At 44.7% G+C, this 72,089-nt stretch overlaps 2 protein-coding genes and 1 long non-coding RNA gene across 11 annotated transcripts in view; all 3 read right to left on the reverse strand.

Annotated features, from left to right (window-relative positions):
* Positions 1-12,383: 12,383 nt before the first annotated feature.
* On the reverse strand, positions 12,384-15,209 carry LOC309525424. The gene is made up of 2 exons (XR_014216263.1): positions 13,193-15,209; positions 12,384-13,160 (listed from the first exon to the last, which is right to left on the reverse strand). It is a non-coding gene; the product is annotated as an uncharacterized lncRNA (long non-coding RNA).
* Positions 15,210-15,460: 251 nt separating this feature from the next.
* On the reverse strand, positions 15,461-33,914 carry WNT5A (Wnt family member 5A). 2 transcript variants are annotated; one of them, XM_082210410.1, is made up of 5 exons: positions 33,888-33,914; positions 26,941-27,068; positions 25,551-25,816; positions 20,883-21,175; positions 15,461-16,051 (listed from the first exon to the last, which is right to left on the reverse strand). In XM_082210410.1, the coding sequence occupies exons 2-5, from the start codon at positions 27,060-27,062 to the stop codon at positions 15,593-15,595; spliced, it is 1,140 nt and encodes a 379-aa protein (XP_082066536.1). In that variant the 5' UTR covers positions 27,063-27,068; positions 33,888-33,914; the 3' UTR covers positions 15,461-15,592. The 2 variants fall into 2 exon arrangements, with proteins under 2 accessions (XP_082066536.1, XP_082066535.1); XM_082210409.1 differs by lacking the exon at positions 33,888-33,914 and adding an exon at positions 32,513-32,737.
* Positions 33,915-61,301: 27,387 nt separating this feature from the next.
* Positions 61,302-72,089, reverse strand: part of ERC2 (ELKS/RAB6-interacting/CAST family member 2) — a 529,811-nt gene continuing 519,023 nt past the window's right edge. For all 8 annotated transcript variants that reach the window (XR_014216005.1, XR_014216006.1, XR_014216007.1 and 5 more), the window contains one exon: positions 61,302-61,708. The gene's annotated coding sequence lies outside the window, so the exon portion shown is untranslated. The remainder of the gene's footprint in view (positions 61,709-72,089) is intronic.

Consider the following 72,089-nt stretch of genomic DNA (forward strand, 5'->3'; position numbering starts at 1 on the left):
TATTTTCAGCTCCTCTCTATCCATAGCAGGGATAGGACCTATGCTCCTCCAATTGTTGAAGAACTTCCATCAGCCTCAACCAGCATGACCAATAGTCAGGGATGGTGGGAGCTGGAATCCAGCAACATCTGGAAGGCCACAAGTTCCCCATCCCTGCTCTGTAGGGACATTCAAACAAGAAAAAAAGTGTGAAATCATGTCATCTTCCCTCTCCCCTTCAGCTGCAAGCAATAGAAACACCTGCTCTTGGGTGACAGTCATGCAAAATCACTGAAAAATCGTATTTTGCCTACAATGAGACGTCTTTCCCAATGACTCCCCTTACATTACTGTCTGTGATATACTATGTATTTATTAATTACATATTTAGAGATTCTATTCAGACCTCAATTTGGTACTTTGGTAAACAGTCTGATTAGGTGCAAAGCACTTTGAGTGTGCCTGATCTGGTTTGAGTCTGATTCTGCATTCCAGTTGGGAAAAGCAAAGCATTATGCCTTCCTCATTCAGTATCACAAAAAAACACACACCAAAAAAAGGTGATGAGTCCACACACACACTTTGGGCAGAATAAGATTGTATCTGCAGGCATGGAAGGTGCTGCTGAGTGGACAAAGCCTACCAGATTATAGCCAAGTGGATCTAGTTTGTTTGTTTGTTTGTTTGTTTGTTTGTTTGTTTGTCTGTTTGTTTACCAGGTGCCTTTAAAATATATTCAGCTTTATTGGTTTGGCAGAACTGGATGAAATTTGCAGGCTTGCTAGCCCATTCTGAGAGAATGACTCTCAAGGATGGCAGCAGTGACAAGGGCAGCCTGGGGGGGTTACTTGACTTTATTTCTTACTTTATTACTTACTTTACTTCTTTATTTTACTTACTTTACTTTACTTTATTTCTCTTACTATTTTGTGGGCAATTTGTTTAAAAATAGCATACATGAGAGAAGCGCCCCCTAGGTAAGAAACCTGCCCATTTACAGACAAATCAGTCACGGGGACTAGGGTTATACTAGGTGCCTTTAAAATTGATTTCTCGGGGAGTGAACTAAAGGAGAATGGTTTCCTTCCCTGTGGTTTTCTGGACACTGATTTTATTATAAAAATAGCATTCGCCCTTTGGAAACGTACCTGGATCATTTCAGAAGGCATGGGGCAGGGACTCAGGACATATTGTGAAGGGGGAGGGAGGCAGGGAGTGGGAACTCAGTGCAGTGCAAATGCAGCAGTAGAGCCAATCCAACAGTCCTGACATTGCACCCACAGTGAGCTCCCGCTGCCAATGACTTGCATGCTTACTCAGAAGCAAGTTCAACTGTATTCAGTAGGGCTTACTCCCAAGCTAAGTATAGGTATCATATTACAATCCTAAATGACTACATGTGATTAATACTAATAGACCTACTCAGGAAATACATTTGTCAAAACAAAATATACCAGTTCTTGAAGACTATCATTACTGGTGTATGTTAATTTAGTATTTGCCTGTAGAACAAAAGTTCAAAGCTTAAACTGTTCTTTAAAAGCTGTCCAAAAATGTGTTTCTCCGGGCCCAAGGCAATTTTAAACCATCTAAAGCTAAGCAGAAAGCAGCTCACAAACGTTCCAACTTCTTTAAAGAAGCTCCTTCCAGGTAGATTCACCAAGGAGGAAAAGCTACTGGAATAGATGGGTGTGGTCTGAAAGCAGATGAGATTTCCTGTGGGAAAGTTGTGATCGGGGGAGGAAAAAAACTTTATTCAGTATTTTCTCACATCAAGAATATGAGAACTTTCTTTCTTTAGTATATTAAACTCCGGATGAAGCAACTAGATCATTCTTATAACACTGCCTGCAAAAAACAGCAACATTTCTCCCCAATCCTTCCATACAACTGTCAAGACGGAGCCTAGATTAAATGGAACCTCAGGCAAAGAGTGTGTGTAGTGTGCCTTCAATTTGTTTAACATCTGACTACCTCACTTTTTATTGCATTTGTGGCCCGTTTCATAAATTCAGTGCAGAAACTGTAGGCAGGTGATACATTTGCATGCACAACTCTGTAAATCGGTTCATGGTATAGATCAGGCATGGCCAAACTTGGCCCTCCAGCTGTTGTGGGCCTACAACTCCCATCATCCCTGACCACTGGTCCTAAGAGCTAGGGATGATGGGAGTTGTAGTCCCGAAACTGCTGGAGGGCCAAGTTTGGCCATGCCTGCTATAGATGAACTGTTTGAATAGGTTGTTCCAGCTGTCGATGAATACGGTAGATAGACATTCCAAAAGCGACGGCAGCCTCTCCAAGTCCAGCAACCTAGGTGGCTTTGCAAAAATGTGTATTATTAGGAGAAATTTGCACAAAAGTGCTGATGAACTTTCTTTAGGACTTAAAAAATAACAATAATAAACCCAAACATGTGGAAATGTGGAGAACTGGGCACTTGAAAAATGAGAAATGAATAGAAACTGAAACAGACATCTGGTTTAAGAAAGTTCGAGCTTTATAGAGCGTTACTGTTAATATCCATGACTATCCAATCATTGCTACCCTTCATAATATTACATTCAGACATTATTGATATATTTATCGTCACTACAGATTTGTTCTTTATACCTGGCTACTTATTAACCTGTCAAATCACGATCAAACATCAACTCGGCCATATAAGGGCCACCACTGCTAGTATCACGTCCATAACTTGAGGTTGCACCACACGTTCCCATTTCCAAGGCCTCTGGTGAATGGGTTAATTACGTCTTACCCATGCTTGTAGCATAACTGGTTTTCCTGGCGGCTTTTTTCCCCCATTGTTAAATTTCAAATAAGAATAAAAACTGTGAATAAAACTAAACATAGATTTCCATTCAACCCAGTAAGCTTTGTTTAGGGATGAAGGCACTTTTCAGAAGGCAAGACAAGCTCCAATGTGTTACCTTTACACACACAAAAGCAAAGCCAAAATTAACCTCACCCTGCTTCCAGGTGCCGGTGCAGACAGATTTTCATGAATTCCTAACTAACAAATAATTGTGCTCTTCTCAGTGGATAACTATTAAGCAACCACTCCCAGCCATTTATCATTTGCTTTTGATTTATACCCATGAAAATAGACAAACAGTCCTGCTCCTTCTGATTGTACTGCCTTTGGAAACAGTAACCAGGATGCAGCTGTTGATGAAAAAGGTATTTGTCCACCCCAGTCCATATTTATCTCGTTCATAGAAGCCTCTCCCCGCCCCCAACCCCACTCTCTTTGGTTTCATTTTGGTTGCACTGCCAGCTTGTTAAGTTCTCATTGTAAGGTTCCTTACCTACCAGAGTAAGGTTAAAGAGAATAGTTAAAGCTATGGTTTTCCCAGTAGTGATGTATGGAAGTGAGAGCTGGACCATAAAGAAGGCTGATCGCCGAAGAATTGATGCTTTTGAATTATGGTGCTGGAGGAGACTCTTGAGAGTCCCATGGACTGCAAGAAGATCAAACCTATCCATTCTTAAGGAAATCAGCCCTGAGTGCTCACTGGAAGGACAGATCGTGAAGCTGAGGCTCCAATACTTTGGCCACCTCATGAGAAGAGAAGACTCCCTGGAAAAGACCCTGATGTTGGGAAAGATGGAGGCAAAAGGAGAAGGGGACGACAGAGGACGAGATGGTTGGACAGTGTTCTCGAAGCTACCAGCATGACCAAACTGCGGGAGGCAGTGGAAGACAGGAGTGCCTGGCGTGCTCTGGTCCATGGGGTCACGAAGAGTCGGACATGACTAAACGACTAAACAACAACAACCTACCAGAGTAGTGTGTGAGAATCTGGAAGCATAGGAGCCAACTCCTAGGGAGCGAGGGGCCCCAAAGATGATGGCCATTGCCATTCAAAAGGTGTGTGTGCCACGTCATGTGGGGCAGAGCTTACCTGCCCCCCTCATTTTTTATTCAAGTTGGCACCCCTGTTTGGAAGAGAGCAAGTCCACAGCAGAGGGATTATTTTTGCCTTTTCAGTCAAAGAAATTTGATTAGAAAGGTTTTCTGACAGGCTTACAAATATACATGGCTGTATTCAATGGAGGCTCTGCACCAGTGGAAAATACTTTGACTACGTCAAGGCAAGCCACCCAATTTTCTTCGTGTCCTCCTACCTGCAGCTGATCTCCATGCCATTCCTGAACCAGAGTTCAACTGCGACTCAAGGAGAAATATCACAAGATAGCTTTAATATAGCCAGGCATTTTTACTACACATTTCATTACACTTCTGTAACTGATGGGTGGTGAAAAAATTCTCATGGCAGGTTGGTACAGCTGGCCAGTGTAACCTAGACTGACAGAACTACAGGCCAGGTTATTTTGTCCAGGGGCAGTCCAAAATATTTTGCTGCCTGAGGCAGAACAGCAAATTCCTCCCCGCCTTAAAACTTGCAGTCATGGGGCTTATCACTCAAGTCTCCTATAGCAATTGTGATACCTGAGGCAGAAAACTCCACAAGCGACTGTCTCCCCACCTGCTTGACATTAAAAATACAATAATAATAAAATAAGTAACAAAAGGTGATCTCCAATGTTAGTCATTCTCAGAGTAGACCCGTCAAAATCCATAGCCTTCTTAAAACAATTCATTTCAATGGGCTTACTCTAGAGTCTTAGTGGACTAGCACCCTAATAATTTAAATAAAAAAATGAATTAACTAACTAACGAGGTTCTTGGATAAGAAAGGGATTTTGCACCAGCTGGTGGTGGTGGTTGTTGTTGTTTTCCTTTCCTTTCTATTTTCTATAAATCATCTACACACTCCCATTTCATTGTGGGTCTTGGCCACTTCCAGTCATTATGAAATAATAAACCTCTCTTGAACTTTCATATGCTTTTATAACTTGTGGAACGAATGTATGACACAAAAAATGTTCTTGGGCAGTTAACTGGTGGGCCTTTGAACTCCTGCCTTGCTAGTGGTCAGTTCACATTTGCTCAAGGATTTATTTCCATCCTGCCAGTTCACCTTAAGCAAAGGGGGAATTCCAAGTACTGTTTGTTTAGAAAGCCATATCTTTGCAGAGATCAGTATGCACCGAAAGCAAAACCTGCAGATAGGAAAGAGAGACTTAAGCAATTTTCAATGGAAAGGAGAAAGCTAGGCAGAGCACTCCCCAGTCATCAGTGTGAGCTGCAAAAGCTGCACCCATTGTAAAATGGCCAGATCTTCAGCACTGCCAGACACAAAGAGCTGCCTCAAAATATCAGGTGGAGGAAGGGGCTAAGACCTGGTCCAACTTTAGTTGTTTGCAAGAATTAGTAGCTTTGGATTGGGGTGTGATTCCCCTCCCCTATCAAAAGTTGCAGGAGCAACACAATGTCAGCATGGAAGCATACCTGCCTTCACATTGTTTGTGTGCAGCAAAGTCTGTTTTTGCTCAGGGAAAGGTGTCCCTTAATGAATTGGGACAACTTGATTGAAATGAGCCTCTGGAGAGAGGATGCAACGCAATTCATGCATTTGCCAGTGGTGCAAATTTTATCCCATCCAGTCCAGGGCCCAAACTTGGCCCTCCAGCTGTTTTGGGACTACAAAACCCATCACCCCTGGCCACTGGTCCTCTTAGCTAGGGATGATGGGAGTTGTAGTCCCAAGTTTGGCCATCACTTCTCTAAGTAACAAGATCAATGCTTTTTTTCCTTGGGGTACGCAAGGGTACACATACCCCTAAACATTTTGTGAATCTTTGTACTGCTGTCCATTTACTGTATTTATTTCCCCCGATTTGAACTATAAAATGGTGGTTTTCTTGAGTAAAAAATGAGAGTACTCCTAAACATTTTATATTTTTTTAGAGAGAAAAAAGCACTGGATAAGATAATTGAGGAAGTAGTCAATATATTTGTAGGTCTTTCTATGGCCAATCGTTTATTGTCTTCTTGTTTAAATTTTAAAGTTAGCCCCCGTGTTTGGTTATAGGAGGCTAAGCTTTTTATCTTTCCTTATTTTAGAAAAGCATTTGTGCCTGGAGTCAACTAAGTGCAGGGAAACAACCAGTGCTCCCCTCTTCTAGAAAAATATGTGCCGATACTCACCATGAAGTTGTTACAGGAAGTGCAACACTTTTAATCAGCCCCCCAAAGTGGTGCCGGTACTGCGTACCCTTGAGCCGCGTAATCCTCAGCTCTGGGGCTGTCTTCCCCTTCTCTTCTTCTCTAGCTCTTCCTAAGGATTAGATCAGACAGATGCTTTTCTATTCCACATGAAACAGCACTGCAGGTACAGTGGTACCTCAGGTCCATTCTTAACCTGAAACTGTTCTTAACCTGAAGCACTACTTTAGCTAAGAGGGCCTCCTGCTGCTGCCGCGCCACCGGAGCACGATTTCTGTTCTCATCCTGAAGCAAAGTTCTTAACCCGAGGTACTATTTCTGGGTTAGCGGAGTCTGTAACCTGAAGTGTATGTAACCTGAAGCATATGTAACCCAAGGTACCACTGTATTTGTTAGCAATCTTGTTTATTTGCATCTCTTTCTATTCAACCATGTATAGCTGTTTCTTAGTAATTTAAATAGATGACTTGGTGTTACTTTTGTCTTCAATGGCCACAATAAAACTCGTAGCATTGAGATAGACTTGAATATTTTTGTGAGCTTATATAATGCTATTTTTATTTTTATTAATCATCTTCTAGTCAATTGTCTCAAGGGAATGTACATCAAAAACATAAAAATATCAGTTTAAAACCCATACAAACCCAAGACACTTTAAAAAATATATTCAGCCTTTTCCAAAAAGTACAGATAGTGGATGCCCATTGTATCGCAACAAGAATGCTATTCCACAGAGCAGAGCCAGCCACACTAAGAACAACAACAACCCTGGTCTGTGTTGCTATGGAGTGGCCTTCTGAGATCTTTGAAACTTGGAACTTTTCTACAGACTGCAGTGATCTACTGGGTATATAGTGGGCAAAGCAGTCTCTCAAGTAAGCTGGTCCTGAGCTGTATAGGGCCTGTGTCTTAGTACTAACAACCTGAACTTGGCCCAGTAATGTTGCACAGAAATATAAACAGATAATCAGTGCAATTATATTTATTAAAAGTTTAGCATTGGTCGATCCCTGAATCATACCTATGTGGAATTGTTTCTGCATATAGATCTGGCTAAACCTGTATAGCACCCTTTTTTGGATTGCAACCTATAGGGTTATGCACCCACCCAAACACACATACTTATGCTAAACCATCGAGGGAGAACCACAGGCAAGTATTATGGACGTGCTCCTCCGAATACGATTCCCAGGGGATAGTGCATTTGGTTTAACTGGACCACAGAACTTGGATTTAAGACGGTTTAGGGGTAATTCCCATACCTATTTTAAGACGGTGGTTGTCTGATGAAATCAACATTAAGCGGCGTTTCCCAGGAGACTTTGGCATGGTGAACAAGGCTTGTGGTTGAGCAAATGACTTGCCACATCCTTCAGAAGGCAGCTGTGAAGATGTGTCAGAACAGCCCAAACACCAGCTCACTGCACCCAATATTGATCATTTAAAAAACAAAGCAAATGGTGTTATTCTCTCCAGAAGTAACCTGCATCATGGTTTTTTTTAAAGTGTCAGAATCAGCATGGGTTGCACCAGAGAGGTGGGTTGCCCCCCAAACACAGAGCTTCCCCCATAGTTGGACTCCTGCCATTAATATATAATGTTCTTTTTCTTTCAGAGTTCTTAACATGTGGAGCACAACTCAACCACCTAGAAATATACTTTGAGCCTTTTGTGCAACCCCCCCCCCAATTTGTTGGTGCCACCAGCACTCCCTGGAGTTTTCTTGGCAGGGATACTGGAGTGGCTTGCTGGTTCCTGCTCCAGGTGGATCACGTTTAGTCAAAACTCTCCACTACGACCTGTCCGTCTTGGGTGGCCCTGCATGGCGTAGCTCATAGCTTCTCTGAGTTATAGCTCAAGCCCCTTCACCACGACAAGCAGTGATCCATGAAGGAATACTTTGGCCACTTCGTGAGAAGAGAAAACTCCCTGGAAAAGACCCTAATGTTGGGAAAGATGGAGGGCACAAGGAGAAGGGACGACAGAGGATGAGATGGTTGGACAGTGTTCTCAAAGCTACCAACATGAGTTTGACCAAACTGCGGGAGGCAGTAGAAGACAGGAGTGCCTGGCATGTTCTGGTCCATGGGGTCACGAAGAGTCGGACACAACTAAACAACAACAGTATGAATCATAGGTCAGCAAATAGACATTGAAGTGATGAAAGTAGCCCACTTTCACATTTATACCAATTTAGCAAGAGGCATGGGTGCACAGAAGCTGGTGTGCATGCGCCTGCCGTGCTAGATTGGAAACTGAACATGGGAAAAGGTGGCCTATGTGTAACTCCTGGCATCTAATTGCCTAATCCAGCACATATAGCTATGGCACCCATTAGAGATCCTGGAACTATATGCATCCAGGAGTTCGCTGTTGTCAGCTTTGATATCTTCAGCAATGGGAGGGTAAGAAGGGGATTGGACTAGATGACCCCCGGAGCTCTTTCCAACTTGCAGTTCTTTGATTCTTTAATACTAAGCTCACACCAAAGGAAGCAATTAGGATAGTAAGGCAGCAACGATAACATGATCTGGCAGGCAGATGCACACAGGCCATATCACCGCCACCTCTCACCACTTTGGGTACAAATTTCAGAATTGTGGCTGATATCTTGAGGATACCTTTGAGAGAGATGACTAGAACTGCTTTGGGTTTATTGTGAAAATATCATTTATGAATATTCTGCAAATCACAGTGGAGAAACGTTTATTTCATTTTATAATTTAAATTGAAAATATTTTAATAGTATCTTATTTTCTAATAGATATCGGATGTCCAATTAAAAACAAAGCTAATAAGCGTTTCTGAATACAGTGGTACCTTGGGTTACAAACACTTCAGGTTACAGACTCCGCTAACCTGGAAGTAGTATCTCAGGTTAAGAACTTTACCTCAGGATGAGAACAGAAACTGTGCTCCTCCGGCGGTGCAGCGGCAGCGGAAGGCCCAATTAGCTAAAGTGGTACCTCAGGTTAAGAACGATTTCAGGTTAAGAACGGGCCTCCAGAACGAATTAAGTTTGTAACCAGAGGTATCACTGTAGTGGGGGTGGGGAGGAATCAGTAATAAACATTTTATGTTCTGTAAAAATTAGGGTAATTGTGGCCAAAAATTGAAGGAGTGCTTGAAAGGGTACCAGTTGCAGGTTGAGTTTTTTAAAAAATAATTCAGAAATTATTATTAATATTATTATTAATAATAACAGTCCAGATGAATTTTTAAAATGTGGGAAATATTTCTGTATTAAAGCTAAGATTTTATTGTGAAAAAGCACACAGGTAATTTTTTAAAAATGTTGCTTAAGAACTCTGAAAAAGCCTACTGCTGCTTTTGGCTTTTTCCTACCAGACCTTCACATTGCACGCACTGCATTAGAATTTTATTTGCCTCAATATTATATGATGACCTCATACTGTAATCAGTAATCTTTCCCCAAAATCTAGCAGTGTTCTTCTGCATTGTAACTTCCCATTTGGACTTTTTTTTAATTAAAAGAAATGGATTTACGGTCCATTTCATCCAAATAGTTCAGGGCAGGCAATCATTTGCTAACTTTTCTACCATATCCCAAGTTTGCACCATTTCTAGCACTCACTCTCATGCCGCACAATTTTAGATGGGAGTGTATCTGATAGCCGGTTTGTTTTATATCTAAAACCCTTGCTCTGACATCAAGACAGATTTTGTTGTTGCTGCTCCAAGGCTGCAGTTTTAAAGAAATATTCCAAATATTTTAGACCTACTGTCAAGGTAGGAAAGCTACAAAGAACCAAAACGGATAAACTTGGTTGAAATCTAAAATCATCTCTGTTCTGTCCGTAGCACAACTATGCCGCTGCTGCTTCCAAGATATAAATTTGTTAATTTCCCTGTTATTAGAAAGAATTTGAACACACTCCAGTCCCCCAGAAATGCTGACCGAGAGAACTGGAGGTCGGTGCTTTCGCAATAAAGAACGCTGGTCAATATACAAGTGAAGAAAAATGGAACCAGATGTGAGTAATCGGACCACAGAAATTGCATTTACCCAGAAGTGCTATTTTAAAGCACGCTACATGTTGATCTTCTGTTTTTGTGGTGTAACACATTCTTGGCACCCAAAGAGAGGTTCAGTACGTTAGGCTAGCCTTTTTTTGAAAAAAATAAAGCTAATCTATCAAGATTTGCTGAGGTGGCAGAGATTTCAAGAAATCAAATGAGGAGTGGACCAAGTTTCTCCTGGTGAACTTGAAATCTATCTATATAATTTCCTTTTTTGTCCAGCTGCTGGTATTCATCATGGTTTTTTTCTACTAAGGCTCCTTTAACTTTGTCACTAACTCCCCATTTCCAGAAAATAAAGGCAGGTTCAGATGCTCCTCTGTGAAAGTCGTCCTCAGCTGTGTGAGTTATCCTTTCGAATGATTGATTCATACAAGATCTCTGAATCCACCACCCTGAGTTACTAAAATTTTAATGCAGTGTGCAAGAGATTAAAATCATTTAGGGTTGTTGTTGTTCTATTAACGCCCACCCCAAGCTTTGGCAAACGTGAATACAAAGCATGGATGCAAAGAAGGAAAGAGCTCGTGAAAACTAGAAAGGCATCTTATAGAATTGTGGAGTCCAACCTCCACAGGTCTTCTAGCCAAGCTCCTTGTTGGTTCGTCACAGCAGTGGCCCATGTGGTGAGCCACTATCCTGGCACGGGTGTTATTGCAGCTTACCTGGACAGGCCTGCAATGGGGTGATGGCAAGACAGAGCTGCATGGACGCATCTGAACAGCAAATCCAGACGTTGCACTTAAGGAGCCACCACCCAGCCCCTTTCAGGTAAGCTAAGAGACGGCAGTGTTGGGAGGGTGGGTCCACCGCTTTGTCCCACCACACAGGCTGCTATTGCTTCCTACCCTCTGAAATCAATGCTCTCACTGCAGGAGCAAACACATCCCTCCAGGCCTACTCCAGATACCACATACACACAGAAACGGCCAGGGACATGTTTGTGCCTTCTGGTGCTGCCTTGATGGAGCCATCACCTCCAGCTTTGCCAGTCTTAGTTACAGCCTCTGAACTGCTATCAAAGATCTGGCAACTTGGCTGGAGCATCAGTAGCAGTCTCCTTTGCATAAAGAATGTAATCTCTCAACAGTTTTCAATGGCATGACCACTGGTGGACTTGTTGGCATTCAACAGCAACATCCCAGTGTCCCAAATCCTTTCTGTAATTAATAATAAATAATAATAATAATAATAATAATAATAATAATAATAATAATAATAATTTATTTATACCCCACCCATCTGGCTGAGTTTCCCCAGCCACTCTGGGCGGCTCCCAATCAAATGTTAAAAACAGTACAGCATTAAATATTAAAAACTTCCCTGAACAGGGCTGCCTTCAGATGTCTTTTAAAGATAGGATAGCTGCTTATTTCCTTCACATCTGAAGGGAGGGTGTTCCACAGGGTGGGCGCCACTACCGAGAAGGCCCTCTGTCTGGTTCCCTGTAGCCTCACTTCTCGCAATGAGGAACTGCCAGAAGGCCCTCGGTGCTGGATCTCAGTGTCCGGGCTGAACGATGGGGGTGGAGACGCTCCTTCAGGTATTTAGTCTTATCCTAAGGAGAGAGCTCTCGCTTTTCCTGTTTATAAGGCAAAATCAGAATTGAAGTAAAGTCCAGCACAGCATGCACAAAGCAGTTGAGCCTGGGTGTAAAAAAAATGCTTCAACAACTAATTGTTTGGGTAGAGAAAAGGGAGATGAATCCAGCTCTGCGTTCTGAACAGCCGATCAGTCCTGTTTTAACTTTCCCAAAAAGGATCCACTGGCTTTTGGCTGAGGGAGGGGACCTGAATAGGCAAGATTCACTTGTGCATATGGTTTCTCATCCATCTAGACAGTGCAAGCTAGATCAGGAAAAAACTGTCTACTGAAAGTGCTCAGGATTCTCATTCTGGAATTTAGCAGCAGCCTCAAGGTTCTACCAAGTCTCCATTCTTACTTGCTGTATCGATGCACCTGGGATTGGACCCCAATGAACTCAATGGAGCTTACTTCTACCTAGATAAATATAAGGTTGTACTTTAAAGCATTTCTATCGTATCGTAGCAAGTAAACTTTGGCTCACCATATGTTGTGGAACTACAACTCCCATTCCCCCTTGCCACTGGCCACACTTTCTAGGGCTGATGGGAGTTTTAGTTCCCCACACCCTTCTTACACAGTTTCTAAAATTCAGTTTGTTTGTCATTTGCCTATCTTAACACAAAGTATTTCTTTAAAGCAGCTTTGCTCCTTGTTGAAATAAAAACCCTCTTTCCAAAAGAATTAAAGCCACCTCCCAATATATAACCAACATTTTATTTTTATAGTCTATTTTCCGTTACGGCATAAGCCTTTTTTTAAAAACCAGTGAAATATACAAATCACACGAGACGAAAATATGTACATTAAATGTACAGAACAAAGAAGAGGACATAGTAGATTTACATAATATCTGAAGAACACAAGTGAAATATTTTACATTAAATAGCATTTTAATAGCTAGGATCATTAGATTCCTGTCTGCTCTCACAGACAGGAGTCGCTATAAAGAATAAGTGATTCAACATATTTTTTTAGAAAAAGGATTATGGTTTTTGTATAATAAAAACCAAAAGTGACATATTCAGTGAACTAGTGCTTTATTTCATTTTATTTTTAAGTTGACATTGGCTTGCAGACACCAGGAACCAGGGAAGTTAAATATACCCTTGCACAATAAATTAAGAGCAATCATCATTTGGAAAGCTGATAATCCTGATGGCATTAATGAGACAGCTCACAGAATTTCGAAAAAGTAAAGCTTCTAAAATGGTAATGCTAATATGGAAGCCTGGAATTCATTGCAATCTGCTTATATGTATTGGACAGGATGATTTAGGGGAAGAGCAGAGGTCTTTCAAGGAATGAAAAGGCAGCACTGGGGTTGTGGCAAAGGCAAGAGCTAAGACTGCCTTTTTAAAAAAATTAACATGGGCTGTTTGTGTTAAGATGCATTTGTGTCTCTCATTTCCATTATCCACAATGACAGCGTTGCAGAAAGAGAACGCTTCTAAGCAAGCTTCCCCCAGCCTGGTGCCCTCTGGATTTAGCCATTTATATACCGCTTAGAACCCTCATTTCTAAGCGGTGTACAAGAGCGATACAGCACGCATCTCAAAATCAATTGCAACTGATCAAAAAAGTCTTCACCAAGGGACCAGGAGGTCAACAGGTCTGATCTCAGCTGGGAGGAAACTCCACAGTTGGACGTACAACTTTGAAAGCATGTCCTCCTGGTAGACACAATCTCAGCACCTGAGCCACAGGGGACCACTAATAAGCTAGTGATCAAACAGGGATATACAATATGAGGTGGTCCTTTGGGTATCTTGAGCCCAAGTAGTTAAATGGCCTTGAACTCAGCTCAGTTGCATAGGGGTAACCAGTGCAAACTTTTAAGCATTGGTGCTATGTGTTGGCACCAACAGTCTAAAAGCTTGGAATTTCAACTGCCAATGGCCCTGGGGCTGATGGGAGTTGCCATCCCAAACATTTGGAGGGCAGTAGGTTGTGGAAGTCTGCTCCAAATCATTGCAAACTCATGCACCAAGCACGTACAGTCCCCAAACATAACCAACAGTAGAGGGTATACAGGAGCTTTCACTGAATTGAGCAGAAAGATACTATGTTCTGGGAGGAATTTGAAAAAGCGTTGATTAATTTGTGATTGTCTTATCCTTCAACACCCATCTGTTGTGAAAGCCTGCAAAAAAACAAAAACACCCAACCTGACTTTTGTTTTCTAAAAACCCAACTTTGTTAGTGTGTGCTATTTTAAATGTGGACCGGGGTGGGGGGCAGATAGCAACAAGTTCAGTCTAAACAAAGAAACTGACCTGTCCTGGCAAATGGGAAGCCTTTTGTACTGTTGTGCTATTGGTTTTTTCTTTTTTCTTTAAAAAAAAGAAATCATAAGTTTCTACTTTGTCCTGATAATATGATTGTATTTTTTAAAAAAGGTTTGAGATACCAGACACCAGCAGACCATAGTTTTCCCATATATAATTGCTCAAGTACAGTTTGAGCAGTTTGTGCATAGCTGCAATATATTTCTAAAGCATTGTGCATTAAAATGAAAAAAACACAGGATGATCGCTTAGGCGTTGCTGCCACACGGCACTTTGAATTGTAACAGCATTTTAGAAAAAGAAGTACCACGCGGCGTATCATCAACTCAGCATTTCCCCAAATTCCGCAATGCTATCAGTCAACTGATTTTTAAAAAAGGGAACTGACTACGCACAACGCTTTAAAAAGAAAGAATTAGTTTTGAATTTATTATTGTTGTTTTTAAGGACTTTGCAGACTGCACACACAATGCAGCTGCAGTTTCAGCACAGTCAAACCGGCACACACACTGCTTAGGAAATCCCACAGATAGCTCTTCAATATTCTTATAAAGTAAGGCAGAAAGGCTTTTCTAAATGTGCATAATGTGAGATAGGCATGTTTTACTTGACGTGGCAACGTTCCAAATTCTGCTTTGATCTGCGCTGTGCAGTCAAAGTCAGATATTCTTCCTCCTGGTTTGCTAGCTGTTTGAAGGAATCGGTTGGTTGGTTCTTTTTCCTCTGCCCATTCAGAATACCTCTTCTAATGGAGTCCCGCAAGACGGTACATTGTGGGACGGTGCTGATGAGAGAACTGCAACGTCCACCTGCCCTAAAACTGGCATCCATCATGGCTGCTGCAGGCGGGCAGAGCTACAGAGCCACGCTCCCGATATGGGTTGCTACAGCTTTGAACTCACTTCCACCCTACTCCAGTGCCATCCAGGCAAACTTGAGCAATACTGGTGTCGGGAGGCCCCACCCCACTGGCTACTACTGGTTAGCGTCATTCCCCACAATGCATTTGCACAGAATTCCCAAGCCTAAATGGGGGAACACCATGTCACGCCAATGGGCCTTTAGATATTACCTAGCAGCACAGCTGTGGCTTTTGGGAAATTCTGCTTCCGCCCACACCTTCAAGTTGCCACGTTGAGGAGAGCTCCCATTACAGGTTACAGATATACGGATCAATGCTGTATCTGACTGTCTCACTTCTTTTGGGTTGCTAAAGCTCAGAAGAAATACCGTGCACAGATGTGTAACGTGAATACCTCATCTACTGCACTTGTACTATGTCCCACGAGGCTATATGGGGATGGGTTGGATTTCCCTTTGAACTACTCTATCTTTTCTTTTCTTAATTCCAAATCCTGTAAAATAAATATTCTCTCAGGTTCTCCCACCCGTTATTGCAAAACAAAAACAAAATATTTAAAAAACTATGCACAGTGAGAGCTGGATGCAGCAAGTTTTCCCATCACTTCTTGCTGAAGAAGATTTTTTTAAAAAAATCTCCAAACAAGGAAAGCACCTGCTGGACTCTATAAATAAGAGTGGAGACCTTCTTGGGGCAACCTCTCCCCCTCCCTACTGCCCTCTGCTGGTAGACCGGAAAAAAGCTCTTCCCACCCGTCCTCATCTATTTGCAGACAAACTGGTCCACAATCTCTGTACACTTCTTGCATTTCACGTAGCAGCACCAGTGGAACTTGCAGTGGCAGCGCTCCGTCTGCACCGTCTTGAACTGGTCGTAGCCCCGGCCGCAGCACATGAGTTCGCAGCCGTCCATGCCTTCCGAAGTCTTGTTGCAGAGGCGCCCCTGGGTGCCCAAGGAGCCGGTGCTCTCGTTGCGCACACAGTAATCGGGGCTGGGGTCTATGTACACCAGGTCATGGATGGTGGGCGCGTTAAAGCGGCTGTTCACTTGCACCAGCTTGCCCCGGGGGTTGAGCTTCATGGCTGCCGCGCTGTCGTATTTCTCCTTCAAGGCGTCGCCAACCTTGCGGAAGTCAGCCAGCTGCAGCCAGCAGGTCTTCAAGCTGCACGATCCGGACACCCCGTGGCACTTGCAGGCCACGTCCGCCAAGCTGTACACCGTCTGGGTGGGAGTTGGAAAGAAGGAAGAAGGTCAGTGCAAGTCTGGGGCAAAATATACCTCCGCCACAAACGCGCAGGAGGCATGGCCTTTGCAACGGGGAATCCATTCCCCCTTGACAGCACTGCATGCCTTGGCTCAGCGCTGTCACTCTTCCAGGACACACCTCTGAACTGCCCTGTTGGGATCCTTCAAAAAAACACATACCACACCGCCCTTATTGTGAAGGATGATTAAAAACGGCTTTGCTTTCATTCATTCCCTTCACAAAAAGCCCCACCTGTTCTTAACTGTCAACTGGCACAGCATAGCAAGTGGGGGGCGTCCAGCTCACAAAGAGGAACTTCTGGCACGTTTCCCTGTCAATTTGTTTGTCTGCCTCCTCCTTTGTTTAATAGGCTTATTATTCACCTTTCTAATAAAAATAACCCAAGGGGAGATTATATTTATATATACATAGCACACATACGTGCATAACAGACAGGAACAAGTCTGGCTCGCATCCCTCTGTGCAACTTGCAGCATGTCATTTACCAAAAGCCTTTCACCAACCATAGGGACAATAATGAAAAGTGGACAATAAAATGCCAACGACAAAAAAAATTAAGCACCAAGTTGTCATATAAGACTCTTGATTATATTGCAGTCTTCCTAATGCTCCCGGGGAATGGTCTGGCCACCACACGGAGGCTGAAATTACTCCATGGAAAGCTGTTTGGCATACCGTGGCTCACCACATGAATTGGGTCATTTTCTCCACATCTCTACAGATGTTTTTGTCTTGGCCCCTTGGACAGGCACTGAGATGAGAGGGGACAATAGCTCAGTGGCAGGCCACGCGCTATGCTGGCGGGAGATTAAAAGGTTACAGGAGTCAAATAGCATTGGATTACATGGATCAGGGGTCTCTTGGACAACTCCTCACATCACCTCTGATATGCATGTGAGCAGCTCGTCACATGGCACTGGTCCCCTAATAATGCTATTAGTGTATTTCCATGTGGTGCCTAAAGCATCTATACTGCCTGGCAAGGTTGGCACCAAGTATGGCAAGGCACTGGGAGCTCTCTTCTGCCGCTGGGCCCTGTGTGAAGCACTGCATGGCTGGATCTAGACACCCTTTTAAATTCTCACAATGCCCCAGAGCAGGGGGTAGGGAACCTCAGGCCTGGGGCCAAATGACACGCACACACGCACAACATTTCTCTTTTGTTCTTGGGACTTTCCTCAGGCTACAGCCCTCTGTCCAAGTCAAGCCCCCTTGGCAGTGTTTCTGCCTGGCTGGAATGTGTCCTTGAACTCTGATGACGATGAAGAGGATAGACAGTGGAAGGTGGGCGTGTGTAGGATCTAGCCTGCACAAAGATAAAATTTACATTCCTTGCTCCACCCCCTTTTGCCTCTGGCCCCACCCACTCCTAGCATATGGCCCCCAGAGGGTGGCCTAGAAGGGAATGTGGTCCTAGGACTGAAGAGAAGGGTTCCTTCACCACTGCTCCAGAGCTACACTAGATCAGAGACACCACAGAAAATCAAAAGGATGCCTAGATCCAGCCACCTGGTACTTCCTGGAATGCAGGACCAGGAAGGGAAACAGTTAAGGCAACCCAGGGTAGGCAGCAGTAGCAACAGGCCCTGACAACTGCGCAAGGAAGCCATGCGCAGGCACTGCTGGCTGGAATAGGAGTGAGCTTCTGGCCATTCAAAAATGCTGCGATCTGTAACTCTCAAACAAATCTGAGAATAGACCTTTGGACTCCTAGGCCTTCCTGGCTAAAGAAAATTTGCAAATGCCAGAGCAATAAGAATAATGCCCTGAGCCGAAATCTCATATTCTCTCCAGTGTGCATTGGGGATTCTTGCCTGGTCCATATGCAAATCTGCTCCCCACACTAAAACAAATGGGCAGGAAAACCACATGAACACATAAGAGCTCCTGTACCCAGGCAGCGCCAGAGCATTCTTCTCTTGCTAGAAAGGTCTTGCTCTCATTTCTGCCAGTATAAAGATTTTTTTTTATTTAAAAAAATCAGATCATTTATTACGGCATACTACACAGGTCTAGTTCAAATAGTTTTGCCTTTTCAGTGGTGGCCCCATAGCTGTCAAATTCTTTTCCCCTTGAGGTCAAGTTGGCACACTGCTTCCCCTTCCTTTAGAAGAAGAATCAAAGCATATTTATTCACTGTGCCTTTTCTGTTTCACCAAACTATGGAGCTTTGACAGCATTCTATTGTTTAAGCTACTGTTTTCCTTGTTTCTGTAATTACTCACTGTAACTTTGAAAGCACTGTTGTCTTAACTGACATTATTTTAACTGTTGTCATTATAAAATCATCATTATCAGCAGCAGCAGCAGCAGCAGCAGCAGCACCACCATTGTTATGGACCACTCCAAGAACCACTGAAATCTACAATTACTGAAAAGAAAGTAGGGGAAATGGTTTGGCCACTAGAACACGATGGGTGTTCGCACATTCCCTGTTAACCTCATCTAGCCAATTCTTTCAAACGCATATTCACTTATAAGAATAACCATGGCTTGTTCCAAATTGAAAACCAAGCAAACTGTGTGTATTGCAAATTGTTAGTTTGCCTCAAAACTATCGAGGTGAACTGCTGGCTGTCATGTTCAAAGGGCAAATGCCGAGTGACTCCCACAAACACATCCTACTGCCATTATTGAAGCAGCCATCCAGTTAGCAACCATGCACTTGCAAACACCCCAGCATATCTTAAAAACGCAAGAACCATGTCATGTCAGATGGGAGTAGGCACTGCTTCAAACCATAATCAGAAGTCCATTTCAAACATTGTTCAAATGGATAGCGAAAAGCACCCAATATGGCCACCTAGCATGTGGGATTAGGCCGAAGCATGGGAGATACCGTGCATTCACTGGTGGCCGTTTCCCTGGCTAAAGAGCTGTATCAGGCTGAGATCAGCTAGAGAAGGGAGATTCCAAGAGGGAAACAGTTGGGCCAGGTTTAAGTCACTAAGCTATGGTCTTCTTCCCTTGAACATAGGAAACTGCCTACCAAGTCAGTTCTTGGCTCCTTCTAGCATAGTATTGTCTATGTTACTGGACTACAGCTCCTATCATCCTTCGCCATTGGGCTCTGCTGGCTGCGAGTCCAACAATGTCTAGAGGGCTACAGGTCCCCCATCCAAGGTCCATACTGGCTGGCCATTTCAGACAGAGGCATTCCCAGCCCAACCGGGAGATGCCAAGGATTGAACCCAAGATCTTCTGTACACAAAACAGATGGCCTGCTGCCAATCCTCAGCCACACACAAGAAGGCAGAACTAAAATCAATGCCACCTGACCAGTCTTGCATCAGATTTTCTCTCTCCCTGCACACCACCCGCACTGCAGATTTTCCACTCCTGATTCGGCAGCTCACTCCTACACCAATCTCTCCGCATGCAGCTGAGCCGCTCCGTCCAAGAGAGAAAACCCCAAAACACCTCTGGGTGGGGGACAGGCCTACACCGCAATATCCTCTTTGTAAAGCCTTGGCAAGGAGACCTCGATAATTTACCCTGTATAAATAGACATGAGTCAGTGTTGACACAGCCCCAAAAATCCTGGGGTCTGACACATTAGGTGGATGCCGAATGCCACTTCCACCCAGCATTAAAAGAAAGTTTTTTTGGGGGGCGGGAGATGGAGGAGGGAGAATTCAACCTCTGCCAAATGCCATCGCATGGAGGCAGCTCAAAGGGGGTGGTAGCAGGGAACCACACGAAGCCGACAGGGGCAACTGTGAAAAGCCATTTTTCTCCTGCCTAGCAGCAAATTGGCCTTTCCATTGCTTTCAGATGCCTTCTTCTCACATTTAAATGCTATTAATTTTCAATTATCCTTCATCCTAATTCACCTTGAAACACAAGTGTAAAGTCTCCAGCCGACGAGTCCTGGCACCGTCACTTCTAGGAAAATAATGACTTTGGCTCCTTCCACTCCAGGGCAATAAAAATGAAGTTTACACTCATTCGTTTAAAAGATTTTAAAGATTAAAAAAGCCATAAAAACTGACTTCCACCGCAGAAGAGCATGTTTTCTAATAATACAGAGAAGCTGGTTGTTGGGTGGGTGTGTTTTTTTTCACAACCTCACAAGGAAGAGTGAAAATAGCCCCCTTGCAAGAATATTTCACTCCGGCAAAATACGGCGCTTCGGTCACCCGCTCCAAAGAAAACTGGATTGGTTGGAAATATAAACTAATAAAATTCTATTCTGCATAAAATTCACTGTGACTTGCACTATTTTATTAGAACAACTTGGAAGGGAGGTGGGAAGGGTATTTTGCCCATTTGAAGGAAGGACCCATGGCCCTTGTCATTGCCACTGAGCTTATACATAAGAATATGAGAAGAGCCCTGCTGGATCAGGCCAGGGGCCCATCTAGTCCGGCATCCTGTTCACACAGTGGCCAACCAGAAGCCTGTGGGGAAATCAGCAAGCAGGATTCGAGCACAACTGTGGCAGCAGAGCACAGCCATTCTAGCTAGTAGTTACTGATAGGCTTCCTTCTCCCACTCTCACTCGTTCCATTTAAATGGAACCTTTCCCCCTCCTGATCTAAAGGGAAATAATGGATCTCTCTTATTTAAACAAGACATATTCCAGAGATCACCCATCATTCAAACTCACTCAAAAGAAAATTGCTTTTCACCAAAAAAAAAACCACCACACACAGAGGTTTGGGAACAGGTATTGCTACAGATTTGAAACGAGCAAACGGTTTGGCATCACGGTGAGAAAAGGCAAGAGCAAACATTATTTTTGGGGGAGGGGTGGCGGTTTGAGGGTGTGTGTGTGAGACTTACTCTCCTCCCTGCTTCGTTGTTATGCAGATTCATCAAGATCCTGGCGCTTTCGTAAGTTCCTCTCTGGTAGATCCTCTCTCGCTCACGGGCATCCACAAACTCTTTGGCAAAGCGGTAGCCATAGTCAATGTTGTCCCCACAGCCACCCCACAGCCAGTCCCGAGGTAAATCTTTCGGCCTGGCAGCCCGGCTGCAGCCACAGGAAGAGAGCTCCCCCTCCCGGCAGGCCCGGCTCATGGCATTGACCACACCGGCAGCACTGACTGCGTACGTGAAGGCTGTCTCCCGGCTGCCTGCAAGGAAGAAGAGGAGGCTCGGAGTTACACACCAGGATCACATACATTTATTTTATTTAATACAGGTGAAGATCAACTGCCATTCAGTTCTGAGCTTCCCCCACTCCCGACGTGACAGATGTTCATTTGAAAAGGGAAACAACAGTACATGAATGAAGTGTTCCCACTGTGCCTGATGGTATTAGATATCAGGATAGTGGCATAAAAATCCTAGAGTCTGCTATGCTGGTTAGAAAGAAATTCAGGCATCTTGAATTATCTATTCATTTATCTACAAAGAAGGAAACATATTGGAGAAGAATGAGGTCTGGCCATCAGCTCTGGTAAAGTAAAAGAAAAAATGTCAGAAGCCTTCTTAGGATGTTTCTTCTTCATTCCCAAAGTTTAAAGGCTTGAAGTTCAGAGCTTGTCCCATTTGGTTAAACGGGACTTTATCCCTAGTAAATGTGCACAGGATTGCAGCATAAGAGAGAGCGTTTTCTGTGATGTAAAGCTCCACTCAAATCGGCTAATTACTAGTTTATCCTGAGGGGAAATTCATTAGTTGGTATATTACCTGAATCCAATTTTCCCCCGAAAAGAATTTATTTATAAATATCTCACTTCGTAGGAGCTTGATGAAGCCCACAAGCCACATCTTTCAGTTCCTCCCAATTTTAGCCAGACCATGCTCTCTGTAGTCTTTCAAAAGAGTAGCTAAGGGTCTCTACAAAAGGTAAATTGCTACCCCCTCCCTGTTATTTAATGCCCAGCAGATACTTTGCAACACACACTGTCCTCACAGTAACAGCTCCAAAAAGGTTAAAGCTGTGTTAAAGCTCTGCCTTGTGTGCTGCTAATGTTTCTAAGAAACCAGAGGTTTGGGGGTTTGTTGTTGTTTTACACAAAAACAATTTCAAGAACTTCACTAGCTCAAAGAATGGGACCCAAATTTCAAAGAGCCCATTCTTCAGTGGAGCCTTTAGCTATTTAGGCACTTTTGCAGAGAGATATATTTTTTCTATTTGAGGAAGTTAGGAATCACTGGAAAATCAAACTTTTTAAACAAACGGAACAGACTGATGAAGGCACACACCAAAGCATCCAACCATTGTAACTGAGGCATTTTTCTGTTTGAGGGGACCTTCCTGCTTTTGGAGAACTTTGTACTACTACATAAGCCTACCAATTCTTGGTCGCATTTTATCAGCTGGACTCGATTTTAACAGACACAGCAGAACACTGAAAGCACCCTGTAGTATTTATTCTAGTGTCATTCACAGCAAAGCTCATAGGAGCTTTGCCTAATTGGTCCCCTTCCACAGAGACAGCTCTCATCTCACTATCATTTTGGGGGATATGCCACGTCTAGGTTCTTCTCCACAAGCATGTTTTTAAAAGAACCCTTTCAAGTCTGGACAGGGGCAAAAAGGTAGAGATCGAAATACGCCGAAGACAGAAAGAAAACAGATGGAAGAAATTTGCAGGGGAGGGGGGAGCAGTTTGAGCAAGCAGCCCTGTGCCATGAAACTGTTTTCTGTAGGCTTCAGCTTCAGACGGTAGGAGCCTGTTTAAAGCAAGTCTCATCAACTTTGACAGTATTCGAAGTCTTGTTGCCAGCAGAGGGCTGGTTTGTTTAGAAGCTCCTCGCTCTCTGCTAGGCACGAACACGATTCCTTTATTATTATTATCTAGAGCTTTCTTGCATTCTCCCATGTAAATTGCTGATGTCTATTTCAAAAAAGAAAAAAAAGAAAAAAAAAGTAAAGGAAAAAAGCCCTCCCTACTTTTATACTATTTTGACAGAAAGGGGCTGCAGAGAAAACAAGTGATTCGCTTACACATCTCGAAAGGGAATTTAGGCTGTAATCCGGCTCAGTTTGATGGTTGAAATGCTATTGCCGTCAATGGGATTTAAGCTGCCCAACTGAGCACGGGAGGACACTGCCTTGGGGTTTTGGTTTTGGTTTTTTTGCATCAAGCTGCAAGAACTTATACAAACATATAAGGCAAAAAGCTATATTTCCTTTGAACAGCATTCTCAACTTGAAGCTGCGATTCCACTATTATTGCCAGTGCAGTAAAATGTCTAGTCATAGACATTTTTTAAAAAGTTATTAATTGAATTTGCTGCAGTTTCTCCTTCCAGAGAGAAAAACAACAACAACACCACCACACAGAGACATTTCCCCAATATTATGCAACCAATTTCCCAGGCTCTTTCAGAAACAAGGAAACAGCACGTTTTATTTGAGCCAGCAATATTGTGGTGATCTGATTCGCATCACACTGAAGTGAATGCCAAGGCTTTTGCAAATCAGGTTTAGATGATCAACCCTTGGGAGCAGTTACACAGAGAGCAAGTCAACGTTTTGGTACCATAGTGATGGCTCATTTGCAATCTGAACATATTGCAGGATATATTGAACTTAGCTAGAGTTTTGCTATTGACTTAAATTTGGTCCAACAGCAGTCTGAAATGTTATATAAACTTCCAGGATTTTTAGTGTGCTACATCAAACCACTATCAGCTCATAATTCTTTCAGGTCAATCAGCAAAGACATCATAGAGAAACATACAGATCCAGGCAGAGAGCCCAAACTGGCACAATCTTTTGTCCTAACTGCACACTGTAAGTGGATTTATAGCCCTGTAAGTCTGAGCCATGTCTATGCAAGAAGCAGGGCAGTGAAGCTAAGATCTTGTCCCCCATTCAAGAGAAACAGCAACCAATCCAATAGTTTATTCGAGGAAACTAGACCCAACTATGCAATGAGAGCACATACTTGTTCTCAATGAATACACTTTTCAGGATCTTTAACAGCTCAATGCACACATTACACTCACTTCTATTTTCAGTTAATCTAAGTGGCCAATTACCCTACTAAATAAAAATAAATACATGCAGATGTCTTGTGGAGAAGAAACAGAGACCTGGAAGCAATGGGGACCCATTCCAGGACTTGTAGATACAAAGTCTGCAAAAAGAGACCATGGCAACTTAAACATGAGTCTTCAAGGCTGGAACATACCTGACCAGGTATACAAACGCTTAAGGTTTCAGTACTTTCAGACTTTTGCTGTACTGTTTTTATTTGTTTTTCGGTATGGGGCAGTGATAATCTGACCAGTTATTCGAAACCTCTCAGTTCTACAGCATCTGTAATGCAAAGCTGCAGGAGAAAACTTAAGTCTTCAATAAACAAGTGTTTCCACTTAGTTCCTTTTTTTTTGGAGGGGGGGCATGGAAAATGTTTAATCTGAGATTTTGTAAAGCTTATTTTTACATAAAATTAACTTCTAGGGTAAATGTGACTTAACAGCATCCCTGTAAGCAATGCAGAAGCCTACTCAATGCATAAATGAAGTTACCTTTAATCTAATTTTAAAGTCATTCCAATCCTTCCCTATCCTATTTCAAAAAGCGGGATTTAAAATTAGATTTAGATCTCTGCATTCTGAGATGCTGGTATACACAAGTTGTGCGTTTGAGGCTGGGGAGGGGACATGGAGAGAGATGTATAGATTTGAATGTATACTACAAATGCCATTATTCTAGTTGGGGAGGGGGAGCAACCCATCAGTCATTAGAGTGATGCTGCCTTTTAACCCTTGTAATTTAAGCAGGGGCAGTATTTATGCTGATGTGAGCTCTACAGCAGAAGGGCCCTGTCAAAAGCAACTAACAGAAGCTACACTCTCAGCATACAGGGATTGGGAGATTGCTCCAAGACAGCATTTTTAATTAACCATAATAATTATGGTTAAACGCATGCAACACCTACCTATGTTCTTAGCCTCAATGAAAGCACGTTGACTGCGAGTGCCAACGTATTTAATTTCTAAATTGAAATCCCCTTGAAACAAAAAATATTTTGCTAGGGGGGGGCTGAGAAGGCTGCAGTCTTAAATCACACTTAACTAGGGAGTAAGCCCCATTGAGCACTTTGGGGGCTTGCTTCCAAACACACAGAGAATTGGGCTGTGAAGGGGAAATGGACTCAACATAAAAATTATGGCATGACAAAAAGCTGGCGTGTGGTTAATCTGGAGTCAAATTCAATTGTCACACAGCTTTGGAATCCCAGACATAGAAATGACCCTGTTCTGGCTGAAAACGACTTGTTTTCATGCTTCCTCCTTTAAATTTAGATCTGGCTTAATTTTAATCTGTATCAGGACAAGGTTAGAATGGCAATGCTACTCTTCCTGTTCCCTACCACCAGTGGTCCCCATGTGCTTCTAGCTTCACAGGAAGGATCTCTGGGCTAAAGGCCATTTAGCTTTCTCCTTCTTGACAGGTTTCAATGGCGCATAAAGAACCTGGCAGGTTTTCCTAGCACACACACCATGATGTAAATCCAGCACACACAACTCCCAGGCCCTTCCTACCTATCTGCATGACTCTGCCAAAAACAGAGTTGTTATCCACAGTGCTACAATTCCATCTTCTGTGGCGGAACTGATACTGGCATTCCTTGATCCCCGTCTTGGCACCCTCTCCGATGTACTGCATGTGGTCCTGGTACAAGTGGCAGAGTTTCTTTTGTCCTTGGGAGAGCCCGGCCAGTTGGCTGCAAAGGGGCTGGGCTCCAATGATGTACACCTCCGGCATCTGAACGGGGTTCATGGGGTTCATGTGGTTCATACCCAGAGACCTGTGAAAAGACAAAGGGTTGCAGCAATAAGCTCAAGAACAACAGCTGAATGCACATGCTGTGTGGATTCCGCAGACATGGAACCCAGCCCTGAAACAAATTTGCTTGTTCCATTTGGTCTGCTGGGGACGGCGGCCAAAATGTGGGAAAGGTGCCGGGTGTGTGTGTCTTCAGCTTCATTCAATCGTTGGAAAGCTAAAGTAAGCCACATGCATGAATTTATTGAGACAGACACTGAATTATGCAGCTATCTAAATATGATGGTTGCCCCCCTCTTAGGCTGTCTCCCCTCCTAGGCTTCATATTTCACACTATCCATCCCTATGGATTTTTTTTTTCTTTTTTCAAACCTGGAAACAAAATCCAAGATGCTCCCAGAACACGCTCAATTCTCTAACATGCCATGTCAATCTTTTTAAAAAAGAAAAATAACTATCAGACACTAGAGAATCTTCTGTAGCAAGAGAATTGTTACCATCCAAAAGTTCGGTCTCATGATCCATAAAGGATGTAATGCAGGCCAGATAAATTAAATGGGATTTCGAGGGGGCCCCCCCATGCCATCATTTAAAAATTCACAATCAAGAATTGGCACACAAGTGAATCCTGTCACCAAACGCCTTATTCACCCAATGTCTTAAAGACCTCAACATGTGTGCCTGTTTTCAAAGGGATAAATTTAATCTCAGCTCAGAAGCAAATTCTATTCAGAAAAATGGAGCTTACTCCCCAGTAAGTGTGCCTAGGGTTTCACAGCCTCATTTGCACAATTATTTTGAGCTGAAACCAGCAAGACCCTAAACACACAGGACTCAAAAGTATGTGGCTCACTTTTGCACAGATGTGTCTAGAAAGCCAGGAGGACATTCCCAGTTACAATTTTACATTTAATTTAGCTTCTACTTATTCCAAACCAGGATTTGAATGACTACATAAATGCAGACTGCCTATCCTTTCCCCTCCATCCCTCCTAAAATAATAGGAAAAATGGATTCAGGGTGTTCATAGTTTTTATTTTCCCAGGAGCAAAGTAGGCCTCCTCCACCTTATTGGATGGTTGTTGTTTTTTAAAGGGAGGGGGATTAATTAATTTGTACAGATGATGAAAATATTAAAAAGCTTACCACCAAGAGCTGGCTTCTATCACAACTTGGATAAGTGAAGAGAAGATGGCCAGACTCAGAAAGAGGTACTTAGAAGTCATTGCCTCTGTCCACAGAGCTCCACCTTGGACTAAGGTTCCCATGGACTTCTGCAGGGGAGGGAAGGAGAGAGCGAGAAGCTTTTATGGCCTGGACCGGACCATCTCACAACGGAACAAAGCGCAGCCCCCCGGGGTCTGGGAGAGGCGGCGGTCCTTCTGCGCCCCAGCCAGGGACTTGTGCGGTGGCCAAGCCAGTGTCTGCTCCAAGTTCATTCACCCGCCTCGCCGCGAAGGCTCGGCTTTTGAGTGAATCCCAAAGCAGTCTCGATAACGAGGAGGAAAAAGCTGAGTAGCAGCGGCGCCCAGCCCACAGTTTTATGGACACACACAAATACATACATACATACACACCATCCGTCTCCGGAAAGAAAAAGAAGGCCGTTGCCAGCCCCTTCCGCGCTTTGCTGCTCAGACGCGGGGCGCGCAACAAGTGGAGAGCGGCGGTCAGTCGACGGGGAGGGCGGACAACAGCACCCACGTCCCAGCCGTGGCGCTCGGCTTCGGATTAGAACGACGCGCGCCTCCTCCTTTTTAATTATAGGAGCCGCTTCCAGACGAGAATCGTCAAAACGGATCTTGCTCAGGAAGGTGTTTGCAAAGCACGTTTTTCGCCGCCGGCCATCGCTCCTCCCCAACGTCCGTGCATAAAATCCCCCGTCTCATCCCGTCCCGCCTCCTCCCCCCCATCACAGACAGCAAGACCCAGGGCTCTGACACAAACCAAAACCCCGCAGAGACGGACAGTGCCACCCCCACCCCACCCCCACATCCCGCTCCTCACTGTGCTATCTGGATAAGTTAAGACAGAGCCGTCTGGAGGGAGGGGCAACAAGGCGCAAAGGCGCGCGGCGGAGAAACGCGCCCGCCGAAGCGCGCCGCAGTTTGAAGCAGCCGATGAGCGCAGAGCTCTCTCTTCTGGGCGAGGGGGCAATAAGAGGACAGTGACCTGGGCCCCTGGGACCATCCAGTTGGAAGCGCACGGCGGGCGAGACGGGAATCTCGGAAGCTCCTCCAGCCTCGGGCAGGGACCTGGTTCGAGTTAGCCAGCCCCCCCCCCCAGTTCGACTCCTCTCTTCCCACCCCCTCCTCCGCGCAGCCGATTTCTGGTTGCAGTGGGGGAACGAAGGCGAAAGGGTATAGGAAAGCCTTCCATGTACTGCCAAATGGCGATAGGGGGCTGCTTGTTCCCTTTCCAATTATCCGGGCAAATGGAGTCAAAGGAAACCAGCTCTTTTTCACAGGGGAAGAAGATTCACTGCTCCCTTTGATGAACTGGGAGCAACCCCTTGTTCTTGCTTTAAATAGGACTACGGAGAAGAATTTGCAGCCCGAATCTGGCGGCCGCACTCTGGTAACCTGTCCCGCCCGCCCCGCCCGTTTAATGTTACGTGAGGCATTTCAGAGTCTGGAATGTCGCACCTGGAAATCGTCCTCTGGAGCCAACCGATCCTAGTTTGTGGGTGTGTGAACTGAACGGGGCTACTCGAGAGTGAGTGTCACAAGAGCAAAAAATGCGGCGGGTGGGGTGTAGATCTGTGGCCCTCAGCGCTCCAAGCGCCACTTTGGACAGCAACCGGGACTTTTGCACGCAAGATATAAAGGACTCTATCCGCGTGAAGTGCGCCATTCAAGTCGGTGTAAACAGAAACGTAGAGCGAGCGGCAGCTCGATCCAGAAAAGCAGTAGCCGTCCAAGCTTATAACAACAGAGAAATGGAAGCCCCGGCGGCTTCGGTGGAGTTTACTCCCAAGTAAATAACGCGCGCATAAGGCTCCCATGGCTGGATTTTTATTGGCCCGATTACAAGAATCCGATAAGGGATAGATGACGCCCTAATAATGCAAGCAAAGAGAAGCTACTTGGTCTCCACTCCAGACTCACGCGCTAGTTTGGCCTTTCAAGTAGGCGCATTCCACCTAATCCGATTGACAAACCCGTCCAGACCGCGTCGCCGTTCCCCTCTAACGCCGGTCTTGCCTTAGTACGTCGGACGCCGTTATTCCAGGGGGCTTAACAATGGTCAGAGCGCTTCGCGGGCTCGACGGATATCGGTGCGGAGAGCTGTGGGCGCCTCTCGCTTCAGTGGGCTGGGTTCCAAGAAGGGCCTTGTAGAGTACACCGGATCGCGGAAACGAGGGGGCTTTTCGGAGGCTCACCGGTGGCGGAGCGGCTCCCCCAGGCTCCAAGGCCGGTGCGTTGACACTGGTGGGGTCCCTTGCGCCTTAGAGCCAGGCGATCGCGCCACGAGGAAGGCGGCTCTGGCGCCGGAAGGGCCCGAGCGAGGAACCTTGGCCCTGCCCGGCCTATCGCGGGGTGCCCGCGCTTGCCGTCTCGCGCCGAGGCAGGCGGCAGGCCCGAACTTTGCTGCGTCCAGAGGACCTCGTCCACCCACAGCCCGATTCCCCTTACTACAGATATATAAATCACCTTATCAACCAAGGAGCTCCTACCGTACCTCGGGAGAAAGCCAAGGGCCAACGTAGCCCCGCGGAGCGGCCTTCCTCCCCGAGCAGAGCATGACACAAGGCTGCAGGAATTTGGGGGAACAGGCCGGAGGGGGGTGCGCGTCTAGTGACGGGCCGCTGACGGCGCCCGATTTATTTCCCCGGCAGTCTGAAGCGCCTTGAAGGAATGTGGAGAGTTCATGCCCCATAAAGCCGGCCACGCTCCAGCAATTGGGGACGGGGAGGGAGCAGAGAAGGCGAGGCTGGAGAGGAACAGAAAGCCCCCGCAGCCGTCGGGGGGATGCAAAGCTCATGTGCGTGTGCAAATAACAGAAGGGAATAAATCCCCAGCTATAGAGAGAAGCCAATGTGTGTGTTTCGGCCGATGTGCACATAAGAGGTTCAACGCCCCCCGCCCCGCCTTTTTGCCACTGGCTCCCTGTGTGGCCCGATCCCCTCGGTTTTTCCGCCTGTCTTATGGGACTGTTGAATGAGCGATGGACTACGTCGGCACCGCCCGTCGGGCGCCTTGCGCGTCTCTCAAAGCGCTGTGCGAACAAGGCGGCAACTTCGCGGTCCCAGCCTCGGAGCTCTACCACTCTCTTCCCGACGAGGGCAGCGCGCCGCCGGAGATGCAAGCCTGTCCGTCGCAAGGGAACGCCTCATGCAAAGATGCTGGCGGAGTCAAGGCGGGGGGGTGTGTCCAAGGACGCGCAGTCCTAGGGGGATTGCCAAGGGGGTGTGGACGCGCGGGATAGCAGGACAGACTCTCCAAAAGTCATCCACAGATGGGGACTTAAAGAAAAGATACACAGTATATCCGAATGAGAAAACCCATCTCTGCCACACAAACCCAGCTTCGGCTGTGATCGTGACACCCGCAGGCCTTGACTTGGGAATCCGGGGCCGCAAGGAGATTCTTCGGGAGGAGTTTCCATTCAAACTCTGCGCGCGCCGAGTCGAAATATTAGGCTCGGCAAGTATAGCTGCATCTGAGCGATCTTCTGCGCACAAATCCAGCTATAGATCTAATACAGTATTTAAAACCTGGTTTATGGCGGTGCCGACTTTGTTTTAAAGGCGAGAGAGCCTAGTTTGACGCGGAAGCCGTTCTCCGCCGCCCCCAATAGAGGGCAGCCTCAGCCGTCAAACGAAGCCCCGGGACGCTACACTAGGGGGCCAGGGAAAGAGGGATGGTGCCTCTCTCCGCGTTTCGCCCTCTCTTTTTGTTAGAAGTAATACTTCACCATTTCTTGGGGTTATTTCGTTCAGCCTGATCCAGAACGGAGAAAGAGCTCGGAGGCGGAGACCCCCTTCGGAGGGCGCCAAAAAGAAAGGCCCGGTGGTGTGCAGCGCCACCAAGTCTCCCCGAACCGTTTTTTGAAATGTCCGGCGCACACTGGAAACAAGCCGCCGAAGAGTCCATTAGGACCGGGCCATTTAAACTTCGCGTTCGAAGGCAGCCCCCGGACAGAGCAGACCATTGCTTTTTGTGGGGGAAATTAGCTATTTTAAAACGTTTTGTTTTTCGGGGGGGGTGCAGATCATCCCTCCCCAAGAGCAGCCAGAAGGGCTCGCCCGCCTGCGATCCGAACTTGCTTGTCTCTCTCTCTCTCTCCCCCCCCCCAATTAAAAAAGAAAAAAAAGAGCACAGGAGGTCTGGAAAGCCTGTTAGGGCATCTGGTTTTATGGCCGCTGTTTTAATGCTCGCTCTACCTTGGGTAAGTAGGCATGCAGACTGCGAGCCCCCTGGGCTCGGGTGGGTTGTAAAACGCAGGAACAATTGCCGAGGCGGGCCGGCTGGACGGCTTTGCAGGGCCAAGAGCGAGCCCACCACCTTGCCCTGGAGGGGAGGGGGCTTTGGAAAAGAAGGGGGGCTGTCTAAGAAAAGCGGGCGAAGCATTCCAAGGTTTTATGGGCTGCAGTTTTTAAACAAGGAAAGCTACTCATATACTAAAACTCCGGGAGGTGGAAGAGGGGAGGGAAAAGGTTGCCTTTTCTCCTCGCACCCCTGTTCTTCCATATTAAATGATATCCCGGGACTTTCGTTCAAGATCTCCCTGGATCTCTCTCCTCCGCCCCTCGCCCCGCCATCCCTCAAAAAGATTAGTTTCTGGGTGAATCTGAACTCCCGGTGACCTCGCGACTGTAACTAATTTAGCATACAATTGACAATTAAAAACAAACACACACAACCTCCTCAATGTGGAGCATCAAAGGGACAGCGAGGCTAGGAGGGGGGAGCAAGGAGGGGGGACAAAGCAAAGCCCCTTCCGTCCTCCCCTTCCAACACAAGCGGAACGCTTTACAGATGCAAAAGTGACAATATGCAGAAACAGAGAGCAAAATTTGAGGGACTGAGGTGGAGGAGGAGGAGGAGAAAAGCGGCCAGGTTTTTCCCTGGCCACGAGCCAAGTTCTCTTAAAGGTACAGGCCTCAATGTCTGCCATGCCCGGGTTCTTCAACAGACGTCCGCACGGAAGAAAGCTGCAAGAGATGTCCTATAAACCTTGATCCGCCTTGGAGGTGGCGGGTGGCCCGGGGGTGGGGTAGACTGAGAAGCTTTAGGCGCTGGGAATAAGTTCTTAAAAGAACAGATAAGGGCTTTCCAAGGAAATCAACAATACAAGGGGAGGGGGGGACATTATGGGAAGGATGGGGCAGAATCGCAGCATTTTCCAGCAACAGGTTTGTTACGAGACTGAAGAGTTCTGACCGGCGGGGGAGCGCGCGCAAAGAGGGGCTCCTGAATGAACGCGGTGAAGAGAGAGAGGGAAGCCTATGTTCTCATTCTTTCTCTCTCGTCAGTTTCACCTTAAGCCAAATATTTGTAAGAAATCCGAAGCCACAGCCTCCTTCTCGCGCCCTCCCTCTCCAAGGAGCTAATTTTCAAGCGCGCGCTCGCTCGCTCTCTTTCGACGATTTCCCCCCGATCGCAAATTTGGAGCAAATCCAGCCATCGCTTCGGACCCCGCTCCCCTCCTTCTCGCAGCCCAGCGGATTTCGAGCCCCCGCCCCGCTTTCCCATTCCTAAGTTGTGTTACTCACCTCCATTGTTGTTGCGGGAGGGAGAAAGCGTCGAAGATGGATGGGGGGTGGTCGGGGCGGACGGGCGAGGAGAAGAGAGAGACCCGCCAAAGCGAGCCTAGCTTAGCAGCCAAGTAATCCACAAGCGAGGCGGTGCGAAGCCCAAATCGTCGCCGAACGCTCCCAGGCAGAGAAAGGCAGCGGCTGGCAAGGGATCTCCGCCGGGCCGGGCCGGGCCGCTCCAGCGACGGAGCAGAGGCGCCTCCTTCGCAAGGTCCATCCGCGGTCGCGAGGGGACGGGACCGGCTCCCAGGCTGGCAGCTCCTCGCTCGGCTCTGGGGCTCAGACCGGCCCAGGTAGTGGTGCAGCAGCGGGTTGGGTGCCTCCGGAGCGCGCCTGCAGGCTCCCTCCCGCGCTCGCCTGCTGCCTACCCGCTGCCACGGGGCGCCCGGGGCTGTCGAGCCGTGCCCAGGCTGCGTCCCTCCATTGCAAGCCAGTCAAGGCGGGGGGGGGGGGGGCGCAAGGCGAGCTCCTCCGGGCTTCAAAGCGGGAGGCGGCGGCGGCGGCTGCCCCAATCCATGGCCCGCGGTGGCGCGAAGGTGCCTCTTCCCCTCGACCGACTTCCTTCCTTCCTTCTCCCCGCGGCTACATGCTCCGCCGCGCGGCGCAGAGTCGCTCCCGGCGCTCGCCTTCCCTCCGGCGTCTGGCGCGCTTCTGCCCTCGCCGCTCCTCCGAAGTGCAAGAAAAGTTGCGGCGGCGGCGGCGGCGTCCGAAGGGGGAAGAGAACGGGAGGGGAGGGGAGGCGCAGAGAGCGGGCGAGAGGGAGCCCTCGGAGAGAGGCGCGCATGCGCCCCGCGCCGGCCTATGGCAGCCCAGAGCAAGGTTCTAAGGAGCACCTCGGGCGGCAGCCTTGGGAGGGACGCGGAGATGCTCCGCGCGAGGGAAGGAGGGTGCCCGGCGCCGCGGGCGAGCGTGTTTTCTCCGCCGCCAGGCTTTTGCAAAAGGCGCCATTGGGATACGGACGCCATCCGCAGCAGTGAATCCGGAGTGGCTGCTTTGCCCCCCCGCCCACCCTCCGAAAAGCATTTGTTAACTTTCTCTCCATTTCGAAATCCGTTGGGAATTCAGGTTCACTAGACTGACGCAGGAATAGTTACCACTCCCACGAGCAGCAGTGACTCCGCCGATTTAGAAAACTCGGCTCGGTGGCACAATCCCATCTTGCCCTTGCCCTTGTTAATTTTCTGGTTTTTATTTTTTAATCTCTTTTTTAATCACGGTTACGAGTTTTCTGATCATTCCGTGTTTGGTTTTAGATTTGTTTTTGCAACGCTTTGAGTTCCAAGGATTAGATAGCTACTACTAGTAGTAAATAAATAAAGAACCCAGCACTTACTGTTTTCAGATCCAGGACTCGCCTTTAATCCTAGTCTACAACATGGAGACAACTTTTTATTTATTTATTTATTTTACGTGGTGACGTGCGTGGGCACCACCCCCTTTAGCTCAGGTGCGAACTTCTGCATATTTAGTTAGTCTCATTGGAATAAAAGGGGCCTTACTTCCAAGTAGGTATGCAGGAGCGGGTGGCTGCAGACTAAGGCAACTGTCCCCAAAGCCCTCCAGATGTTTTGTTCTACAATTGCCACCAACCCCCGGCAACAGATCCAATAGGTGGGGATGATGGAAACTATAGTTCAACAACATCTGGCCGGAGCACCAGGCTGAGGATGGCCGGTCTAAGGGTTTGCTATGAGGGTTTTTTGTTTTGTTTTAACTGGTCGGCTCAGCTCTAAAGTTTGGCCAACTGCGCAGCCAAGCTCTGCAAGTCCTCAGCTAGATTGGTAAAGAAAAATCGTTTTATATGCGTTGTATATGCGATATAACACTGCGACATCAGATGGCGCTGTGGAGTCCCGTCTTTCCCTGCCGGATTTCCCTGTATGAGTTTGCAACAAGTTTAACTGAATCGCTTCTTCGACGCGCTTTAATCAAGGAATGATAAAAGGAGAGTGGTGCCTCTGGCCATGAGCGAAGTGCGCTCTCCTCCCCAAGGAACGGCTATAATGACCAAGGTGGCTTCAAGAACAAGGTAGGGCCTAATGGTAGACAGTACTCACAAAACTTTGACCGACCTGCACCAAATCCGAGGGGCAGGCGAAGAAGTTTCACGTGACTGCCTTGGAAGGAGAATGGTGCAGATCGGAGCCCCTACGTCACCCACGTCCATGTCTTGAAAGGTTGGTATAAAGCCCTGCTTTGCCATGAGCGGAACAGGAGCGCTGCTAGCAGGTAACACAGATCAGACCAAAGGCCCATCTATTCCAATTTCCTGCAACCTGTTCCCTGCAGTGGCGAAGCAGAGGCCCCTGGGGAACCCAGGATCAAAACCTGGGGGCGCTGCCCCGCTCCTGTTGCTGCTGCCAGCAAATGGTATTTATCTGATCTCTGATGAAAGGCATCTAAGCCCGTACAAGTGTGAGGGGGCGAAGAGTAACCTACAGGAAGCGATCTTGAACATGTCCGTCAAAGGGGCAATTTAAAGAAATGGCACCAGAAATTCTCTTTGCCTGCAGAAAAGCTCTCCCCCCCCCCCCACGTCAGAAGAATTTCCTGCTTCAATATGGTGGGGGCAATTTCCAGTCCTTCAAGCCCCTATTAATAGTGATCAGCCCATAAGGATCATCATATAATCTATTCACCTCAATCTTAAGTACGTTTACACAGTAGTATGCCCCATCGAAATCATAATAATCATAAAGCTTCTGTTATCAACGTGGTTAATTCTATATCGCTGTCCAATGCAACGTCAACCACACTGATAATTTCAGTGGGCTGAAGCGTGCCTAAGTCTCTGCCGGATAGGGGCCCTGTAGACTTTGGCTAGACAAAGTCTTAGACTCGCCATCTGAGTATACATGCTATTCGCCAGGTGCATCTGCAAGTTAAAAAAAACCAAACCAAGCAAAACGATTCATAGGATCGATACTTGAGGTAAGTAGTATTACAGCATATGCAATCTGTGGTTGAAGTTCAGTAAAGATAGTATTACAGTCCAAACACATTACTGTATAAATTACGACGTTTTGAATAACTTTATTTCTCGCACAAATCACTTACACACATCCACCTCGCAGAAAGATACGATATATAAACAGATACAACGATAGATAATAGATAGATTGTATCTTGATGGCGAAGACAAACTTTTTAAAGGCTGCAATTCTAAGCACGCATACTAGGTTGCAACCCTAAGCAGAAGCCCAAGAAGCTTTATGATCGTAGAAGTCTCATTGAAATCCAATGGGATTTATTTCTGAGCAGAAGTCCTTAGGTTCCTGAGCTGCACACCTCTCCCCCCCCGCCCCCTTAGGCTAAGCCCCCTCTATGGTTTGCAAGCCGATCTTACTCGATCTTACTTCCTACTAAACTCGATTTGGATTGGGTTGCCGGTCGGCGCCGTCGGGGAACACGCATACAAACACACACAGCGATTACACGTGTAGTTGTGGGATGAGACTTCCCGCCCAGCCCCCTTGAAGGATGACTAAGCCCTGGCAGGTCGGTTTCCTCCTTCGGCGGTGTGTGTTTCCGTTGTCAATTTGGCAGGTTGTTGACAAGCCACGGTCGGTTAAATCAGGCAGGATCTGAATGAAAGGCTTGCTGGAGCTTTTGTCCTGCTTGGCCTTTGTAGGGCTCCGCCAAAGCCGTCGCTCGGGCTGGCGGCTGCCTCTCCCCCCGCTCCCCTCCCTCTCTCCCCCCACCCACATCTCCGGCTCTGGCTCAGCCGTCCAAGAGCAAAGAGGAGCAGGAGACCTGGAGCGCGCCTTCGCCTCCCCTTCCCGCGCGTCCTGGGAGAGGATCTCTGGCAAAGGGAGACCAAATGGACAGTGGTGGGAAGGGTAGCCGTCTCTGCAGCCCGCACAAAGAGCCCTTCTCCCTGTTTGCCGGAGGTGATCCAATCCAACTTTTCCCCACCGTAGCCTGCTCTCAGTTATGACTCTGGTGGGAATAGGAGGTGCGTCAAGGTAAAGGTAAAGGGACCCCTGACCGTTAGGTCCAGTCCTGGACGACTCTGGGGTTGCGGCGCTCATCTCGCTTTATTGGCCGAGGGAGCCGGCTTACAGCTTCCAGATCATGTGGCCAGCATGACTAAGCCGCTTCTGGCAAACCAGAGCAGCGCACGGAAACGCCATTTATCTTCCCGCCGGAGCGATACCTATTTATCTACTTGCATTTTGCCATGCTTTTGAACTGCTAGGTGGGCAGGAGCAGGGACCGAGCATCGGGAGCTCACCCCGTCGTGGGGATTCAAACCTCTGACCTTCTTGATCAGCAAGCCCTAGGCTCTGTGGTTTAACCCACAGCACCACCTGCATCCCTTGAGGTGCATCAAACTACGGCTCTATATACTTTGAGCTCTGTGATAAATCAATGGAGGATACAGTTATCAATGGCTACAAGCCGTCATGGATTTGTTTTATGCCTCTAAACACCAGATACTAAGAATCATAAGCGGGGAGAGTACTGTTGCACTTTTGCCCTGCTTGTGGACTTCCTGCAGACATCTGGTTGGCCACTGTGAGAACAGGATGTTGGGCTAGATAGGCCTTTGGCCTGATCCAGCAAGGCTCTTGTATGTTTATGTTCTGCAAAGTACCTGGATGAAGAGCATGATCCTATCTGTACTCAGAAGCAAGCCCTGCTGATTTCAATTAGTCCAACCCTCAGGGAAGTGTGGATAGGAACATGGCTAAATTTTGTCTCACCCACCCACAAACTTACTTAGGCACACTACCCTTTCTCGACCTCAACCCCACCTTGCCCAGCCCAACCTTCGATAAGGAGATTTAAAAATATTGATTCACGTTATGGAACTGTTGATTTACTGAGACTTACCTGTGGCCCTCTTGGCTTTCAGCCTCCGGCAACTATATATGCAGAACAAAGGCACAATCCTGCAAAACCACATTTCCCTGTCTGCGGGGGCCATTCGTATCAGCAGGGCTTACTTCCAAGCAAACATGTTTAGGATATTTGTGCCCCCTGGGAGATAAGATATACAATGGGACAATTCTGGGAAATGTGCTCCAGAGGATCAGCTGCTCGTCTCTTCAATGTGGACCAGATTGCCTTAATTGTGGGAGGCATGAAGAGTAAGCTCCACTTCAGGTTACCTTACAGGGCTCTGTTCCCTTGTAGTGGGAAACACACACTCTGTTCATTACCCAAAACATTGTTTTCTGTGACTGACACCTGACTGTGACAAGTGGGGCAGCTAAGACCTGGCTGCAAGGAAGAAGTTGAAGGCAGGAATTAGAAACATCAGGCTCATAAGGCCCTCCAAGCCTCTCTGTTTGGCCCTTGGGACTCTTCCAGGCCACACCCTCTTTCCTCAGACCACTGCCCCATAGCTAGCCTTGCTTCACACCCTCCTTGAATGCTTTTGCCTAACTGGAAAGTGTCCTCTTGCTTTCCTGGATAGAGGATAGAGAGGGTTGTGTGAGTGTGTGCAGAAAGTAACTAACTAGCCAGGGGTACAAAGGTAAAAAGGGGCTGGGGCGTTGTTTGGGGGTGTTGCTGTTGTTGTTGGCTTTTATCTTTATTTTAGAACTTGTGATTTATGTGGTTATTGTTCAGTTTGGTTGTGTAGTTTTAGTGTTTTATTTATTGTATATGACTACTTGATCAGGATGCCCTTGGATGATGGACTCAAGGGCATCCTGATCAAATTTGCAGATGACACCAAACTGGGAGGGGTGGCTAACACCCCAGAGGACAGGATCACACTTCAAAACGACCTTGACAGATTAGAGAACTGGGCAAAAATAAACAAGATGAATTTTAACAGGGAGAAATGTAAAGTATTGCACTTGGGCAAAACAAATGAGAGGCACAAATACAAGATGGGTGACACCTGGCTTGAGAGCAGTACATGTGAAAAGGATCTAGGAGTCTTGGTTGACCACAAACTTGACATGAGCCAACAGTGTGACGCGGCAGCTAAAAAAGCCAATGCAATTCTGGGCTGCATCAATAGGAGTATAGCATCTAGATCAAGGGAAGTAATAGTGCCACTGTATTCTGCTCTGGTCAGACCACACCTGGAGTACTGTGTCCAGTTCTGGGCACCACAATTCAAGAAGGACACTGACAAACTGGAACGTGTCCAGAGGAGGGCAACCAAAATGGTCAAAGGCCTGGAAACGATGCCTTATGAGGAACGGCTAAGGGAGCTGGGCATGTTTAGCCTGGAGAAGAGGAGGTTAAGGGGTGATATGATAGCCATGTTCAAATATATAAAAGGATGTCACATAGAGGAGGGAGAAAGGTTGTTTTCTGCTGCTCCAGAGAAGCGGACACGGAGCAATGGATCCAAACTACAAGAAAGAAGATTCCACCTAAACATTAGGAAGAACTTCCTGACAGTAAGAGCTGTTCGACAGTGGAATTTGCTGCCAAGGAGTGTGGTGGAGTCTCCTGCTTTGGAGGTCTTTAAGCAGAGGCTTGACAACCATATGTCAGGAGTGCTCTGATGGTGTTTCCTGCTTGGCAGGGGGTTGGACTCGATGGCCCTTGTGGTCTCTTCCAACTCTATGATTCTATGATTCTATGATTCTACTTTTCTTAAGTTATAGCAAGGCTTCTGATCAGAGATGTTGTTGTTGTTGTTGTTTATTAATTAAATTTATATATGACTCTCCATCAGAGTTCCCCACATCCAGCCCAAGTGGAAGATGCTGGGGATTGAACCGGGCAGCATGTGCATGCAAAATAGACCCTCTGCCCCGTCTAGAGATCCTGCAATACATTCCTGGAAACTCAGTCAAGACGATTTTTAAAGGAACAGGCTGCATAAGGAGATGCTGATCAGGCGACCGAAGCTGCCGGAGAAAGGCCTGTCTGCGACGAAGCCCCACAGCTTCCTCGTCTGTTTGCGCCCCCTCGCAAGTGCAGGATCCGACGCAGCCAGCCTGCCGGGAGACTGCTCCTCTCCGGACGAGGCTCCCGATGCAATAAAGCGCTTCCCCGCCTTGATCTCCGCACCACCGGAGCGGCTCGCTCTCGGGGCCTTTTATGGCTCCTCGTGGTTGCTGGGGTGTGTGGTTTAGAAACTCTCCCGGCACTTTGGAGGTGGATCTGCGGCATCTCGGGGGTGGGGTGGGGAGACAACCGAGAGAGGGAAGCTGGCCAGCCGGCACCGGAGAAGGAAGCGAAGGCGGGGCAGAAAAACAGAACGAGAGCCAGGCCAAGCAAGGTTCAGTCAATCACACGCACTGCGACACCCGGGAAGATACGTGGGATGGGTACGTGGGAAGTAGAAAATAACGCGCAGGTGAAGAATCCATGGACATAGCCAAGGGGGACCAGGGGGGCACTGGCAGAGGAAGGGGAGTGCAGAGGGAGCGGACCGCCCCCGGCACCACTATTCCAGTAGGGTGCCATCGCGGCGGCCCCCCGACACGCACTGCGCACCCCCCCACGCACACCACCCAACAGGGCACGCGTCATGCCCCCGCCTGCTCCCCTCCCCCAGCTTCACCACTGTAGGGGGGTAGTCCCCCCAGATCCACAAATATTATTGAAAAGCATTAAAAATATTCAGTTATCTGAGGTTCTGTGTGTCCCCCCCCCCAGCAGAAGCCTGAACCACCCCCCAGCAATGTCCTATTTATAGGGTATTTTTACCGGTGATTTCCCCAGAAAAGCTCAACAACTTTGATTTCCTAAAAAAAAGCCCCCCCCCCCCCAATCCTGGCTATACCCATGAAAGAATGGGCCCTTTGCCAGAGGCGCCAGTGGCCTCCTTCTAAATCATAGCCCTGTCATTGTTGGTTTCTCGTCTTCTCAATCTTCATAGACTCATAGAATAGTAGAGTTGGAAGGAACCACAAGGGTCATGCAGTCCACTCCAACCCACTGCATCGCAGGAATCTTGATGCCCAACGTGGGCTGGTGCCCAAGACCCTGAGATTAAGTCTCATACTCTACCAGCTGAGTTACCTTGTATTTATGGGAGGGTGTATCTGAGGCCTGGTTCACACATGCACAAGGGATTACCCTCGTGTGAGTCCTCAAGGATCAAACGCCACACACCTTCCCGTCAGCAGAAAGCACAAGGAGGAGTGTCAGGTGGAGGCAGGTCACACAGATGCAGCCACCCATCACCCGGAGATGAGAAATCAAGTAGTGATGGCCATGTGTAAGCAAATCACTAGTGCATGATCCAGTGTCTCATTCATGTGATATGTATGAATGAACTACCCAAGTCCCACCAAATTCAGTGGGAGAGCGAAAAGTGCTCACTTACTTCTGCCATGAAAATGAATGGAACTACTGCTGAACTTGATTTAATCTAGAGCCATTTGGCTCAGCAGAAATTTGCCACTTGCTCATGAGTAGGCCACCTCTTCTGCAGGCGGAAGAGTCCAGGTTCACTCCTTGGCACCTCCTGTTAAAAGGTAGATGGGAAAGGCCTCTACCTGAGACCCTGGAAAACTGCCAGTCAGAGTAAACCAGCCTTTTCCTATCCAGATATTGGACTTGAGTTCCCATCAGCCCCAGACAGCATGGCCATGGAGTTGTGGCCCAAAACATCTGAAGGGTGCCGGTTTGAGAAAAAAAGGGTGCTGACAGCGTTGCCAACCTGATGTAAATACATATAGATCTGATGCAAAACACACAGAACCAAAGCAAAACTAAGACAAAAACTGAGGGCTTCACATCATCTTCTGTTTTCCATGGGCAAATGGGGCATTGTCCCCCCAGCCTCAATCTGCCCTCAGACAGCCCCCAGCTGCCTGCCTCCTTGCTATCCTCCTCCTCCTCTTCCTCCTCCTCATTAGTCTCAGTGATGCCTTGTAGAATTCCACAGAGAAGTGGATGGGGACAAAACTATAATTACCATATTTTGCATGTATAAGACAACCCCAGAATTAAGAAATCAGTATTTCTTGAGTTGTTGAGCTTTCTTGGGAAAGGTTGCCGTCCACCTGTCCACTCACAGCCACGGCAAATTGCCTGCCTGACGCCACAGCAAATCATCCCCCCGGCCACTCACCTCAGCACCAAATTGCCCACCTGCCTGCTCACTGCTGAATCAAATTGTCCCCCTGACCACTCGCCACCACAGCAAATCATTCACCAACACCGCTCACCTGACCGCCTCTGCATTCACTATCCATGTATAAGATTACCCCCATTTTTGCCCTTGAAAATGTAGCAAAAAACAGAGTCTTATACACAGAAAAATACAGTAGTAGGCTCTGTCTCTTATTGACTTTGCTGCCACCTACTGTTGTCCTCCTTGCCTGCATTCACCCTACTAGTCTGGGTGGGGTAGAAAAACATTCTACAAACAATTGCAGTTGGAGTGTTAGAATACGACCAAGGTTGAAATCTCTGCTTGGCCATGAAACTTGCTGGGTAACCTTGGGCCAGTCACTGTGTCTCATTTTAACCCACTTCACAAGGTTGTTGTGGGGATTAAATGAGAAGGGCGAGAACCATATATGCCACCTTGAGCTGCTTGGCAAAGAAAGATGGGCTATAAATGCCACAAGTAAATAAATAAATAAAAAGAAGCAGATGTGAATGGTTCCTGAAGAATCAGCAGCTTTTATTTGAAACACACACACACCGCTTGCAATGAATGGTGTGCCTGGCTCATGCAGACACTTGCGTTTGAGAAATATTGAATCCCAGTGTGTAATTCTGGGGGAGCAGAAACATTTGCAGAGACTCGCCTTGTCTCTATGAATCTTCTATTACTGGATGGAAAGATTCCCCTCGGTACGAGTTACATGGTAAATAAATCAGGCCCCATATTAACCTGGACTTTGATTCATTCAGCAGAAATCATGATCAAGAATGGATAAATTACAGCTCTCTGCAGACGCCCGGTTCCAGAAAAAAGAGAGAGAGAGACAGAGTAGTCTTCCTTCCTTCCTTCCTTTCTTTCTTTCTTTCTTTTAAAGGAAGAGCAACTGGGTTTTATGCCTAGTAAATATTTTATTGCCTTTGGTTTACTGTGGCATTTCAATGATCCCCTTTTAGGAGTCTGCAAACTGCACAGGTTAAAGGTCATTTCTCGAATCACTGGCATTAGTAAAGAATAGCAGAAAACTGTAAAGCGGGGGAGGGGGCAGCGCAGTAAAACAAGCTAGCCTGCCTGAAAGAAACCCAGGAAGGGTCCCTCAAGTTGTTTGCCTGGATGTTTCTCAGGGTGTAATTGACCAATGTCGTTGGGCAAAGGGAACCGCCTCCAGAGGGGGAGGTCATCAACAGGCAGGCAGGCAGGCGCAGGTATTAAGGAAATCAAAGCACAGGCTGCATCCTCTGGGCCTCTGGAGTTCCTCTTTTAGGGTTAAAAACAAACACTGGAAGAAAGGATGGTTGCTGTGAACAAGAGGTGTCTTTCGAAAGCGTGAGGACGCAGAGGAAAATGCATCTAATAACCCCCCAAAAAAGAAGCAATTCAAGGCGTCTTCCTCCTGCAATGTTTGGAAGCTTTCCCCCTCTCCTGTTCCCTAGCCATTAAAACAGCTGGGGAGGCAAAAGAGGGCGGAGGAGAAAGGGTAAAAAAAAAACACCAGGCTGCAAGGCGCTCAGGTTTCTGCTGCTTTTGTTTTCCACTGGTTTTTATTAAAGAGGGGGAACTGAGATCTGGCCTGACAGAGGACTGATTTTCCTGATCTGAATGTTTGCACCAGCGGAAAGGCAATGCAGATTAAAATACCCTGCAGCCAGAAGACATATTGCCTGTGTGCTGTCTTTGGTTTTTAAATGTTACTTATTTTTATGAGTGGGAAGACACCTTGCAATTCGAGCCTGGGCTCTGCCAGGTTATTTTGCTCCCTGCGCAAGGTTAACTTCTTGCATGCCCCTGCAAAAATTGTTAGCAATTCTGTTGTATGAATTCCTTCAAACATGATAAAATTCTTCAAAATATAAAAGAAAAAGATCAGACATACAAGGCCGTTGGCACCCATCTGTCAGAAATTTATAAGCTATAACAAAAACTATATGAAACTGTGCCCCCCCCCAGGTCAGTGATGTGCCACTCTGAAGTCTGGACCCGAGGCAGTTGCCAAGTTGGTCTAATGATAGGACCGGCCTTGACTCAGGAGCAAAGCACATCCCTTGCGTTCAAAAGGTCCCTGGTTCAATCCCTGCAATCTCCAGGGAGAAAGGGGAAAACATCTGCATGAAACTCTGGAGAGCTGCCAGAGTAAGCAATGTGGAGCCCTCCAGGTGTTGTTGGACTCCAACTCCCATCAACCTCAGGCAGTCCAAAACGCTTGGAGGGCACTCGATTGGGGAAGGCTCACATTACGGGTCACGTGGAGAGAACAAAGAGGGAACAGCAATCAGCCTGCAGAATTGGCATTGAGAATTGCTTTGTCCAATTTCCCAAGCATCAAATGGATTTGAAATCCCACCCATCAATAGGATGTTCACAGGGAATGCAAAGCAACACAAAGCAGACTGAGGAATCTATGCGCATGGTGGATGAGAAATGTGGATCCTTGATACCAAACCAAAACCTTGACTTTGTACACCAGTGCTTCCTCATATGAGTTGAGCAGCAAGTGGCTTGTGGCAACGCAAACTGTGCCTGCAATTGATGGATCAGTTCAGTTGCCAGCAAGATTCTCTGTTAAATGCAGGTGTAGTGTGATAATGGAATCCTCCGACTCTTGGTTTCTTGAATCCAACAGGACCAGACTGACAAGCCTCCTTCAATTTGATCTGATCAACTGATTTGCACCGCAACATAATAATGCAACTTGGAACACAACAGGGGGAAACAACCTCCACGTGTTTCAAGTCACTCGTTTATAGAGGGCCCTCAGTAAACTGGACTATTAGACTGCAATCCTAACCATGACTACTCCAAAGTAAGTCCAATTGAATCCAATGGGGCTTACTCCCATGTAAGTGGAGTTAGAATTGCAACTTTGCTTGACAAGAGGCCTAAATCAGGGCCTACAGTCTCCCCATACTTTAATTAGCAACAATAAAAATTAAACAAAAATCTATTAATATTTAATAAAATACAAACAAAATCTCCTAAACGTGGGTGATGCCCTCATACAATAACAATAAAAATGTAATAATACAAAGACCTACAAAACATATAGTAGCATACAAAATAATTTTAAAAAATCATGCCATCTACATGGTAAAAAAACCCCTAGCTTCATTAATTTATGGTATACCAACCAATATTGTATGAAAGGACTCTATGTCATATAAAAAATTATCTCTTTTATAAACAATTTTGGCTACACTCCACATTTTATATAGCCACTCCATCATTGAGGATAATTTATTATCTGTCTTCCGTTTGGCAGCAGCAAACATTCTAGCTGCTAATAATCGGGCCCATATTTGGCTTATCCATGAATTCGTTTAAATAGCCTTCTGAGTAAAATTGACTAGGATTGCATTGTTAATTACTTATCACAATAACCTCTATTTGCTACAGCGGTAGCAGTAAGGGTATAGGGCATTTTCCAGTTACAAATAAACTGAAATGAAACCTAAGATTTTACTACAGGTGGCAGATTTTTTAAAAAGACAGTTTACCATTTGGTAATATGTCTTTGAACAAAAGTTGTGTGAGATGCATAGGGACAGATATAGATTTCAAACATCAGTAGAGATAATTATGGGGGAAACCCCCCAGATATTATAACATGCAAAATGGGTAATTTGATAGTAAAATGCATAGGATCTAACTCCTAGGGGTCGAGGTCCCTTCCTGCCATCCTGCCACATCACTCAGGAAGGTGGCACCTCTGCAGCACTGCCCTACCACTTCCACCATTCCTGAAGGTATGTATACAACACACCTACCATATTGGCCTGAATATAAGCATCACTTTCCCCCCAAATTCTGACCATGAAAAGTTAAGGTGCAGCTTATATTCGTGACCTTACAGTATGCAGCCAGGAACATGGGCCAAACAGTGCCAAACAGTGCCAGGAGCTCAGCAAAGCAGCGCCTGCCCCATGCATAGTCCCCTATCTTCTCCCCCAAAGGTCAGGAAGGGAGAGAGTGAGGAAGGGGAAAGGCTGCCAGCAAAGCAGCGTGGCTCCCTCCCCCCCCCCCAGTATGCAACCAGGAGCAGCAAGGAATGGAGCGGCTTATATTTCAAGTATTTTTTTCTCCCCCCCCCCAATTTTAAAGGTGTGGCTTATATTTGGATGTGGCTTCTATTCGGGCCAATACGGTATGTGTTGTATTTGGTGGGTATACCATACACCAGCGTTATTTAACATGCAGGTTGGCGAGTTAATTATTGCTCAAGCTTGGAAATTTTCATTTGTAACTTCAACCATCATACTCCAGAATCCTTATGCCTTAGGATATTCCCACCACAAACGATAGAAGTTTCCTTTCTATTCTTTACAAAGTCAACTATGGCAAGCTGCCATTTTATCTACCATCTCACTTTTTCAAGGTGTTCAATGCCATTCACACAGCTCTCTTTGTTGCTTACAAACTCTGTAATGGTTGTCCCTTTTCTATTTTAAAAAAGTCACCAACTCTGTACTTAGCAATTCTTACATCCTACTTACCTCTATGATGAAGTTTTCCTGGAGATGTTCCCTTGACAGCATTTGCTAAATATTGTGGGGTAGAGGATCTTATTTCCCCCACCCTAATGTTAACAGCCATTCAGCAAAAGATTGCAGAAGTGTGTGATATGATTACCCCTACTATTGCAAAATACAAATACAATTTAAAACCAACCAAGAAACATAAATAAAAAGAACAAAAGATGCAAGTACCACCCCCAACTAAAAAGCAATATATGGCAAAATTAATTAGAAGTCATTATGTCAGCTAAGTTTTTACTGAGCCCAGAGAACTTTAGATGTGTTGAAATCCAAATGAAACCTGTGGAGCTTGAGTTGGTTGTGAATTGAGCACAAACCCATTAAACATGAATGGGAACAGGTCCAAACTAAAGGACATGGTCCAGCCAAAGTTAAGCGAGTGTAAGTTTCACAGATTTCAATGAGAAAATTTGACCCTCTGTGTAAAATTGATGGGACATTAAAGCTTAACTTTGCCAAGAACATATCCAGATTTGTTTGCGGATGAACAGAGAACCATTTAATATGCAAGAGCCAAAGCAATCAACCTGTTCAAAGATTTTAGATGGGCGTCATCTACCTCACACCTCTCAGAATGAAGATTATGTAGAAATATGAGTGGATATGTGGGCAGGTCTCTATGGATTTATCATATGTGGTGGTCCTATACTAAAGTTACAGAATTTTTGGGAACTGGTGTTAAGATATTATTGTACATGTTATTACATAAAGTTTGGCCCAGTTGCTTTTTATCTGTCACTTGAGTTTGTTAAAAGAATCAGTGTCTCTGGCTCATATGGATTTGGTAAAATATATGATTGCTGCTGCGAGATGATTATATTATAGCCAAGAACTGGAAGTCATCACAGAAACGGACATAAAAAAAAGAAAACTACTTATTAAAACTGTGTAACATAATGTAAATGAACAATCCTATTATATAGAGAGACATGAGAGAAAATCCAGAAAACTCAGGTCACTAGAAGACTTTGGAAGAAGGCATAATAGGATTTATTTCCCAGCGGAACTGCAAACATCAAAACCAGAATCTCCAGGACTTTAATATCAGCGTTATAGCTCAGGAAAAAATGCAGGCTGTGGGGCCCTGACATGGTGGGCAGATTGTAATGGCATCCACATATGCAAATAGAGCCTGAGCCAAATCTCTGTGGTACGCGGCACAGCGGGGTGGCCATGTCTCTAACCCACCTTGCTTGAGGTTCCTCAGAATGCCAGGCCACTCTTCCTTAGAGTAAGCCTTGATGAGCCCTTTGTTCTCAGAACGTAGGAGCCTGGTTCATCATAGGACACCTCTATAGGCTTCGCCTAGATTCCTGTGCTTAAGTTCCTTCCTTTCCTTCTCTGAGGCTCGCCCCTGTACAGAATTACCACAGACAGTACTAGTGCTCCTTCCCTCAATACCACCCTCCCTTTGGCTTTTAGGAAATGAGGTTGCCATCTTCACCTATCAGTGTTTTGGTCATCTGCAGCGTTGAGGTAGAGGAAGCCGCTCCTTTTTGCCTGTCTGTCTGTGTTCCAGTAGCCAGCATCAAATGCTGCGGGGCTTTTTCCTGCAGCCACCTCTGCCTCCCTGCACTTCCTTCCCTTTCTCACACAAGCCCACACCTCCCTCTCAGCGTTTCTGCTTTTTCCCTGTACACTGAAAGAGAAGCTGTGCCCTCCAGCCTGACGCTGGTTTTTGCTGGAGAAGCTTCCTGCACATACTCACGGAGGCATGAGTCAATTGCCGGTACCTCCTCACACGGTGGTTCCCAAGGCGGCCATTTCTTGGCCTGTGGCCCAGTGCTGGATCAAAGACACGATGCAAAAGGAAAAGGGGATTAGGAGGGAGGAAGGAGAAAAAAGCAAACTCGTGCACAGATGCTTAGTCACAAAGTTCTTTTAACAAACACCAAGAATGGAAAACAGTTCAATGAGAGGAGCAGCCATAACCTGCTGAGTGAGGTGCTCTATTTTCCTTCTATTCCTGCTTTCACTGGAGCAGGTGACAGCTGATGGAGGAGCCTGGTGGAGCTGGCTTCTCAGCAGAGATGTTCGTTCCTCTGCATCCCTGCTCGCTCTTTGCTGTAGGCTGACCGAATGGCTATTGATGGAGGGAGGGGTCTTGCAGTGTGAGATGACTCCCACCCATAGGAGGCTGATTGTCTAGCATCCCGGACCACACAAAGATGAGATAGACCACCTCCTAAAGTTGTTCCATAACTCTATAACTCAATTTTTTTTAAAAGGGAGGATATTCTCTATAAGTGGCATGCACACTCTAGTCTTGAGACCACTCAGAGGTATTTGCATATCACATGTGTGTGTGTTTGGGTACTGCTTCCTCATTTACTTCAGCTGAGAGAACAGCTTCATGTGCCTATTTCTTTGTGTGTGCTTGATTTACTCTCTCTATAGGAATGAATGAGGCACCTGGTGGGTGGTGGGTATGAGAATTGCTATCACCATGACAGTGAACTACACTCCACACAGCGCTTACTCTTGGAGTATGCCCAACCCAAATTCCATATGCCCATCTGTACTCTTTCAGAAGTGATTTTGGATTGCATCCCTAATAAGCGAGTGCCTGTACTGTGAAAGCGAAGAGCGAAATACTTCACAGCCAAATGTGGTAGAAGACAGAGCAGAACATGACCAAATCTGCAAATGATCACATATTTGCCTTTGGGGGCAATACATCTTTGAAAAGAGAAAGACGAGAATAAAATCCACTAAAAGATGAGACCGCTTGAGTTGCTTATGAAAGCAGCCAATAATTTATCATTTTCTCCCATTGCACCACTACTAAAAAAATGAGATACAATCTGCAGTGTTGTGTTGCAGTTCTCCCTCTCTCTCTTTAGGCTGGAATCTAAGCCCAAAGTGAAATCAGATTGCTCGAAATATTGGTCAAAGCCTCTTCCTACCAATGTGGTACTCATTTAGGCTCGATCTCCTGTATTTAATCATAACTGTTAAACTCGCCTTTGTAGTGTAATTGCAAAATTGTACTAAGAATCTGCACTGGGGGAAAAGGCAAGTGCCCCCTTTGCATCTCAATTCCTGTGTTGCAAATAAAAGTATTCATAACATCAAAACTATCTCTCCGACCACTGACTCCCTTGCAACATGTGGGTCATGTAAGCTGCCTCCAAATGTGGGGGCTATGCAGATAGGATGAAAGTTACCAAAACATAGATCTGACTTCTTTTTTCTCTCCTTCTTGAGAAACTTCCTAACTCTACACATGGCTGAGCTGCATGAAAGCACAAGGCTTTTATCATTGCATCAAGGCATCATGCTTGATTGGTTTCATCTGTTTTACCCAAATCGAATAAGCAGTTATTTATCTTATTCTCCCTGTCTCTATTTTCAGTGTCTTGGGCTTGGAAATGAATTGTGCTCTTCCTTAACCAGAACTGGGATGCAATCTTCAGTCTGACAAGTTGTTATCGGGGGCTGGGGGGTTGGGGTTGATGCTTTTTCGGAACAGCCAGTTTCTACATAATTCCTCTGTAGGAATTTGTAGTTTAACAAACAGGCGAGGTCATGTGTGTCACAGGGAGCATTTAGAAGAAGTAAGAAGCAAGAGGGTGGGGTGGGGGATGTAATCCTCAGAACCAACTGATTAGAAAATGGAATCCTTTGAAGAATGGCTCATTCAGAATAATCTTCTTTGAATTCTGTGATGTGCTTCAATCATCTTAGACACCTTAACAAATAGAACATAATCCCTTTGTCCAGAACATCAAACGGGCATGGTACTTAGAGACCAGCCTTGGGAGGTGCTGAGCGCCCTTGCCTCCTATTCCCAACAGTGAGAGCAGAATGTGCTTGCATCGGGGGGGGGGGGGAGAAAGTGAAACGATCTGAGTGTGTATGTATGAGAAATTTTAGTGCGATAGCAAATGCTAGCTTAACATCATTGCATAAGTGGATATCTCAAAGATTCCTGGATTACCGCTATGGTGGTCGTTATAAATATACTCAAATTAGACAACACAATTTCTTGTTTTTATCTAGGTGCTCCCTAAAACCAACCTCAAGATCAATTCACAAGGCTGTATGTCAGACTTGTATTCAGTTTCTGCGGGCTTAACCTTGTCAGCTCATTTTTGAAGCATGGCAAAGTGGTCATCAGAACATCCCACCCACCTGCCCATTGGTTTCATCGCCACAAATGGCAGGGCAGTTAAAGTGGGACATGGGCAAACAGTAGAGTATTCTGACAGCTGCTTGTCCAAAGGCTGGATAGGAAGCATGGGTTGAATGTAAGACCCCACCCCCTGGTGATGCAATTTGGCCCTTGAAACACATGTCTTCCTCAAACAGTCACTAAAGCACATGCCACAAAAGTGGCTAGATCTTTTCACCAGAACTAGCCTCTCCCTGCTATTCTGTACACGGAGAGAGCATCATCATGTGCACACAGGTCCAGTGGGGTTCAAATAATGTATTCTGTGCTATCTCCATACAGCTCCATAGGAGCCACCTGAATGCCTACTGGTGGGGTGCAGGATTCTGGAAAGAGGATGAGGGAGCTGCACAAGCAGAACTGTTGATCTTGTGATCCAGTCCTGCACCAGATAGACCCCATGTGATTTGGCTGCCTCTTTCCACTTTTCCTGCCAGACTCTCCCATGCCAATACGTAAGCAACATGACAAAATAGAGGCTTTCATCCCTTTGGACTTGAAGGCTGGATTGCGCTCCATATTTGTAAATTGGGTGAAAATGTGCATATTTGTCTACCTTTTGGACCACATCACTTTCATTAATGGCCTTAATTAGTATTAGTGTTGGCTTGAGGCTAAGAGTTTGACCTCAGAACCCTGTTTTATATCTCACCTCTGCCATGGACACATTATATAATAAGAATCGTTCAGCATCCCTTGATATGCATCTGCAACACAGAGTAATAATAAATAATAAATAAAATAAAATAATTGTCCAGTAGCACCTTAGAGACCAAATAAGTTTGTTCTGGGTATAAGCTTTCATGTGCATGCACACTTCTTCAGAGAGTATCTGCTACTGGACAATTATTTTATTTATTTATTTTATTTCGTCTGTGGCAGACCAACATGGCTGAACAGAGTAATAATGTCTGTCTGCTTTGCAGGGTTGTTGTTAGGTCCCCATAGATGATGTTTAAGAAGTGCTTTAGGCACAGAGAAAGTGCTGTGTAAATAACAGCGATTATTGCTGCTGCTACTGGTGCTGCTATTAAATTTATGGGCATTGAAGTTATTGGTTGTTGAGATTTCTTATTGAGCACTGGAAATGCCCTAACGCTGTAGCTTAGAGAAGACAGGGAAAGGATTTCTAGAATATGGGGTTTTATTTCAAAGTTGATTTTATTTGGCAATTTTTGGAAAGAAAACCATCAACAGAATCTTGCTTCTGATATTTTAGAATTTTGAAGTGAAATCAGTATTATATCAGCTTGGCTCTCTTTTCGTATTGTTGATTGACAGAACTGAACTGATTATTGTGAAGGTTCCAGTTGCACCTTAGGGTGTCTTACTGACCCAGATTGGTATAAGAAAAACCTAATGAAATAATGAAATATAATTTAGCATGGCATTACTATTATCATTATTACAGTAGGAGTGTCCCTGCCCCCCCCCGGTTTTTCCTTTGCAATTGCAGTTGTAAATTTTGCAGTGAAAAACTATGAACCAAAAAATTAGCATATCTAAGGGTAAAGGGGAATTCACAAGGTGGTTTCCACTCCAGTTAAAACACACAAGGTAAAAAAACAACAACCCATGAAACAGAATATCAGTATTGTTCCTGGAAGCCAGGGTTGCACATTGTTGCCAATGGCAGCTAATAGCCCAGCTTTAAAGAGCTGGGTTAGCTGCCAGCTTTCCAAGGTGCAAACGGACAGTTGCTTGCTCCACAGCTAAAGCAATCTTCTGTTCTTGGTGAACTAGGAACGACTGTCTGGGTCTGTACCTGCGAGGGAAATCCCTATGAAATTCCTATCAGTGAAAAGGTAATGCAAACTTCCTTGTAGCAAAGCTAGCAAAGTTAAAAACTAAAACAAAAAGCATATTGTGTCACCTTAAAGTTTATCCAATTTATTACAGCCAAAGCTTTCATCTGATTCATGAAGTGCAATCCTAAACTGGCAGGCAAAGATGAACATGGAGGAAAAGTGCAGGCAGGGATCATTCCATAAAAGCCAAATAGTTGCAGGAACCAATAACAAGGCGAGGATGGCAGAAAACTGGGAGGACGGGTTATGGAACCAAGCGATTGAGATCCTGAAGGGTGATCACTCCACGCTGCAATATTTTGTGGCAGCACCTACCAATGGCTTTTAAACAAGGGATGTTTTGAGGGAAAACTTCACTGAAGAGCAACGCAGAGAACTTGACAGCAGAAGATCAGGGCAGCAGGCTGCAAAAGAAAGTTTTCATCACAAGCACACACTGTGCTAGGGAAGTCATATCTCATTATGAAACACAGGGAAAGATGTATAAGGAAATAAAACGACCTTTTCTTATTACTTTGTATTCACTTTATTCCCCCACCCCTGGCAAGCTTTTACTTTATTATTAATAAAAAATAGTGCCCTGGATAATACTATATAAATGTTTGTGCTGCAGTAGGCATGAAGCTAGTTCTAAGCCCTGTTTCTACAGCAGGACAGAATAGCTGGACAAGCTTTTTGTTTTTGGTTTTTTTTTAAAAAAAAGATAGGATGAGCATGAATTAATCTTCTAAGCATTATAATATGCACTGATTAGTCCTAAAAGAAGGCTGCACTCAGGACAGTCAGTGCCCATTTCAATAGACTGGACTGTTTTCATCTTCTGAATGTTTGCCATGAATAAGCTCTACTCACTCTTTGTAGATATAAAATCCAACAAAGTATGTTCATTGTGATCAACTACATCAGACATTTGGAAATTCTGAATATGGCAAGGATCTGAGTGGGATATACAGTGTTTCCTCAGGGTCTCCAGCTGTTTTTGGCCAACAGTTCCTATCCTCCCTGACCGCAGGTCCTGCTAGCTAGGCATGATGGAAGTTGTAGTCCAAAAACAGCTAGAGACTCAAGTTTGGGAAACACTGGTGTAGCACAATACTGTGGCATAAAGTTTTCAATTCTCAGCTTCCTGAGTAACTTAGCCAGCTGTGGCTGTAATGGCTTGTAGTACTGTCCACTCTCTCTCTCTCTCTCTCTCATATATGAGATTAATGCAGATGTCATGTGATTTACAAAATAGTAAAAAGGGCCTTGTGTCCACTATCAAAAACATCTAGAAAGTGAAGTTGGCTATAAAGAGAGATCTCATGTGACATTCTTCAGCCATGGGCTCTGCAAATGAAATGAGAGATGCCCGTATTGGAGAAATGAATGTTGGTTCAGCTACCAGTGTTGTCAATCCACCAATTTGGGTGGATTGTCTATCTTTTTTTTATTTTCAAAAGTGGTGCATGCCTATTCATGAGTTTATCCATTCCGTCATTGCAGTATTGTTTAACAAAATAAACTTTCAAAAAGAGCAACACTGTACCGGGGATTGGGTAGAAGGCTCACAGGGTGGAGAAGAGAGCAGAGATCACCAGGGCCATGCAAATAGTAAATTATTTGCAAGTAGCTTGCCTCCCTTTGCTAGTAACTAACAGGCATAGTGTGCTTGTTAGGCTTGTTAGGCCAGGATGGGGAACTACAGATCTGGAAGGTAAATATGGCCCTCTAGACCCCTCTGCATGGTCTAGGATTCTTCCCATGTCACACCCCTTACTGACCACTTCTTCTCTGCCTGGATGTGTGTGCAGAAAGCTGTGAATTGTGCATGGTTTGAATGTAGCCTCTTGCGCTAAGAGAATAGTTGCTCCACCCTCTTTTTGCTTACGGCCATTGCTGGCATGTAGACTCCTGAGGGAAGGCAACCTTCCGTCTGAGAAAGGTTCTCTGCCTCTATTGAAGTGCTTGGGCTGAGGCAAGATGCGGGCCAACATTTTCTCATAAATATCCTGGTACATTCCGCTCTTTTTTTTAAAGGTCAAATAATAATAATAATAAAAGAGGAGGAGGAGGAGCATCAAATTTTACAGCTGTTAGTTATAAACATGACAGACTGCTGCTTATGAAGGAACAGAGTTCAGCAGCTAACTCTAAATTAATGACTGTATCGGGTGGTATAATATTAATGTTAATAAGCAATACCAATTCCACATAAGGTTGCGAATACGCACACCCGTTATGAATTTGTAACACCCACGCGTTTTACACCAATGCCAATCTATAGTGTATTCGTAATTAGTTCCATAAAGCAGACAGTAAAAAGACAGTGGAGAATCTCGTGTCACATTGGTACAAATTACTCTGACCTTTCCCAGTCTTTAAAGGAAGAGCAGTCATCCTTCTTTAATTCACTGGCCCTGCGATGGAGCCTCCAATGGAGGCCTATTCGTCACGTTGTGTTTTTCTAACCAGGAACATGTTTCTTATCACATGAGCTGGGCAGGGCTTTCCCCTGTATTTCCACTCTCCCCCTCCTCAAAGCCCAACAGTGTTTTATTGACCAGCCTCCTTGCTTTAGACTTGAGCTCGTGTTCTCTGAGGAAGTACAAGTGGTAGTTACGCAAGTCTTTCCTTCTCTGCCTTGGCAACGTTCGCCAGGGAGATTTACAGCCTTCACCTTTCAGATACAGAGGAATTGGTTGTTTAACTTGACTGAGAATAATTCTGACATGGGAAACACTGTCAGAATTTAAACAGATCCTCCAAGAGCCAGTCATCTGGAAAGGCCTGCGATTTAACAATCACGCTGTCTTCTTTGTATTTCCATGGCATAATTGGCTAGTGACACCCTGATTTTGAACTGATTCTGAGGCTCAGCTCGCTGACTTTTGACCTGGAATTAGCGGGGCAGGAGATATGGAAACAATATGGCACTTGGACCAGAAGTGAACAGTGGAACAAATGGGTATGAATTATTTTATTTAGTAAAACTAATTGCTGCCACAAGCACTCCAATTGCTTTAACTGTTTTCATATATGCAGCTGTTTCTTACGTGTTTTCATTGTATTTGTGTATCACTTTGGAATGCCTCATGGGAAGTGAATCATTGATGATGATGATGATGATGATAGACTTGATCCCCTTGTTGTTTGCAATCTTCAGTTCAGAAGAGTGAGGACAAATAACACAAGTCTGATGATTTGAAGTTTTTTACAATCAAGTAGTACATACGTTTTATGAAATAAATATGAAATAAAATGTCCCTCCCATACTTTGGTGTGAGGCTTAATATAGGCTGATCCAGCCCTTCCATTCTCCAACATTCACCCTCAGATTCCCAGCCTCCCGCTCTCAGATCTGAAAACTCCTTACAGGAACCAGCCCTAACACTGGGCAGAGTGGGGAGGCTGCCTGAAGCAGTTTCTGCTGAGCCAAATGGAAGGGTAGCAAATGGTTAGTTATTTTATTATTGTTGCATTTGTTATGGCCAGAGAGGTAAGGCAATGGTGGTGCTTCAGATACCAAAATAACTTGACAGGCCTTGGATACGCTAAACCTTGAACTGCAGGTGAGGACGGTGCCATTTGCTGCTTTGTTGCATGCAGCAAAATGTGTTGCTGCCACCCAACGAGTTTCTGGGCTAAGAGGAGATATGAAACCAGATCTCATTGCTATTAGTGGATAATCAGTAGTAGACAATCATTTCTCCTACACAACACAGTCATTTTACTTTTCTTATTAAAAATATGTGGCCTATAGGAATTTGAGGTGTCCCCCCCCCACCAATGATAGACCACACAGAGAGAGGTCTTGCTGGACTTCCACTCCCCTCATCCTTGAACACTGGGCCATGCTGGCTGTGGCTGATGGGACATGGAGTCAAACAACACCTGGAGACCAAACAGGGGACGAAAGGGGAGAGGGAGGAGGAGGAGGCAGCAGTGATGGCAGAGGCGGTGGTGGCTTTCTCTCCCATGAGGTCCAGATCTGTCACCTACTTCATGAGCCCTGGTCCAAGAGGCTGTCGTACTAGTTTATAAACATTTACAAGAGGCGCAGTTTGGGGCCATCCAGAGTGAACCTGGGGCATTCCAAAGGCCTCTAGCCTCACGATCTCCATATACTTGTTTCCCCTAATTGGCTGAGGCACCATCTGGAGTTGGATGGTTGTTCATCATTGTGTCATGAGGCTGAAGACCTGCTGTGGCCGTTAGCTGCCAGAACATCTGGAGCCCACTTAGTTCTTTGGGGTGGGGACCTGGAGCAGTTTTTTAAACAGCTGGACATACGGCTTCTTTGCCCAGCATTGTGTTTATCCAAAGTTGTTAGATTTCTCTCACAAGACCCTTTGATACAGCTGACAGAGGAGCGAGTGCTTCTAGGTTCCAAACTGACGCATCACAGACATTGACCTTAGATCACCTTCATGGATAGCATATAAACACATTTCTTAACAAATGGTTGGATGGCTGCAATTTCACACTAAAAATGCTGCAGTTCCAGAAACCAGAAAGCTGTCTTACTATTGAACTAATTTCTATCACTTGTCTCAGTGTCTCTGAGGTACTAATTTATCCAACCATTTATCCACCCATGAAATGTACTCCCTTTTTGTTCTGTACTTCACGTGTTTGTTTATTTATTTTGCTTTGGCCTTTTTTTCAGCCCAAAGGAGCATTCTATGGCAGTCTACCAATATATTTTCTACATATGCTCAATCTCATTACACAATTTGCCTCTTGGAAGACTTGTAAATTCTTCTTTCTTTGCCAGGAATTGTGGGAGAACAAGTGAAAGCGATTTCACATAAGAGCAGCTTTGCTGCATCAGACCAAGAGTCCATTTAACCCAGCATCCTGTTTCCAGAAGTGGCTCTCCAGATGCTTCTGGGAAGTACACAAGAAGGACATGGAGCCAGCCGTCTTCATTCATCCCCCTCAATCACCTGCTATTCAGAGGTAGACCGCTTCTAAACATGGAGGCTCTAAGGGTTCAGGTAAGTAAGAGGCAGTGCATAAATAGGAGGTAGGATGCCCCATTCTCCAACAGCAAGAGAAGCACTAAAGTGGTTTCTACACCATTAGCAAAAGTTAGCCATGCATTAGCTGGACTTTCTTTACAATATAAAGGTGACAAGCATTACTTACACACAAACACACACACACACACACACAGAGAGAGAGAGAGAGAGAGAGAGAGAGAGAGAGAGAGAATGTCTCAATAATTTGTGGGAGGAACTGGTTCCACACCAGAAGTCAGATTTTGTGAATAATAATAATAATAATAATAATAATAATAATAATAATAATTCTAAATAAAAAAAATCCTTCCAGTAGCACCTTAAAGACCAACTAAGTTAGTTCTTGGTATGAGCTTTCGTGTGCATGCAAAGAAGTGTGCATGCACACGAAAGCTCATACCAAGAACTAACTTAGTTGGTCTTTAAGGTGCTACTGGAAGGATTTTTTTTATTTTGACTATGGCAGACCAACACGGCTACCTATCTACAATAATAATTCTGTCCATCTGACTGGGTTGCTCCAGTTATTCTCAGGGGCTTCCAACAAATTAAGCACGGTAACATCAAACATTAAACATCAAACATTAAAAACTTCCCTATACAGGGCTACCTTCAGGTCTTCTAAAAGTCAGATAGTTGTTTATTTCCTTGACATCCGACAGGAGGGCGTTCCACCGGGCGGGCATGACTACCGAAAAGGCCTTCTGCATGATAACCACGCAGAAAGCTCTTTACAATCCAACTTAAAAAGAGCTGCAAAACCATATAAATTATTGACTGTTACTAAAAGAGAAAGTCTCTCTCCTCAGAGAGATATAATTCCCAGAGTTCCCTACGAAGAGCAATTGATTGTTAAACCGTGTTGGGACTTGTAGCAATGTAAGTGCAATGGGGATTTTGTAACAATTCTCAACACCCTAAGCAGAGAATAGTTCCTAGGATTTGGGGGTGGGGTGGGACAACCATGACTGTTTAAAGTGGTATGATAGTGCTTTAAAGGTACAGTGTGGATGGGAATATAGCTACAGTGTTGTATTCCAAAACTGAAGAACCTCACCTTCTATTTGAGGTTCATTGCAGTCATGCTTGTGATCTATGCCAGGCATGCAGATCCATTATTGGACACAGATGTTTGCTTTGTCTCCTTGCAGGACTTGATGCTTCACGATAGCATTTCCATGCACAAAATCAGACTTCACTCACAGGTCCCTATTGCTGCATCATGCTCAGTTCTTAAATTGAATGATACAACACATTGTTCAGAAAGAAACCAGATTTATTTGATGAATATAAACGAGCTGATCAACACCAAGCACTTCTCATACACATGATAACAATGTTATGAATTCTAAATACCTTGGTACTTTACACTTCTACGAGACATTAAAATTACAATGACTGTTCTAAAACATGCCCACTGGTAATTTCTAAGGATTCCTTAGTTTCATATCAATGTCCTTAATCACATGTCAAGATCACAATCCAGAACATGCCACTCACTTGGAGAAAATTATTACAAGAAGCACTATCAAATGAGGGTCAAAGGTAAATAGGGAATGCTGACCCATTGTTGCAGAACATCACATTCAAACAATCACTCTACACCAAAGGAAAATGCAGGTATAGTTTGTGACACATCTGAAATCTTTTCATAAACACTGTTTAAAAAGGAAATTGAAACCCACTTTCAAATGAAAGTCAATGTGCATTTACGTGCATACTGGATACACAAAATTCATTTAAATACAAAATTCATTCTGTACATTTAAATGAAAGAATGTGCAGTACAAGTTTGATCCCACAGTAAAATAATACTCATCTTAAATGTTAACCAAAAGGCTTGTTTGACTTTTTTACATTTCAAGGGGGAAGAAATCTACCAAACATTGCTCGAATAAAATGTTTGCCCAACATCACAGTGTTTATTGTAAACCCCGAGATTCTATTTTAGTGTATGAAAAGATTCCCCCGCCAAACATCATAGTATATATCATGTGAAATGGGAAAAAGCAATGTTAGACAAAATTTTCTTCTGTAGAGGCTAAGTCATAGGCTTTGATAAAAGTTAGGTTCAATGCTCTTACCAACATGAAAGGAGCAAAAATAAAACAAAAATGCCCCCAAAATAATATCTGTGACAAAATTGGCACATACATATAAATATCTAACTATACAGTTTTGTTTTTAAGGACCCTATGTTTCCCTAGTTTATTTCCTACTTCAAGTATTCAGTTGCAGAATTAAGGTAAAGACCTGACTGTAAGAGACACAGAAGGCACAATCTTCCGCAAAGCTCTCTTGCACAAGCCCCGTTGGAAAGAATGGGAGCTCTGCAACAGCTCATATCCTAGTCTTCCTCCTTTCAGTTCAATGGAGATTGTGCAAAAGAACATCCCAGTGGACTGTGCCCAGACAGCCATCCCTTCCTAGGACAACAACTTGGTCAAAAGTAACACGTTTTGTTGTCCAAGTTCACAAGTGCAACATTTGTCATATGTGCTAAAGAAACTCCCAGGAGCTTTCCATTTTAAAATGAACAAACAAACAAACAAACAAACCCAAGGTTCAAAACCCCATTGAAAGTCAAAGGACAAACTTTTAAAATATAAATGAATATGGATAATCTATGCTATACATATTTTATACAGATTTATTATTCCATGTATTGAATTGAATTAACATTGAGCAGAAATTCTGCTTGCATTCACTGGCTCTTCAATTTCATCGAGAACGATGGTGCAACCAACTAATAAATTACTCTTTTCTAGGCAAATAATAATTTCCAGGGGGTTCATATGTATGGCTCATACTGGATGATCAAGATTAATTGCACCAACCATTCAAAAATAATGACATATTTCTAAATTAAGTGCAAGATTTTATGAATATCCTGTTCAAAAACTGTTTTTTTCCACAGCAGCAAAGAAAGAAAGAAAGAAAGTACCAAGAATTAAGGCCACACATGTTTAATTTTATGGGGGAGGGCCAATCCACCTACCATTTCTGCTCCACGACATCCATTCATTTCAACAAAGCCCAGCTCACATCTTATTAAAATGAATGGAGGTTTCATAACAGAAGGTGTCTGGTGGATTGCACATGTTGTTTGCTTCTAAGAAGTGCAGATAAGTCAATATCCACTTACAAGCCTGTAAGTGCCCCTCTCACTGACAAAAAGATATGCCAGTCACAGGACTGAGCTCTTGTTATGAGCACGTATGCCAGATGGAACGAAAATGCTCACTAAGGGAAGACCCTTACTTTGGGGAAACAGCAGATAGTTCAACATCAATAATAGTCTGTCACTACACATAATAGCTCCAGGGCTCTCCCCCCACACCTGTCTATTCCCCCGGCATGTGTTTTTAACATGTTCACATTTATTATATTTTGCTGGATGACAGAGATATTTTTCAATTATCTACTCATTCATCGATACTTCTTTGTTTAACATCTAAAATACATTATAAACCATGGTACGTATTGTTTCCCTGTTCAGAAAACAATGAGGAAGGGTCCATTCCCGTAAAGGAGACCCAATGCATATATTTAATAATCACAACATTCTTTTGAATTAGAAAAAAAATCAAGAGTCCCAGCTTTTATATTAAATACTGTTGTGCATCTGGATGATAAAAGTTTGATGCATCTTCATAGACGCTCGTATACAAGTATAGATTCTTGCGTCAAGCTTTTATCTTCCAGACATACATCAACCACTGTATACAAATAATTGCTAATCGTTTTAGGCTGCAGTCCTACACAGTTACCTGGGAGTAAGCCCCACTGAGCTCTATGGGACTTACTTCTGACTAGATATGTATAGGATTGCACTGTTAGATGCCCCATGCATTGTCAGAGACACACACCATATTTTCATACGCCAACAGATATTAGTAGTAAAAATTGATTTCATTTCCAACCTGGCCCAGAGCTTAATATTGGTTGCATTATCAAAATGGCTTGAGTAACAGTAAAGAAACAGAGGAGGGCAAAGACTTTGTTTTTATTACCCTGAAAAGCCCACGTTACTGGGGGTATGACTAATGCCGACACCATTATGAAACAGCTTGCTAGTCCCTGTAATAATCTAGTGCTTTAGAAGTGATACTTTAGAAGAAACTAACCAGAAATAGCAGACAACGATACTGCAGCTAATGGAACCTCAACTACAGATTAAAATTAATACAAATCTGTCAAATTAAAGATCCCACTTTAATTAACTTCATTTAGTAATGTTCAGAACAGATGGTAACTCAGTTTTCTTTAAAAAAAAATATTTCTGGAATAATTCATACGACCCCGTTAAAGGAAATGAAGTTCTTCTAATTCCCAATCAAGTCCCCTTAATTGTTTTCCAAAGTATCTGACTTCGTAACGTATTACAAGAAATAATGGAGAAGGACACCCGTTTGTGCAGCTTATTGTTTGATGGCAACCTTCATGTGCCCCGCCCACTTCTGTGATCTTTTGGGGGGTGGAGCTCCAAGAGTGGCGACTGCATTCAGATCCCCACTGCAGCAAATCATCCTCTTCTCTCTCGTCTCTCATTGTCCTGCAGTGCTGCCTTGCGTTTGCTTCTTTCTCCAGCTCCTCTTGATAACTGCAGCAAAACAAGAAGCCATCCAAAATGGTGAGCTCACATAGTTTCTGGAGACACAGCAGGACCCAGTTCAGGTCAGCAAAGGCTTCTTGCAGCCACACTTTCATTTCACTTTTTATTGTATTGTTTCTGTTTGGTCAGATGCCATCTTGAGTAGTTTTAGAGAAAGGTGATGGGTAGATGATTAAACAGACAAAAGGAATATTTCACCATTCTAACTGTGGAGGCTCCTGATCTATAGTTATCTGCAATGGAGATGCATATAGAGGGGTAGTCTGCTTTTTCAAGAAGAACCTGAAGTGGGTCACATTATCCCTTCTACCAGCAAACTGGAGCTATCTCAGTAGGAAGGCTACGTTTCGGGTACTGGGTTGCAGCCAACAAAAATAATGCATGAGCAGTATGATTTCCACTCATGCAATGGAACTTACTCTCCCTCTCCTTCCTCCCAATACAGCCTGTAAGGTAAAGGGACCCCTGACCATTAGGTCCAGTCATGGCCGACCCTGGGGTTGCGGCACTCATCTCACTTTATTGGCCGAGGGAGCCAGCGCACAGCTTCCAGGTCATGTGGCCAGTATGACTAAGCCGCTTCTGGCGAAACGCCGTTTACCTTCCCACCGGAGTGGTACCTATTTATCTACTTGCACTTTGACGTGCTTTTGAACTGCTAGGTGGGCAGGAGCAGGGACTGAGCAATGGGAGCTCACCCTGTCGCGGGATTTGAACCGCTGATCTTCTGATCGGCGAGTCCTAGGCTCTGTGGTTTAACCCACAGCGCCACCCGCATCCCTAATATAGCCTGTACACCCCCTCAAAAAAAACAACAAACCCCAACACCCCTGCTCTGGGGGGTTCCTACAACCCCTGGAGGAGGAGGAAAGGAAGCTGCATTGAATGAGCAGAAGTCATTCTACTTGTCGAATATTCTTGGGATTCAGCCCATGTAATAATAATAATAATAATAATAATAATAATAATAATAATAATAATAATTTATTTGTACCACGCCCTTCCCGGTTCAGAAAACTGGGCTCAGAGCAGCTAACAACAAATTTAAAACACTTAATTGTGATACAACAAAAAACAGTATAAAATACAGTATAAAAGAATGAATAACAATAAATTTAAAGTTCTAAAATCAATTTAGGGGGAAATCCACCCAATAAACATTAGATGATCACCAGGGCTAGCTGGCTAAATTAGTCCTATCTGGGCCAGCAAGGAGGCCAGGGGAGAATTAGCTGTGGGATCCCAGAGCGGGTAATCTTCATAAAAAGGGGAGGGGGAGGGAAGGAAGGGGAATAAAAGATCAGGCTAAATTCAAGTTGAAAGTGGTGTAGGGAAGCTGATGTAGTAAAGCATCAGAAGCCAGAACTGTAGACATTTGTAACTCCAGTTGAATACAGGGGTGAAGATAGTGTAAGGGGCACCACTCATCACCTGTCATGATATTCTGCCCCAGTTGCAGCCTCCAAACCAGTCATAAGGGAAGCTCCACACAGAAGGTACTAAAATAGCCTCAGTTGTCACTCAGTGCATGAGGCACAGTGGCTAAGCTATCCTTGTCCAGGAAAGGCACAGTTGAAGACTTGTGCTCTTGGCCATGGAGACCACACCTATAGATATAGTTTTAGAGATTGATGCAGTTCTATCAAGGGCTGTGTACAAACCATACATTTAAAGCACATTTCTGCTTCAAAGACACCTTGGTTCAGTATTGTACTACCTATGCCAATAACTATTGTAGACTCCACAGCCTTTCCCCAAAGATAAGTGACATAAATTAGAAATCTGGATCCTAACCAACTGCAGCAAAGTGTAAAATCAAGGTATAGTCTTTCCCTCTTTATTCTAAAAACAATATGCATTACTTCAGTACTGGAAATAGTCTTATTTAGAATGCTTTTTTCCTTCCATCACACAGGAAAAAATTAAAAATGAATGCTTCACAGTTTATTAGCACGTTAAAAGTAAGTCTGCGGTTCAGACATTATCCATAGAATTACCTAACAGTATCCGTATGCTGTTATAAAATGCATTTCCAATATGTCTGTGAATAGTACAACACTGAGAATAACATGCTTCTGTCTGTAGTTTTTAATAAATGATGTGTCTGAAAAGATTATTTTAAAAGTTTTTCTTTGTCCTAAAAAATACACATGTGACAACATACAAGGACAATTTACATCAGGTTACATAATATAGAGATGATGTACAGTGGTACCTCAGGTTACAAACTTAATTTGTTCTGGAGGTCTGTTCTTAACCTGAAACCGTTCTTAACCTGAGGTGTGCTTTCACTAATGGGGCCTCCCGCTGCCACCGCGCAATTTCTGTTCTCATCCTGGGGAAAAGTTTTCAACCCAAGGTACTACTGCCAGGTTAGCGGAGTTTGTAACCTAAAGTGTTTGTAACCCGAAGTGTTTGTAACCCAAGGTACCACTGTATAACCTTTCAAGTTGCTAGCCCTGGTGTGTGTGTGTGTGTGTGTGTGTGTGTGTGTGTGTGTGTTTTTAATGGAATGCGGTAAATAGTATTTTCTGAATTCTCAGAAACAAAACTATTTGGGACTATGAATCCAGGTCAAGAGTCATAGAAACTTGGAGCTGGTATAGTCCTATCTCTCCTGTTGACACTCAATGTGCTAACCCTACAATTGCCACCAATATGTCCCAATATTTCATACTTCGCACATCTAAATCCTTTGCATTAATCCAATCCCGTTAAAACTGTAAAAGCCTGCAAAACTAAAACATTAAACAACAGCTGCTGCAACAACAACAATAACAGTATTTGAATTACACATACTTTTAAGTAATTAGCTGAGGTTATTCTCAAGCAGAATTATTGGTTTATCATCTATACTGGAGAAGTAAATGAAAACTGCAAACTGTTTAACACTGTTGGGGCCTGATCCAAAACCTTTTCATGTTAATGGAGAGATTCCCATTGACTTCATTACAAGTTCGGATCCAACTCTGGCACAAGAAGAAGTGATTTCCACAGAGTTGGAAAGTTTGGGAGTTCCTGAAGTAGATCAAGTTACTAGTTCTGGCACATAAAACCTTTGCAAACTTTTTATGAAAACTGTAACACACTTTGCATTTTGCAAACTACATAGTTCCCATTCTTTGGGCACCAAGGATTACTCCAAGAGATATATATACACAGGAAGCACCCATGTGAATTAACAAGAAGCACATGCTCCAACTATAAGAACCATCTATGACTCCCCCCCTTTGCACCAGGTTGGGAGCTGAATAAAACAAGTTTGCAATTTCCCAATGTTTTTGATGTTTTACAAGCTGAAGCATCCCTTCACACTCACTGAGGCTGTTGAAACAAACATTCTGCTCAAATAAAGGAACGAGGACGAGCAATAAAATGCAGAAGGCAGATTTGTTATTTAGCTGCCCCTTCAGACTTCAGCAAACAATATCAAAATACTTGAATGAACCTCTTCTCTATCGGCTGATCCACTCATCAAGAAACTGCACACATTTCTACAAAAAGAGAAATGGAGAAGTGCAAGAGGGAGGAAGAAGAATCTTGCTTTCCAACACCTGCTAGAACTGAATGCAGTTTGCATCATTCTCTCCGGTTACTGTATATGCAGAACACACAACGCTGACACATTCCAGTCATAAACAAAGCACCTACTCATACAGTGATTTCAGGGGAACCCATTTTCCTAGTAAGTAACTTAGGGTCACATTCTGAGGGAAACATCCGTTCACAAGGTACCACTGCCAGTACTCCTCTCTCTCTAGTTGCCCTCAGTGTGCAACTAGAAGCCTGACAACCTGTATGACATTGCTGTAGAAACTGCACCATTGCTGGATAGGGGTGATGGGAGTCCACACCATCTGAAGGGTCATCGATTCCCCACCCTGGCTGTACAGAGAAAGACTGTATGACAGGGCTCAGGGTTTCTAGCACCAGGACCACATATTTCTATGTAGGGGCAATGGCACTCTTCCATAGGCTGGAATTCTGGATTAGGCCCCATACCTGTGTTGCCCCAAACCTGTGTGCATGAGCACACCTGAGGCTCTAAAACAGATTTCCACGCGGAAGCGCAAAGAATGACCCCGTTCTAAAACACAGCAGACCTTCAGGAGACTTTGGTGAAAGCAACTGACACTCAGCACCAGCACTGCGGAGTAAATATTGCATGTTGGGAACAGAAGGATGCAAAAGGGTCCTATAGTTTGCGACTGTTCTTCAGATTGTTTTTCTTTGGAATAAAGACACCTGCTGCCTGACGGACCCACTTGGTACCTCCATCCCTTTCCTTTCCAGAGTGATTTGCAGAAGGAAGCAGAGGGATAGGGTAAACACAAACGGGTGAAAGGGGAAGCTGTTTAATAACGGTAGTAAAATGCAGGCTATTTTTGACATCTGGGTTAATGTCCATTCTGTTCCAGATGCTTTCCAAATGTTTGCGGCAAGAGAAACTCATTAACAAAATTCTAAAGTGTCCTCTTCTGACATATTACACATGGGGCCCACATAGAAGGCAAACAACTGACGTGGAAGTAAGCGAAAGACTGGGGTAGGGGGTAAGGGATAGATTTCTGCATTTGGGCAGTCAAAACTGAATTTAATAAACCAAGAAATGAATGATCCTTTTGTCCGTGCCTGCAGCTCCTTCACTCCTCCCTTCTCAGTGCCCTGGGATTAAACCAGGAAGTCTCTAATTAACCACAGTTTCCCATTTCATATGTACTGGGAAACTATGGTTACCAGCTTTGGAACAAGCCAGAATCATAAACCACATTTGTGGAATGCTCTCCCCAGGGAGGCTCGCCTGGCGCCCTCATTATTCAGTACATCTTTAGGTGCAAGGCAAAAAACTTTCCTCTATAATAAGGCCTTTGGCCTTTAACTATCTGTGCCCTTTTTGAAGTGGACGGGATGTTTTTAATGTATTCCTTTTTCTCTTAGCATTAATGTATCTTTGTGGGGGGCGGGTTGTCTGACTGTCTGTTTGGTTGTAAGTTGCTTTGGGTGGCCCTGGGCAAGATAAAGCAACTAACCAATTCAGTAAGTAAGTAAGTAAGTAAGTAAGTAAGTAAGTAAGTAAGTAATAATTTTAAAGTTAGTTTAAAGCATAGTTCTGCTCAATTGTTCTATAAGTCTTTGTTTTGAGTCTTCTAACTGGTCTTTTAAAAAAAATTACTATGCCACTAATTGTGATTATTTCATATCATTATACTTATTTTGCGTTTATGACAATGAGAGTCACCCTGGTGAGCTATGTCCCAAAAGGTGTCCTATAAATAATTTTATCAATATAAACAACGGTTTTATTACTGGGAAATTGATATCTAATTAAGCATTGGGACTATCCAACTACCATTCATACAGTATTAGGTTACTTCATTGTCATTTTGTCTTAATATATTTAAATGTGTCACCTGAATTTGCTGTCAGCTCTCTTTACTGAAGAAAGCACATCCATTATTGTACTTGGAGTGTAAAATCACTGAGTTTGTGTTCTGCATTTTCCCGGGCATAAGAATATGATGACACAAGAACAACAGCTTACTCTTGCTTGAAAGGGGTTCATCCCCACTGCTAATTCTTATATCCCCCTATTATTAGCAGACAATATTTGAAAGGAGTAATGCGCTGATTGCTAGGCATGACTTAGGGCGTTTCCACATGGCAGTTCAGTGTGGATTTGAAGCTCCTCATGCCTGCGGGATTTCCCCAGCATCTACATGACATTCTCTCATCTGCACTTTTTTGCCTTTGGATCTGCAAGCTGCTGATCCATACATAAACCAATCTGGGACAAAATCCTACAAGTCTTCACACTTTGCCCAGCTGTGGACGCACTGAAGCACACGTTAGCTTCAAGTGTTTGTGGACAGCTCTTTGCGTGTCTGGTGATGTTTCCTTGGCTGCTTTCTACTGTCTAACCATTGCTGAGAGCAACCTTCTCAGAGCCAAAACTTTCAGCGCTGGAGGAAGGGTCTGAAGATCGGAGGCACCTATGCCTCCTTCTGTCTAGCTGTTCTTTGTGACGACAAGACACTCCTTGGCAAGCTGCAGATTTTCCTCCCCATAAAAGTGATCTACTGTGAGAGAGGGGTTGCTCTACAGTGAGCACTCCACGCAGAGCGGATAGACCAGCTCTCTAGGAGGCTGCCTCACTCCTTGGGGTAGGAAGCCCAGCACAAGGCATGCACAAATCTTTATTATTATTTAGTTGTCTTGTGCAAAACTGCTAATGGGAAAAAGAGCTTTTTATAAAAAATAATAACAACATTGACCTACAATGACCATCTTTGGTTCTGTTTTTGTATGCACATGCACATAACCTGTGTCCGAAAGCCCAAAGAAGGGAAAGGAATGAACAGGTGGTTCATTTTTATTATAATTATCACCATCATTATCCTCTTTCTTTCCTACCCCCCTCCAGTATATTTCTGGAAAGCCACCATCTTCCCCCATCCCTATGCTGAAGGGCACCACCACTCCCTGTATCAGATTGTCCCCCAAATTTGACCTGGAGTTATCTGATGCTTCCTTGCTCTCTTCCTACACAGCACTGTGATTGGTGGGTGCTGCTGGTCCCCCCTTCACATTCCATTCTCACTGCTGCATCCACCAGGCCCCTCACAGTGTGGTCCGTGTCTCCCAGCTTCTGAAGAGCCTTGCTTCTCCCATCCCAACAGGCAGCTTCAGGTCACCCACCACACGCCTGAAATCCGGCCGCCACATTGTTAACCACCCTCCCACTGTTGCAAGGATTCCTTGCATGTGGCCTAGTAGCCTCTGTGCTTCCTTTCCCCGCTTCCCTATAAAATGCTGTGTGGTAACCCAGCATGTTAGAAATTCTCCGTGAAGCATTCTCTGCAAAGTAGCCAAGCGGTTTGGAAACTACCTATTAACTTCACAGCGCCAGCCCACATTGCAGCATACCTGATTCCCGTGGGACTACTTAAGACATGACCCTGTGGAATGGAGTCCCACCATTCCAGCCAACAATGTCATCATCACTTCGGAGCAGCTGAGGGTAAGGCTTCCCCCAAGAAAACTGCAGTTGCAAACATCATCAGAAATTTGCAACCCAGCTGTGAACACAAGACACAGCATCAGGAGGTTTTTGAAAACCATTACTGGGTTTGCTTTCTGCATAAATCTAAACTGTGATTTTTTCCCTAATGGCAGTGTATGATCTGACGTGACTTAAAGCAGTCTTGGTCCCAACATACAGAGGTTTCCCATTGTGAATGAAGTTTGCTCAAAATCATAGTTTCGCAAGTGCAAAAACCGCGCAAGCACAACATTTAATCAAAGTTCCTATTTAATAACCAAGGATTCCTCTTCAAGTTGCATGTGTGTTAAAAAGTATCCAGCAAACAGAACTAGCTATGGGAAAAGAATTTTGACCTGCCCCCCCCAATACAAAATTTCAGCTAACTAGAAATGGAAAAGCAGCAAATACCAAGATGCCAAAGACACCTAAGACACTTGCTGAGTTAAGTGAAAAGGTAAAATCCAGTTTAAATTTATAGCATTCCTTCAGTGTCCCTCTAGGAGTTTGGCTTCTTGCCAGGGTTCCTTGTTAAAAATTTGTTAAACGTGTTTGGCATTAATGCAAACACAAAGTACTCATTTGTTACAAATTCTAATGGAATGCATTCATTTAAGGCAATGAAGTAGTTACCAGAAGAGAAAAAAAAAAGTTCATTAAGTACATTTTAAAAATACAATGATGTATGCGGTGCATGACTATGGCGCCCCCGTGGCTATATAAATATCTGACAGAATAACCACAAGTTCTGTTTGGTTTGAAACTGAAATCTTTTAAACATAACCAATAGAACAGAAACTGGTTTTGTTTGTTGTCAAAACTGATGTTAGTCTTTATTGTTTAGACCTAGTAAATCAACCAAAGTTTGGGTGTCCTGTTTTTTACTTCTCAGATCAATAACAATTCACAGGTTTAAGTAAAAGTGAAGGAAATCTCTTCATTTGAATTGTACACAAAGCTTGGCATGCTCTATCCAGAAAATGCTAAATCCGGAAAGCAACACAGACTTGGTAATTTAGGCATGCATCAAATAAAAACAAATGAAATAAATTCCATCAGTATTTGGAAATGTTAGTACATCAGCATTTCCAATCTGTACCCAAAAGGGGCAGCTTTAAAACTTATGTACTATAGAAAGAAAACATTATTCTTAAATTATTATACGGTAATAGAAATATTTTGTTTACTAGTGCATGTCATTTCATAGAGTACTTACAAGAAACATAGGCCATTGTAGAATTAAAAAGCAACTGAGGTTCAGTGGAGACAAGACTGCCTAGCAGACTTGAGCAAGTCAACTTTTCTTTACTTACTGTTTGTTAAATGTGAACGGTGGGGATTTACTTCATATGATTCTAGTGAAAACAATTCAGCAAATGCGAAGTTTTTTGGGGGTTGCATTTCCTGGCTACACTCCTTATGTTGCACTGCATTTGATGCTCTTGCAGCCATCCATGTGTTCAAGAGTCTACTTCTGCAGTGGGGAGGCTTTTCAACTCATGGAGGTTGTCCACACAGTTTAGAACTCTGGTCTTTTAGGGTTCCAAAGCATGTAGGAAGCTTACATGAATAGGGTGGGTTTGCCGCTGCAGAAGTGGAGAGCTCTGGAAACTCTGTCAGGGATGCAATAAAGCAGGCAGGGCCAGGGAGAAAACTCCCAACCTTCCTCTCATGGGATCATAGTCATGCAGGGCAAAGAATCCCCAGATAAGGCTTTTGGTAGGTCATTTTCAAAGCCTATAGACGAAAACAGGTAAAAGACAGAGATCATGCTTACGACACTATACCTTTAAAGCATGTTCAGAGTTTGTTCGTTCTTTCCCTCAAAGCATTCTGGGCACTGTAGTTTGTTAAGGGTTTCAGAGAATTGTAACTCTGTGAGGGGTAAACTACAGGGCCCAGAATTCTCTGGGGAAAAGAGTGTGCTTCAAAGCTGTTTGAAAGGTACAGTGTGTTCGCAGCCTACGATTCACAATTTCCTCTTAAGGGAGAGGTGGCTGCAGTACTTAAAGGCTTTTCACAGCAAAACACACCCAACGAGGCAATATGGACACGCTCTATCACATCTTGTTATTTTTGTTTCCAATACATTGTGCTATTATGTTCATCTGCACAAAGGATCTAAAGGCAAAATTGCAGCTGGTGCCTGAATTAGTTTGTGGGTCTGATGAACATCCCAGGTTGCCAAAAAATAGAAGAAGAAAAGGCTAGAATCACTAATCTGAGTTAGGAATAACAGTAGATGCCCCAGGAGATTCATAAAATGAAATGGATCAAACTCTTGGGGGAAGGAGTATCCTTGAAAGTTAGCAAGCAATTTCTTGACTAAGCTAGATGACTTACCTAGACAGGATGCTGTCCCTACAGGGAACGGCTGTAAATCAAATCTGTAAAATGGACATGACTTGATAGATTCCACTCCCGCTCCTCAACCACACACATAGCAACATTTGCCCTGTCTCATATATTTATATATGCATATCAAGAGCCCTAAACACAGATTGTGGAAATGTAAGCTGGCCTAATGCATATTTTTCAATATGTCATTTCCCCCCCCCCTGAGTGCAAAACAGAAGCTGGCATGACAGAATCAATACATTGTTCAGAATGACCCTGCCTCAAATCCCTTGGTTGTCAAAAGGCAATGTCCTGCGTTGCTTCTGCTTGCTGAGCTTTGGATCAGGCTCAGAGAAGGTAGTGATGATGATCACACTGTGTAAACAAGCGCTTATTTACCCAGCTCCATTTGACCATATGGCTTGCTTTATCAAGACATCAACATCTCCCCTTAAAAGCCAGAGTGCGAGGCTCCTGGAACATGTCCCTAAACTTTAAAGCACCGTAGAAAGAGAAAGTGTGGAGCCGAAGTGGCTCAAATAACAAAGAGGTCCCTGCGAGATCCTAAAAACTGTCAATATTACCAATCACTTAATGAAATCTGAAGGAGGCTTGTTTTTTTCCCTTCCTTGCTGATGTGGAATGCCATTTATTCTCATGCTAGGGACTAATTATGGGGCCTTTTTTTGTGAAGATCAAGGTTTTGCGATCTCTGCTTCTTAATAACATGGTTTGCCTGTCTGCCACCTGGGACGAGGCAAGGCACTCTCTTTCACTCCTAAACAGCAGGCACCGCCTTAGGCCACTACAAGTGCAGGCAGGAAACCATGCCATGTTCAAGCCATTTAACCACTTCGGCGCTGGCATCCCGTAAGCAGCATCAATGCCCTGAGCAGGCAATCGTAAGTAATGAACTTCCTCTCCGCATCCCACCCCACTCTAAGTAGAATTCGTCCCCTTTGACACCAAGGGGCCTACGATGGAGGGAGTGAT

Source organism: Podarcis vaucheri (genome assembly GCF_965113315.1).
Source record: "Podarcis vaucheri genome assembly, chromosome: 2".
Lineage (NCBI taxonomy): Eukaryota > Metazoa > Chordata > Lepidosauria > Squamata > Lacertidae > Podarcis > Podarcis vaucheri.

Excerpts from the sequence above, each read along its gene's own strand:
- WNT5A (XM_082210409.1), bottom strand. Across the intron at positions 25,817-26,940 it reads ATAGAAGCCAGCTCTTGGTG|GTCTCTGGGTATGAACCACA; the intron begins GTAAGCTTTTTA and ends GTCTTTTCACAG. Across the intron at positions 16,052-20,882 it reads ACAACGAAGCAGGGAGGAGA|ACGGTGTACAGCTTGGCGGA; the intron begins GTAAGTCTCACA and ends ACTCCCACCCAG.